The 69,093-nt window shown below is 39.0% G+C and overlaps 8 protein-coding genes and 1 long non-coding RNA gene across 14 annotated transcripts; all 9 read right to left on the minus strand.

The window, feature by feature from the left end:
- Nucleotides 1-6,851: 6,851 nt before the first annotated feature.
- Nucleotides 6,852-8,415, minus strand: LOC135594954 (dof zinc finger protein DOF3.7-like). The gene has a single exon (XM_065085463.1). The coding sequence runs from the start codon at nt 7,994-7,996 to the stop codon at nt 6,983-6,985; it is 1,014 nt and encodes a 337-aa protein (XP_064941535.1). The 5' UTR covers nt 7,997-8,415; the 3' UTR covers nt 6,852-6,982.
- Nucleotides 8,416-10,482: 2,067 nt separating this feature from the next.
- Nucleotides 10,483-26,851, minus strand: LOC135595419 (kinesin-like protein KIN-12F). Its single transcript, XM_065086302.1, has 37 exons — nt 26,301-26,851; nt 25,495-26,209; nt 23,168-23,323; nt 23,006-23,089; nt 22,754-22,873; nt 22,559-22,672; nt 22,340-22,432; nt 22,082-22,242; nt 21,916-21,990; nt 21,691-21,778; nt 21,550-21,608; nt 21,388-21,451; nt 21,212-21,277; nt 20,943-21,134; nt 20,544-20,648; nt 20,215-20,450; nt 20,059-20,128; nt 19,908-19,973; nt 19,776-19,835; nt 19,602-19,681; nt 19,405-19,489; nt 17,545-19,284; nt 17,023-17,457; nt 13,985-16,450; nt 13,795-13,902; nt 13,564-13,704; nt 13,047-13,121; nt 12,668-12,910; nt 12,496-12,585; nt 12,182-12,253; nt 12,041-12,099; nt 11,816-11,927; nt 11,602-11,712; nt 11,332-11,502; nt 11,174-11,239; nt 10,966-11,085; nt 10,483-10,864 (listed from the first exon to the last, which is right to left on the minus strand). The coding sequence occupies exons 2-37, from the start codon at nt 26,206-26,208 to the stop codon at nt 10,769-10,771; spliced, it is 8,793 nt and encodes a 2,930-aa protein (XP_064942374.1). The 5' UTR covers nt 26,209; nt 26,301-26,851; the 3' UTR covers nt 10,483-10,768.
- Nucleotides 26,852-27,227: 376 nt separating this feature from the next.
- LOC135595420 (protein TRIGALACTOSYLDIACYLGLYCEROL 2, chloroplastic-like) lies at nt 27,228-32,247 on the minus strand. 4 transcript variants are annotated; one of them, XR_010480371.1, is made up of 6 exons: nt 31,556-32,239; nt 30,208-30,537; nt 29,174-29,289; nt 28,245-28,335; nt 28,018-28,162; nt 27,228-27,588 (listed from the first exon to the last, which is right to left on the minus strand). XR_010480371.1 is itself a non-coding variant. In XM_065086304.1 (5 exons), exons 1-5 carry the CDS (start codon nt 32,048-32,050, stop codon nt 28,070-28,072), a joined length of 1,071 nt encoding a protein of 356 aa, XP_064942376.1. In that variant the 5' UTR covers nt 32,051-32,247; the 3' UTR covers nt 27,688-28,069. The 4 variants fall into 4 exon arrangements, 3 of the variants coding, with proteins under 3 accessions (XP_064942376.1, XP_064942375.1, XP_064942377.1); XM_065086304.1 differs by lacking the exon at nt 27,228-27,588 and having other exon boundaries at nt 27,688-28,162; nt 30,208-30,483; nt 31,556-32,247; XM_065086303.1 differs by lacking the exon at nt 27,228-27,588 and having other exon boundaries at nt 27,688-28,162.
- A 513-nt stretch (nt 32,248-32,760) lies between these two features.
- On the minus strand, nt 32,761-35,288 carry LOC135582415 (pentatricopeptide repeat-containing protein At2g29760, chloroplastic-like). Its single transcript, XM_065086306.1, has one exon. The coding sequence runs from the start codon at nt 34,999-35,001 to the stop codon at nt 32,923-32,925; it is 2,079 nt and encodes a 692-aa protein (XP_064942378.1). The 5' UTR covers nt 35,002-35,288; the 3' UTR covers nt 32,761-32,922.
- A 1,888-nt stretch (nt 35,289-37,176) lies between these two features.
- Nucleotides 37,177-38,058, minus strand: LOC135594955 (uncharacterized). Its single transcript, XR_010480235.1, has 2 exons — nt 37,695-38,058; nt 37,177-37,579 (listed from the first exon to the last, which is right to left on the minus strand). It is a non-coding gene; the product is annotated as an uncharacterized LOC135594955 (long non-coding RNA).
- A 2,244-nt stretch (nt 38,059-40,302) lies between these two features.
- On the minus strand, nt 40,303-44,321 carry LOC104000402 (probable xyloglucan glycosyltransferase 1). Its single transcript, XM_009422432.3, has 5 exons — nt 42,953-44,321; nt 42,551-42,859; nt 42,167-42,457; nt 41,959-42,072; nt 40,303-41,131 (listed from the first exon to the last, which is right to left on the minus strand). Exons 1-5 carry the CDS (start codon nt 43,742-43,744, stop codon nt 40,511-40,513), a joined length of 2,127 nt encoding a protein of 708 aa, XP_009420707.2. The 5' UTR covers nt 43,745-44,321; the 3' UTR covers nt 40,303-40,510.
- A 5,250-nt stretch (nt 44,322-49,571) lies between these two features.
- Nucleotides 49,572-56,085, minus strand: LOC135595421 (DUF21 domain-containing protein At2g14520-like). Of its 3 annotated transcripts, XM_065086309.1 has the most exons (12): nt 55,952-56,085; nt 55,659-55,862; nt 55,005-55,081; nt 54,836-54,919; nt 54,651-54,764; nt 54,381-54,467; nt 53,395-53,534; nt 53,216-53,303; nt 52,285-52,358; nt 50,361-50,479; nt 49,937-50,187; nt 49,572-49,856 (listed from the first exon to the last, which is right to left on the minus strand). In XM_065086309.1, the coding sequence occupies exons 2-12, from the start codon at nt 55,834-55,836 to the stop codon at nt 49,815-49,817; spliced, it is 1,254 nt and encodes a 417-aa protein (XP_064942381.1). In that variant the 5' UTR covers nt 55,837-55,862; nt 55,952-56,085; the 3' UTR covers nt 49,572-49,814. The 3 variants fall into 3 exon arrangements, 2 of the variants coding, with proteins under 2 accessions (XP_064942381.1, XP_064942379.1); XM_065086307.1 differs by having other exon boundaries at nt 55,659-55,972; XR_010480372.1 differs by lacking the exon at nt 49,572-49,856 and having other exon boundaries at nt 50,049-50,187; nt 50,361-50,468; nt 55,659-55,972.
- A 4,259-nt stretch (nt 56,086-60,344) lies between these two features.
- LOC135594956 (transcription factor MYB36-like) lies at nt 60,345-61,496 on the minus strand. The gene is made up of 3 exons (XM_065085464.1): nt 61,288-61,496; nt 61,064-61,193; nt 60,345-60,981 (listed from the first exon to the last, which is right to left on the minus strand). Exons 1-3 carry the CDS (start codon nt 61,421-61,423, stop codon nt 60,441-60,443), a joined length of 807 nt encoding a protein of 268 aa, XP_064941536.1. The 5' UTR covers nt 61,424-61,496; the 3' UTR covers nt 60,345-60,440.
- A 2,456-nt stretch (nt 61,497-63,952) lies between these two features.
- Nucleotides 63,953-69,091, minus strand: LOC135595422 (uncharacterized). The gene is made up of 9 exons (XM_065086310.1): nt 68,861-69,091; nt 68,286-68,418; nt 66,714-66,802; nt 66,509-66,644; nt 66,356-66,430; nt 66,069-66,190; nt 65,892-65,967; nt 64,499-64,558; nt 63,953-64,410 (listed from the first exon to the last, which is right to left on the minus strand). The coding sequence occupies exons 2-9, from the start codon at nt 68,397-68,399 to the stop codon at nt 64,282-64,284; spliced, it is 801 nt and encodes a 266-aa protein (XP_064942382.1). The 5' UTR covers nt 68,400-68,418; nt 68,861-69,091; the 3' UTR covers nt 63,953-64,281.
- Nucleotides 69,092-69,093: the final 2 nt, after the last annotated feature.

The raw sequence follows: 69,093 nt of genomic DNA on the forward strand, positions 1-69,093 counted from the left end.
GGGCTAAGACCCGCCTCGGCTAGCCACTCCTCGGTCATAGCTCGGATGGCCTGAGAACCGGGAAGGATCGCCCGAAGCCTCTTCAAGTCCCGACGCTCCTCGTCGTTCAAGTCTGGGACTGTGTTATCTATTACTCTCACCGCCCACCGAACTCCGAAGCCCCAATCCCTTGGCCAGCTAACGTAAAAAAACCGCCCCTTCCACCCTTTGTTGTTTGAAGGGGCTCCCCCGACACGAAAGCCAGCCCGGGCTGACACGAAATAGCCCCCCGGCCCCTTGAGGAGGCGGAAACAAGAGAGAAAGAGGTTGCATGTAGGGGTAATGTTGGCGTAGTAACATTCCCCTAAGAACGCTACCAGGTACCGCCATGAGTTAGGCGCCACCTGGGAAGGCGAAATCCGCCACAGGGAAAGGCAGGAGACGATGATGGGGTGAAGGGGAAGGCGCAACCCAGCCTCTAGGGCATCTTGGGTCAACGCGAAACCTCGGGGCACCGGGTCGTACGACCGCTGCCCCGGGTCAGGTGCGACCAGAGCAAACTCCTCCGGGATGTGATAGCGCTCCCGGAGCTTTTCCAGCAACGACCCGCTCACCACTGAGTCGAGGTCGTGCGGCCACATTAGAGCCTCAAGGGCTCGCGCCGCCTCCTCGTCTGGGGAGGGCGGAGGCGTGCACTCCCGGGCTCTATCGAGGGACAGGGGTGAGGAGACAGGCGAGGGGGACATCCTTACCGGCTTTTGGAACGAACAAGAGAGACGACGAGGGAGCGACTGAGGGATGGTGGCGTAGGAGAGGAGAAGGCGCGATGGCAGAAAGAAACGATGAGGTCCAAGACTCAGCAGCAAGAATCGTAAAACGGGCAGAGTATGCCATTTATGTAAGAAAAATCCCGCCAGAAGAGACGTCCCTTCGTCTCCCCCTAGCGGCCGACAGCTCATCCGCACACCCACTCGCATCAGGGAACGACGTGGAGAACGGCCACTGCGACTTCCCAACGCCTAAAAAGAACGACGATTTTTCCGTATATTCCCGAGACCACCTCCTCGGCGCGGCCAGCCCGCCCGAGACGTGCTCCTCGGCCGCATGTTTCCCGAGACCACCTCCTCGGCGCGGCCAGCCCGCCCGAGACGTGCTCCTCGGCCGCATGTTTCCCGAGACCACCTCCTCGGCGCGGCCAGCCCGTCCGAGACGTGCTCCTCGACCACATGTTTCCCGAGACCACCTCCTCGGCGCGGCCAGCCCGCCCGAGACGTGCTCCTCGGCCGCATGTTTCCCGAGACCACCTCCTCGGCGCGGCCAGCCCGCCCGAGACGTGCTCCTCGGCCGCATGTTTCCCGAGACCACCTCCTCGGCGCGGCCAGCCCGTCCGAGACGTGCTCCTCGGCCACATGTTTCCCGAGACCACCTCCTCGGCGCGGCCAGCCCGCCCGAGACGTGCTCCTCGGCCGCATGTTTCCCGAGACCACCTCCTCGGCACGGCCAGCCCGCCCGAGACGTGCTCCTCGGCCGCATGTTTCTCGAGACCACCTCCTCGGCACGGCCAGCCCGCCCGAGACGTGCTCCCCGGCCCCACGCCGACCAAAGCACCTGCGCAGCGCGGCCTACTTGCCCTAGACATGTGTCCCAACCGTGACCCATGAAAAGAACCGCCGCTTACCGATCAAAGCCACGCCTCGAATCCCCACCGTCCGATGCCGAGCCATGGCTTCCTTTGGGGGGGGGATATGATATGGCAAAAAATGGTAAACCCCACTCCCGGCAACGCCCCCCGCACGTGGACAGGCGGGGCGCCCAGGGAGAGCATGTGGGCAACGGTATTCGTCCGGACGTCAGCCTCGCTGAGCCCACAGCCCCTCAGTTGACCCAGCACGGTAGGACGAGACAGAAGTAGGTAGCGGTTGAAGCTCGCCCATTCCCTACGATTCCCCGATCCCATACGCAACGTCCTCGGCGATGTCGGACGCCATCAGGGGTACGGCCCCGACCGACAGGATGACACGCCCGATAACGCCGAGCTCCCCTATAAACGTCCTCCAGCCAGAGGGAAGAGGTCAGACTTTACTCCCCGAACAACCGCCCCCTCATCTCTCTAACTTGATCGTCGGAGGGGTCGGGTCGAGCCGACCCGACCTTTGTGCAGGTATCAAGCCTAGGTCTCCCGCCCGGGACGCGCAGGCGAGGAGTCCCCGCTCGGAAGAAGTCGCTGCACCACCCCGAGCCCGAGGCCGCACCCGTCCACCTCGGTGGAGACGAGTAGCGTCCCAGGGAGATCCGCGCCATTCGGACCCCCGAACGAGCCGAGACGACCCCTCGGATCACGGCTAAGAAAAAAAGGTGTTTATCCTAACACAACTCATTCTAGAAAAGACACTTATTTTGAATATCATTATATTCATTCCTAAAATGAATATAACTTTATTCTAAATAAATGTAATTATAATGTTTTATTCGCCTCTATATATTTTGATGTCCTTTTCATGTTCAATTTCTTATTTTGGATAAATTTATATCCATTTTCACTATTATGTGATATTCATGATAATGTATTTTGGTACACGAAGTATATTCGATTATAGAAAACATTGATTTCCAATACCTATTCAATTCAATTCTTCTGTTGGGTTTTTGAATATTCCTTAGGTTCAATATGTTCATGCCTAAGTTTATAATAATAGTTCAATCTAATCTTTATTTATTTATTCAAGTCCTTCCTGGCATGAATTGTGGAGTTCATGAATTATGGAGTCAAATCCCTTTAAAGTTTTCGATCGAATTGTAGAGGTTGATTGAAACCGATATGCAAGAGAGAATTCATCATATTTATATGATTCTCATGATCTTTTGTACACTCTGTTTATGTATTTGATGTGTTGCATAGTTTTAGTGTGCTGAGAGTGACTTTTGTACATTGTAATCATCTTTATCTCTAATATAATTTCTTATGTTTTATAAAAAATCATTCAGGTTTTTTTGATAAAAGGAATTAATTCAAAATACTACATAACCAAAATCCAAAAGATGGTAAATTATGTGCATGTATAGTCATGTGTATAATCCTGAGGTGTTCTTAGATGCATCATGTGACCTCTGGCTTCAATTCTATTCTTCCTTCCCTGTCCATCATGCAAAACCAAGTCATGAACACCAAGATGCAGGCTTTTCAGCAGGATTATTGGAGATTGTCCCCCAAACATCTGCCACAACTATTTAAGTATCCAACTGAATATAAGACAGACATGAAATGTTAGATGTTCTGCAAAAAAAAAAATTTCTTGTTTCATTTACTTGACATCAAATGAATGGATTCTCCCATATGAGCCAAACCAAATAATAGAAACAAATTGTGGTCAAGTTTATAAACACACATTTTGATTGAAGTAGATAACAATGTTAATGACCCTAACAATGGGTAACAACCCATGATTGAGAAGGAACATGATCTATCTTCTACTTGGTAAGGTTTCTGGTGGTGAGCTCACTATAAGAAAGGTAAGGTGTGGCATGGTACTTTTGAGGTCAACATTGATGGTACAAGAACTTTTACAGCACAGGGTATTCTGATGTGACCAAGGTGAAAGAAGATTCCTGTTACTAATCCACAAGAGTATGGATAGCTATAGAAAAAGGTTGATGTCATCCCATCAATTGTCTGGATTCCATGTCAAGGGAGGTAAACACACAGAATGAGATGGTTGCTCTCCAACTAAGAGGGTTCCCCACATCCTTTCTATTGTGGATATCTTAATCATCACTTTCTCAGTGCTTTAGTTCCTAAAGCAAGCAGGCGACTTAGATGTGGTTTAAGGAATGTGACCATCCCACCATGTCAACTCAAAGAAAGAAAGTTCTTTGTTCCACAAACTGCTGTCAACATTGCATGAGGGATTCCATTGTAGACAGGGTAATCTACCACTATCAAAGATGCAAATTTAGTCAACTTGATACAGATTTAGATCATAAATTATCACATTCTATATGAGATAGTTTATTACAGATTCCAGGACAGCCTTACCATCAGCTTTTTACTGCTTCTGAAGTGGAATAGCAGTATAATTTGGCATCAGGGCATGCTGCTATTGACTCTAAAGGCTTAAGAAGCTTTGTACATGTCCATCAGAGCCATGGAGTCAATTTTCCTGCAGCAATCCACACTTGTCTTTTCCTAATAAATAGAATCCAAAACCTCACTTTGCTCTGTAAATCTATTCTTTCCAAAATAAAATTAAGGAAGAATAGTTATGTGACAACATTCCATTGCTCAAGGACCATTCATTGATGGCCTCTGAGAGATCCTGTTGAGTAATGATAGCCAACTAGTCTACCTATGGAACTTTAGTTGAGACCATCAAATTTTTAGGTTATGTTCTTTTGGATCCACAAAAAGGGCATCAATAAATCATAAGAGTAATGTGAATTTTGAAGCATGGCGATTAAGTTGGTTATGATAGCCTCCAATGCGAGATGCATTCCATTTGCATCAACAAGAAATTCCATGCTCAATGTCACTTTCTTTCATACAACATCAAACAAATTAGTCCACCATTTATCATCTGCATCATTCTGCAGCCAATTGCAGCATAATGAGCATGATCTGAGTAACCTGAAGTCTTTTTCTACCTGCTCAGGAAAACAAGTTGTGTTTCAGAGATTCACTGACCATTAGGCATTAGGATGAGTGGCCAATTGTTTCAGAATGACAAGCAGTAGAATTGCAGTCACACACTTTCTCGTTGCTTCATCCTTTTAGCATACCTAATGAACATGGAATGGGCAAAATCATGGAGAACACAGACAGCATTCTGCAGCCTTATGCAATGGCTGTCTGTATCCATCATATCTTATTACACGTTTCAAGAAGTATGTGAAGGTAGACATGTGAAGCATCTGGTTCAAGGTCGGAGCATGGACAATCTTCATGGGGAAGAAAGGGAATCAGGTACCATTCCAAAGCTTGGGTTGTTCTTTTTCCGTATTAGGAAAAATTAAGCTGCAGCAAAGTCAAAATACTGAAGGGCCAGCCCTGGCACTGAGACTAGGCTGCTCTTTTGTTTATGTTTGGGTGAATAGATCCTGAGTCAGGAATAATATCTCAGGATCTGATTCAAAGGAACAAGATCTCATAAATTGAGTGTTCTCAGACCTACATTGACAAATATGATGTGCATTGTACCCTTCTTTTTTGATAACTTGAATATGATAATAGAAGCATTCAATGGTCTGAATGAGATGTCAAACTTTCACAAAAGATGTGCTGTGGCTTCTGAAGAACTGTTTGTTTCTGGAGAGCCAGATGCATTCATTAGTAGAGGAACAGTATCATCCTCACCCTTCTCTCTCTCTCTCTCTCTCTCTCTCTCTCTCTCCATTTAACACTCTAGTATAATTCAACATCCAATAGAGAAGAATAACATCAAAAGGGAGAGAAGAAATGGATTATTTTGGACCAAAGCATGGAGGGAGCCACCACTTGATTGAACCTCATATGTATCCTAGGTTTGAATCTAAGTTGATCTATGTGATTCTGGGCCTCTCAAGTTAAAGACTCAATTATCTCGTCAAATACTTTCTTTGGAACTAAAAATCTTATGAACAAGATAACATGATCAAATAAAAAGTACTTCCCTTTCTCATATTCAATATCTTTTGGCTCAAGAGCTTCTTAGGTGCATTAGCATAATATCCAACTCATTCACTTGTGTCAAGTAAGCACACAAAGCTTCAGCAAGCTGCATATAAGCTCAGGAGTTGAAAGTGGTCTTAAAATCCTTATATATCAAATGGGGTTCTCCAAGAGCAGCACAGGGAAGTTGATTACTATTCTTAATTCTAAGTATGTATGAGAAGCAAGTAATCCATGGCTCTGTCCAAGAACTTATCCTTACAAAGCATCTTTCACCAAGTTATGCAGAACATTTATCATTTGAGCTATTATTTCAGCTATGGCAAATACAACGAGAAGGTATTCATTCTATACAGACATATCAAACATGCTTCAAGAAATAAGATGCAGCTACTATGAGTGGAGTGATAGGAGTTTGGTTATCAGTACCTGATTTCACTTGTACAGAGAATAGTCATCATCGAGCTTCTTGGTGGAAGTATATGGTGTCCATTTCATTTTCCGATGTGAGCGACCGTAAACATTGTCTCCTAAAAGACGTGGTTGATTCTTCTTACATTCCATTGTTAGCTCTTTGAACATTTCGTTGCTTTGATTGATATGCTTCAAACAATGTTGTGTGATGAGCAATTCAAGATTGGAATGGGACTTGTATAATTCTAAGCTACGATTTAGCATTGTGATGAACAATATCATCCCTCCGGAATGATATTGAAGACAGGGCACTGCAGCTCGATCCATAGGTGGTGTGCGGAAGTCTTTGTAGAACTCTGTCTGTGTGCTTTCGATAGAAACGAAGTCCACCACGGAAGGCAGCCGTCTCTGCTCCAAGCCACCATTTGATTTGGGTGCGAAGAATCCCGACTCTCAATCTCCAAATTATACTTCTCCATGATTACTTCGGCTAATGCAGTCCTTTCGATCACACGACAAGATTATATCAGATGGAGATGCCAACATAGATGTCTGCCTCCTACGTATTGCCAATTCAATTTGGAGGCCCGAGTCTTCACTAACGCTTCTCACTATAACGTTTAGGTTGCACGGCAAGGAGTCTCTCTATCTATCTATCTCTCTCTGTCTCTCTCTGAGACACAGTTGCTGCAGTGTGTTGGGTGGTGGGAGAATCTAATTCTCCTGCTATGTCCAGGCCCTGTACCTTCCGAAGGCTGTCATCTCTGTTTGTGTGTGTGTGTGTCAGAATCAAAGAAACACTTCTCAAAGAGACAAAGAAAGTAAACATACTATCTGATTCTTAATCGAGCTTGATGAACAATACATTCTGAAGAACATAAACACACACGTTAAACCACTACAGTAGAACCATAGACCCATATCTGTAATCATAGAAACTGGATGCTCTTAGTGGAATGCGACATTAGGAGTGGGCAAATCGGGCCACGCCAAAGCCTGATTCCAGTGACCAAATTCGCCGAGAGAGTGTCTGATGTGCTCCATGATAGGAGTTGGAGAACTCGTGGCCATGCCAGCCGCGGTAATCACAGAAGCAGCAGTGGAACAAGAAGAAGGATCGAAGCTGCCGACGTCGTTCGCTACTGTCTGCAACTGATCGTTATAGCAACTAGACGAGGATTTTAGCCTGTGGCACAGATCTTGGATATCTGTGATGTTGTTGTTTTGCTGAGGCTGCTGCTGCTGCGGCTGTTGCTGGTATGAGTAGCTGTTGTTGTTCCTGCACAGTGAAGCACATAAACCGAGATGACTTAAAGGGTCCAAGCTCAGGCTGTGTGCATGCAGTGTGCCTTCTTGCTCGGCCACTGTGGTGGCACCAAACAAGGCCCTATGGGTTGCAGAATTGAGGTTAGGGTTGGGGTTTTGGACGGTGGTGGACCTGAAAAGGGTCATCAGGTGGGAAGTATGTGGGGGAGCGCACAGTATCGGGCCGGATGGCAGCTCGTTATCCAGACCAGAGGTCAGGTTTGACCTCAGGAAGAGGTCCGACGGCGCCGGCTTCGTCTTGGTGGCGCCTGACCGACCGTAACCCCCGGCCAGGGCGATGGCGGGCGCCACCTTACTCTTGCGGCAGCCACCGCCGATGGGGACGTTGCGGAGCGCACCACCCTTGGTCCAGTACCGGCGGCAGGTCTTGCAGAAGTGGCGCGGCTGGGCGAGGTTGTAGTTGTTGTAGTAGCAGAACTTGGTGTTGGTGGAATCGCACCGCGGACAACGGAGGTTGTTCTGCTGCTGCTGCTGCTGCTCCGAAGCGGCCGACGACAGCGACGATGAGGATGATGACTGCGACTGAGAGGAAACAGAAGAAGTGGGGGAAGACGAGGAGGAGTGATCGATCAGAAGGCCTCCGGGGTGGGAGATGTTCTTCTCCTCCACCACCCCACCCAACCTCTCTTGGATCATGTTAGTACTTGCAGAAGAAAACCTAGTAGAAAAAGAAGAGAAGGCAGAGGAAATCAAAAGGAAGGGAAAGAAGAAAACCACCCAGGAAGTTTGGAAGTGGAAGATGTGGGGAGTATGTTAGGGGAATCAATTGCCTTGGAGAGTTACCAGATGATGAGTGTTAGGGGATTATATAGGGGAAGAGGAGGGGAGGATAAAGCAGCTGCTACATGGCTGGATTTATCTGTAAGCTAACCCAAGAGGTTTTTGAGAAGTGGAAAGTGACAAAGCAGCTTCTCATGCAGCAAGTAACATCGACACTCGCTCAATTCAGACTCGAAGCTCCCACGACTATATATGATATATTCGTAACTCATGAAATGAATATATTAGATTATTTTCATGACTCAAGAAATGAACATAGTAGATATGTAGTCAAGGCTAAGTAGGCAGTAGAAATTATTGGGATAGGAAGCACCGATCATGTCCATAATAATGCTAGTCCAACAGTAAGTGATTATAAGACATGATGGGTTAGGGTTTTGGAGGAAGAAGGCTGGGGACAGTGGGCATCTTGTCTCTTGTCATGTTCCTCGAGAGTTGAGGCAAACCGGAAAGCGATGATGTTCCCAGGACTGCAGGACTCTTTCACTGACATGAGCAGTATGCTTAGATCAAGGATTAGAAAGACGATACAGTGACAAAATGATGTCGGAGTGAGAGATGGGTGGATTCTGAGTCCTCTCCTCCTTTTTGTTACTCAAACATGATGATTACGAGAGGTGATGATGGAGAGAATTATTCTCTCTATCATAAAGCTGTGTCTTGTGTTCTAAGTTGCACCACGAGATCCATAGTTTGCTTATGGGCATCAGATCGATCAAATAGACATCCTTTGTCAAGATTAGGACAGAGTATTTCAAAGTAATACATCACGAACGAAGAGAGAAAGAGAGAGGAGTTATAGGAGTATGATTATGCTAAATACGTACTGTTAGAGAGAGAGAGAGAGAGAGAGAGAGAGGGGTTGTAGGAGTATGAATACGCTAAATATACGTGCTATTACCCCTACCGCCAAGGGGATGTGGGTCCCACCGCTGGAACGCCTACGACGCTGGGGAACCGGCGCCGTGCCTGCCGCGGGGCCTCCGGTGGCGCAAGCCCTCGTCCTCCCTCGGGCTCTGAGGGTGGTGTGCACTGAGCTAGCGTGCGTGGCCGTCAGGGAACATGGCGGGGACCCGCGTCGGAGCCCGGCCAGGAGCTGGGACGCGCTGCCCGAGGAGGCGTCGCAGGATGAGAACGATTCCTCCTCACCACCACGCCTCACCTCAAGACATGGCCGTACCATGCTGCAGTAGCTCCGCCGAAGGAGGCAGCACTGTTCCGTGGCTCAGGCCATCCCGGTCGCTGTCGAAAAGAGACGATAGACGAACAGAGGAAGGGAAAAGAGAGACAAAGAGCGACAAGCACTGTTCCTCTCCCACAGCCATCTGTTCTGCGATCAGGAGCGAGACAGATCCAGGGAGACCGAGGCATTGATTCCCTCAGTTCCTCCTTTCTCGATCATGGTTCTGCGACGGAAGCTTGGGTGCACAAAGAAATGACTCTTGATAGGTCGGCCACAGTGCTGCAGCCGTGCATGTACGTCAGTGCCTGCCATGATATGACATGACATGGGAAATACAACTCCGTCGTCCTCTCTATCTCTCTCTAAGGTTTTTATTCCATGGTGGGGTCTGTGCATCCAAGCTTGCTCCCCTACCGGCGGGCAGCCTCACCATCCCTAGGGTTTCACACCACCACACAGGGCTGTGCATGTTTGAATGGTTTGTCTGTGGCCTGAGGTGTGCATGGATTTCCGTGTTGGTGGGTCGGTCCATGTCTTCCCCACAACAACTAGGAAGAAACTAGATTTGCTTAGCCACAGGGAAAAAGAGGCAGAGAAGGAAGCAAAAGATCTCAAGAAACAATGATCAAGACATAGAGGGAGCTTATCAGATCACCAACAGTATATGCACCATAGGGCTCAGTCTCCTCCGTTCCAGTTCAAACAAAATGACAAGGATGGATAAGGGTTGGCAGAGGAAGTATGTGGTTTAGGCAACAAGAATTCTTCCCTCTGACAAGGGTCCGAGTCATGCCATGCACAAAGATTTGGAGGCAATAGATCATTGGGCTCTATACAACACTAATCATCCAAATTCAGATACTATCTGAATCAGAATCATAAACTAATTTGACGATCTTGTTCCAATTAATTTTGACATCCCAGATTAGCTGTGGCCTTAGTTTGATGTGCTAATTAGAGGGTTAGAACAGCAAACCAAATCAAGACCAGTGCTCAAGTCTGCATGACTTGATAAAGAAGCCAAGAAATAAGAGACGTTTCTTTGAATCATAGTTATTAGAAAGGAGAGTTTCATTTTCTATCCGCGAACCGAAATAAGACAAAAATACATCGATAGATAGATTCGAATGGATGGGCATCAAAGTTGACACAATAAAAATGGAAGAAATGAATAGCATTTCACTCATACATATGTGAAAAGAATATGGACAGAATGTACAGGGATCAAGAAGGCCAACTTGCCAACTGATCCTCCTAAAGAATTGCATCATGGAGTAACAATATGTTGTTAACTAACTGCTAATCAGTGATTAACCATTCTACTATGACTCTTGTCAAGTAGCTCAACTCACCAAATAACCTTCCTAAGCAATTTCATCATGGAGTTCTGATAGTTGTGTAGCTGAGTTTTGATATGAATGTTGCTTGCCCTACTTTGATCCTTGTCATGAGGACAGGAAATTGTCATTTGTCTTTGTTTGCTGCGGGGAAAACTGTTGCCGAATCTCATACAGTCGGATGTTCTCATGGAGTAGTTTACACTGAAAAGGTGCGTTTGCAAACTAAGTAAACATGGGGATATTTATGCTTTGTTCAACAACAGTGTTATGACAGAATTTTGAAGTGTTTTTGCACAAATCACCTTTAGTTTCAGGTCTTCTATTTCATTTTCCAATGAATTGATACGGTCCTTGAGATGATAGGCTGCATCTTCTGCAGCAGAGGGGCTTATATTGGTTGTGGGATCAGTCAACCCAGCAACCTGCAATGATGTTTAAATGAAAATTTCAGTAGAAAACAAAAGCGTTACTGAAAATGATGCAAAAAATTGAAATAAAACCAGGACGAACCTTTAAAATGCAGGTGCACAAATTCAATAGCTTTTGAGCTAAGTGTATCCTTTCCTCTTCGCTTTCCTGGTTTACGATACCCACTTTTGCTTTAATAAGTTTACAGAAAGCCACTCTGATAGTTTGTTACTCTTGCAGCATACTAATAGGTTACATACCTGTAGTTTCATCCTTAGCTGTTCCTCTTCATCAAAGTCAATGCACGGATCCTTTCCGAAAGACGATCGGTAGCGAGCAAGTTCTTCCTTCACTCGTAGAAGAACCTCCTCTGATCGCCTTAATCTGACATTCAAGTCTTCATTCTCCATCTTCAACAAAGTGTTCTCTTCCTGTCACGTGTATTGATATGAACCAAGAAGATCAAAGACTAAAATATGAATCTGAACTGTCATATCTAAAAATCTGCATATCCAAGTTTTGTATCCAACCTTAATTTTTGCATGGTGATGAATACGGTGCTGGAGATTTTGCTGGTCCGAAAACTTTTTGAGTTCATCTTCAAGATCCACAATCCTCTTCTTATATTTTGTATTTTCAACCTACAAATTTAAAACATATATATAATTTAGATTAAGTGCCAGAGATAAATAAGTGATCAACAAAGAAAAAATACAATTAATTTACAGAAAAAAAAGTTTGTACCTTCAGCATTTCATTTTCAGTGCTAATAAACTGTTCTCGCTGTCGAAGCTTTTCCGCCATCATTCGTGCATCTACCATTTCCGTATGCCTTAGCTTTATCTCATGCAACCAGCTATAAGGGTAACAAGAAAATCTTTGAACATGTTTTACAAAGAGAAGCACTGAAACTGTCCAGCTTTATATTCTTGAAGACAAAGTTAACAGTTGTTCACCAAGGGCCTCTACCTTTGCCTCTCTTGAATAAATTCATTAAGCTCTTTCCTAAGCTTGATCACCTCTTGATCCTACAAAGGTGAATCCAAAATATTGATAGGGAGAAAAAGACAAAGTTATTATTTTCATATCATATATGATATTAAGAATAACCTTTTTCTGGGATTCATTATTGTGGACTCGAGCTGTCTCTACCTTTGGCATTTCAGGTTCGTCTAACAATGACTAGAACAAATGGAGATAAATGGTGTCAGAAAAAAGCAAGTACTCCACTTTTTTAAATAGACCAAACCTATGTGTGAATACCCCTCATGAGAATATATAAGATGTCAAATCAAGAACTTGAGTTTTAAATAGGAACTGCATATATACAGAAAAACTAAGCGATCCCGATTGTATATTTCTGCAACTTGATCTGTCTGAAACCAAATTGCTTGATTTTATAGAATAGCAGTTGCTCATCTTACTGTCATGTCCAACTTGACCCCTAGCAGATCCCGAATAACATCATGTGTCATGCTCTCTGCTTGCGCCAGTCTTGTGTTCAACATGAAGATCTGGAAGAGGTGCAGAAATTGTTTAACCTTGCCATTCAAATTTCCAAATGGGAGTAGAAAAACAGCTAAAATACTACCATACCTCTTTCTGTCGGCTTGCAGCTAATGATTCGAGCTCCTCAATCTTACGCCTCGCTGCAGTTAGCTCCTCATCCTTCTCAGAATTCATTTGTTGTACCAATCCCAAGCCAATGCACTTAAAAGGAGAACTTGAACCCCTAGGCTTCGCTGCACCTTTTTCTGATTTTGTTGATGTCAAGCTTGCAGAATTGGATGATGCAGGATCCATGTTAACTTGTTGAGCCATGGCCTCCAATTCCATAAACTATACAGAAATTTGTTATTTTATTAGCCATAGAAAGTTATGATAATTGCTAGATGTCAGTTTTCAGGATTATCAATTTAATACTATTCTATTTTATTTTTATATTTCCATTAATTCTGGCAAAAGTGTGTCAAACCTTTTGTTTATACTCTCTGGCTTGTGCCTCTGCATGCATATTCAGCTCAGAGATGTGAGATTTGAATTGGAGAATCTGTACAAAAACAAGAAAAAAACAGAGTGTTATGTTCAGTCACTCCATTTAGCAATTTAGTTGCCTTCATTTAGCAGAGTGTGTCTTCAGAAATGTTTGGAGCAAAGAATACGTTATTGTTTAATTTTATTGTTTAGATCAAAGAATATGATATTGCAGCAATGCATCAATTTCTTTTTCAAGGCATTCAAAACTCACAAGATATGCTTTGCACAAGAATATTTGTTGTAGTGAAACTATTATCAGGACGATCTTCAAGGAATACGGAAAGGTCTGAATCGTCAATCAATAGTATGTTTAGACTATCGAAATATGTGGCCAGTGATAAGAATTCTGCTGTAAATCTTGACTTTGGAATTATGAAAGTAATTAAATGGAAAGATGCAAAGGTAATAATTTGGTTTGTTTCTCCTTTTTAATCAAAACTATTAAACAGTCACACCTCTGTATCTCTTTTTGCAATTTCCTTCTGAAGAACTTGTATATTCTTCTGGGACAACTGATCTCTCATTGTATGAAGCTCCATTTCTATCTCTTCTCTCTGCAATCGATGTTTTTCTGCTTCCGCTCTAACAATATCGACCTTTGTTAAAAAATAAATACATCAGTTGTATGATTAAGAAGTACTAGAAAAATCCTAAAGATATTGAATAAATACACAGACTAACTTTACCTTGTTTTCCAGTGCAAAAACTGTGCATTCAAGCTCCTCAACAGACCTCTCTAAGAGCTTGACCTCTTCTTCTTTTTCTTCAACATAAGCTTTCCTCACTTCTGCTATCTGTAAACAAGTACTATCTCAAACCATGAATATATTGACAATAAAGAAGTACATGCAAATTAAACTCTTGTTCATAAAAAACCTGGCGAGCTTCTGTAGCAATAGCTTCATTTTCTTCAGCAAGGGCTTGTGCCATGTCCAACTTTTCTTTCAAGACATGCACCTCAGTACTGAGATGATCTCTTTCTTCTTTGAGTTTTGCTATGCCACCCTGCAAATCTTCAATTAAATGATTTCTTTCACCAATGAAAGTGCTCATAGTAAGTATTTCATCTTCCAATCTTCCAGTAACTAATAATTTCCCATTTAGCTCTTCCTGTATAGCACTTTTCACCGCCGAGACTTGCTGCAAGTGAGACTTCAACTCAATATTTTCTACAGATATTGAGTTTATCGTCGCAAGTTTTTCAGCAAGCTCAAGCTCAAGAGCCAATATTTTATCATTTTTCTCTATCAATTCACCTTCTACTGTCTTTCCAAGAACAATAGCCTCATCAAGTTCACATGATCTGGATGCTAACTCGTCTTCTAAAGACTCCATTGTAGCAGCCATCTGTTTGAGTTCATCCTCCTGGTCCTTTGCAATAGATGCTGACTCCTGTAATAGTCTCAAATCAAACAAAATTCCTTTTGCAACTTCATCTTTATGTATCAGATCTGATCGGAGAGAAGAATTCTCAGACAATAGGCTTTTAATAGAGTTCTCCAAGAAATCTATGTCATCAATAAATTTAGATGCCAACTTTTTGTGCTCAAAATTTTCTTGATGCATCCTATCCATTATAAGAACAAATAGGCCAGCTATTTCATGTAATAATCTACTCATAACAACACCCATTGACAGAGCTAAATCAGAGCCATGTCTAAGACTACAACCAAGCATTTGAATAGCTTCATCTTTCTCAGATACAAATTCTAGGAATTTTTTTTTCAATGTCTCATTCTCAGACCTTAAGATCTTGGTTCTCTCCTTTTGGATTTCATAGAATTCACTTTTTGCTTCAAGTTCCTTTGATATGACAGTATGAGAGTTTACCATTTCCTCTAGTTTGACTTCCTTCCTATCTAAATCCATCTCTATGCAGGTAACAAGACTTTCCAGGGAGCAAATCTTGTCCTGTAACTCTTTTGTGACTCTTAAATGATCTTCTTGCAGCTTCTCTTTTGCATTCCTCATCTTTTCATTTTCCTTGTGTAACGAATGTATTTCTTTAGATTTTAAATCACCATCAATTTTACTAAGGATTAATTCGATGCTAACTTTCTCGATAACAGAACTCAGAGTATCATTCTCTTTTTCTAATTTTGATACATGTGAAGCCATCTGATCACACTTGATTGCATTCTGCTCCAGTTCTGAAACAACAACAAGGAATTCAATATCTTTAGCAAATGAATCGGTCAGGATAGATTCAAATTTATAATTCATAAGCTTCTTTAGTAGTTTAGATTCATTGGAGAATCCCATGTTACTGATTATAGGGACATCTACTTTCATTTGAATTTTAGGATGTGGTTCATCAGTAAGCAGAGCTAACTCTCCTCTAAGTGAATCCATGAACATTTCATTAACTCTGTGGGCCTCATGCAACAGCCTTGTCATATCATCTAGCTCCTTGCTAAGTACTTCTTTTTCCTTTAGAAGTTTGTCCTGCCCTAACAAGGCTGTTAGGGTGTTCATGTTATTGTCATCCAACTCTTTCACCAAGACTGCAAGTTCAGTGCCCATTGAGTTTGACCTAGCTAACATTGATTCTTCTTGTGATTGTAATTGCAAAATTTCCTTTTCAAAAAAATTCAGCCTGGTCCTGAACTCAGCAGTTTCATCTTCCTTTTTTGCAATGCGATTGAAACTGTTGTTGATGTCCACTAGTAACTTACCCTTAAGAACACTACATATTTCAAGTTCTTCTTTTGCTTTAACATTGCGTTCACTCAAATCAGCAATTAAAGTATTAGACTTGCACAGCCCATGTTGAAGGAAACCATTCTCCATGTTCAGACCAGTTATTCTCTCTATTAAAATTCCCATGTGACAAAGGTGTAATACAGATAGAGCACAATCTTTTCTGATAATTTCTGACCAAGTCTTTTCCAAACAGCTTCTTATTGACTCTGTGTAATCTTGAAGATTGGACTTTATCCAATCAAGATCACATGCTAGAGACTCAAATTTCTCAGCAAAAGCAGTCTGTAGATTCCTGCAGCTATCTTCTAGCTCTAGAACTAAACCCCTAGCCTCTATAAGGTTTGATTCAAAATTCTTTTCCAAGGATGTATATTCTTTCTCCTTAATGTGAAGGGAAGATTGCAAATGCTGTACCTCATCAATTAAAAGGTTCTTTTCATAGCATAACATGGTCTCACTGTTCTGAAGTCTTTCTATATCACATTTTGCGGTTTCATTTGCTTGTAACAGCATGTTAACCATGATATCAGCATCTCGCATTGTTCCTTGAGCCTCCTCAATCTTTGTTAGAAGATTAGTGGCCTCAATTGTTTTGTGGGCTGCAATGGTTTTTGCATCACTGACATCAAGCTCAAGTGCCTAGATGAAGCAAAATAATCATGTAAAATTATTCATTTCATAATTCATTAATAAGGAAAAATGAATGAAAAGGAAAAAATGTAGCCTTGCATTGGAAATGGACAGAAATATCAGTAAGAAGATGATTTTCTATACAAAAGATAGTTCATCTTTTCAGAATGAGTGAAATCTAAGACACCTGAAACATGAAATTAGTCACAGAGGCTCAACCAACCACAAAGTATGGGAAAATTTATTTCAGTAAATGGCTACCAAATGACAGTAAAGCATTCTGGAAACTGTTTAGAGACAAAATCCAGTCAATATTGAAAGGTGCAAGATATAACATCTTGTAAACTAAAAAATAAATTTATTATTAATCATGTGTTCGAAAAATCATGCAAGTATGTTAATAATTCCACATGTCAATAATTGATATCCAGACAGAAAAAGACTGCATGTACAAGTATGTTAAATATGAATATGCATTACAGCTATGTCAATTTTATAAATGGCTAAGAACTATCTGGGCAATGACAAGTCAGAATGAACATCATAATTGAACTCTATGCTCTGTTTAGCCAGAAAAATACCTCTTTGGTTTTTTGCCATCTTGTATTAGATTCCATTGTATTTTTCTCAACTGCTCGAAGCTTATTTTCCAACTGTAGCAACCCAAGTTCAAATTTTCTTTCTTTTTCAGTGATTTCAGATTTCAATTGAAGAACATCGATTGTAAGTTTTTCAATACTTGTATGATTTAGTTTCTCAGATATCTTAATTTCTTCTTTTTCCTTGAGCATTTGTACCATTTGAGTTTGTACATACTGTAGGTGGTCAAGTGCAATCACTAGTTCCTTCTGCAGATGAAGAATATTGGACTGTCTATCGTGAGAATACTCCAACACATTTTCACAAGTAGATTTATGCCCAATATCAGTCAATAATTTTTCAGAGTTAACACACAACATGCTTGCAACAGGTTGTTGCTCAAAATTCATAACAGATTGGACAGCTTCAATCTTCATCTGCAAATGAAATTGATACTTGATCAGTTACCAGTGACATGGACAGCTTAACTATTAAACAACAGTGATTGTGGTGTATCAACTTACTTGGTCCTCAGTGATGTATTGTTCACTGTCAACAGTATAATCTCCAGAACTCTGTAATGTGTGGCCATTGTCCTGTTCAGATGAAACACTTGCACAAGATTGTTGTGTAGTCATTCCGGCTTTAAAATCATTGATAATTCTCTTAGCTTTCAGTAAATCTTCTACCATAACAGATAAAACAACATCCTCTTCTTCCTTCTTCATTTGTTCCAATTCTCGTGCCCTTTCCTGGTTTTGAGAAAGCTTCTGTAGTTCAGCAATATGCTCCTGAGACTGATTTAACTGCATGCTAAGGGCATGAATTTCTTTATCTGCATCAGCGTGCATAGAAATTTGATGATGTAATAGGGAATCCTTATTAGAAATAACTTCTTTAGACTCCTCAAGCAGGAGCTTTACATGTGCAATCTCCTGAAGATGGGCTTCATTCATCTCAGATAACTTGTTCACAGTCATGAATGCAACAGTTGCATTTAGCTCAGCTTTCTTGATTTGTTCTTCCTGCACTTCAATAGTATTTTCTAATTCATTTATAGTAAACATCTTCTCTGTTATCTCTGTGGTCAAACGAAGAATCTCTTGTTCTTTATCATTACTTTCCTGTTGTTGAGCTTCAGTTATAGCAAGTGTTGCTCCCCTTAAGGACCTCAACTTCCATTCCATATCACACCTTATATTCTGTGCCTCCTCCAAGCATTTCTGAAGTTCTTCAATAAGCAGATCTCTTTCTGAAATGCCCTTAATTATCCTCTCAATTTGCTCACCTATCCAACTTCTTTTAGGAAAGGAATCAGAGATGGAATCTACCTGATCAGTAGCTTCTTCAAGAGACATATTTCCATCGACAAGAATGTCAGCAATCTCACATGCTAATCTTTCCCAGTCTTCAGTCAGTGACCTAAGATCGCTGTCTTTCTCTTCAATCAAGTCTCCTAGCTTTTCGTTTTCCTCAGTCATCACATGCAACCTTACTTGTAGCTCTTTCAACTCTGTTTGTAGTCCAATCAAGTTTTGTTTAGCGATCAACTCATTTTGTTTGCTGCCATCTGCCTGTTTTTGAAGTGCAGCAAGTTCTTCTTGCAAGCAGACAATCACCTCAGCAGTCTCAATCTCAACTTGTCTCCGGACTTCATCCATTTCTTGTTCAAGAGATGTTTGAGATACCTGATCACTTTGGCACCTCATGTTCAGATCTCTTGCCTTTTCAAGAGAAGCTTGCATTTTTTTCAGTTTCACTTGCAAAGGGGAACCCTCATTTTCATAATTTCCATGTGGAATGTTCCTAAGCTCCTCTTGAACAGTGGACTGTTTCTCTATCTCACTGGGACAGAGACCAGACTGGTTTCTCAGTAGAAATATCTCCTGCTCTTGTTTATTTAAAATCTCCTTTTGTTGATTGCACCTTTCCCTTACTTCTTCCATCTCATTTATCAACAGAATATGTTCTGATTCAAGTGCTTCAATGATGGATCTTGCATCTTTCAGTTCATTATTTATGTCTTCATACTGCTTACCCATATATAAAATCCTTCCATTTGCTGATTTAAGTTCATTCTTTGTATGATTAGCTCTTTCCTCTACCTCTACGAAAGATGACTTCTCCTCTGCTAGGATTGTCTTCAGTATATCCAACTCCAGCTGCAAATTCAGAATTTCCTCAGCATGTTCCATCATATGTTCATGCGAGCATTCTTTCTTTTCACAGACCTGAGTGTCCATTTGGGGTAACTCTAACATATCCTGAAAGCACATTGAGATAATTACAGATGATTTTTGTACTGTAAAATAATTTACATGTAAATACCAATAAATTAGCAGAAGATCAGTAGTAGAGATGAACATATAGGTAGTAGTACATACAATGTCTCTATGCTTGAGGTTGACATGTTGAACATGGTTTGCAGACCTAAAATTATTTAATTCAACTCGCAGATTGCTTATCTCCCTGCCAAAAGTAAAGGAATGAACAGTTGGTAATAGAGAAAAACAAAGGACTAGCAGATACAAGTAAATTGAAATTGATACAGGTATCATTTTTAGTGCAGAAATACAGTTACCTAGTGAGCCTTTCATTTATTTCTAAGCAAGACTGAAGTTCACTCTTGCAGCTTTTTAACTCCTGATGGGTCTTGTTTAACTGAAAAGACACGAAGCACATTTGACAAATAAGATGTTATTAGCAAAAAATATTCTGAAAATAATATGTTCTATTAAGTGAACCCGAATAATACCTCCACTAACAATGATTCGTTATCTCTGGATGAACAAGCAAATTGGGGATTTCCAACGGTCTGCATTAATTAGAAGGGTTTGCATAAGTCCAGAGAAAGATGTGTAGAAAGACAAGAAGATTTTGCACATACTGGGGTTTCCATGTCTGACTTTAGGTGCTGATCAAGCTTAGATTTTCCATCAAACACTTGCATAAGCTGCAAGGATAAAAGAAACTATGCTTACATTTTGCAGGAATTTTATCTGATGAACAAGTTATGGTAATAGAACAATTGTAGAGACCTTGTTGCGCAACTCAATTACTTCAGCTAATAAAAGTTCTCTCTCTCCTTCTTGATAGAAGTCCTGGAACCTGTAGAAGAATATTGCAAAGAGAACAATGAGTGAATTAGATATGAGAAAAATAAAAAAATTACAAGCCACTGATTCATGTCCTACCTACGCAGTTGGTCTAAGAGCCTGATGTTTTCCAATGCAAAGCGTGTCACTTCAGGATTCTTATCGACTCTTGCACGAAGCAATTGTACCTCCTCGGAGAGGGCATGTTTTTCTTCCATTAAATATGAGTCAACTGGCATCTGGCCTTCCAGAAGATTTTCCATTCGGCGAATCTTGTCCTCCCGAAACTTCAGCATCATTTTGGTGCTTTGAGTGTCATCCTCTCTCTGACGAACCTGCCAAACAATGCAAGTGATAGATGATCCTTAAAGTAACTCATTGCAGATGTCAGTAATTTTTTTGCACCAATCTTACAGCAGAAAACATACTAAGCGGTTCAACTGCTCAATTTCAGCTTGGAGTTTCTTAATTGTAGTGTCTGCCATTTTTTCTCTTCGCAGTGCACCAGCTAGTATAGCTTCCAAGGACTTCAACTGCAGCACAAATCATAAAGAGCAGAAGCCTTATTCATTTCTAGATCATTGTCATAAGAAAAATTCATCTACATAGAAACTATGATTTTGTCACAAGTAATTAATTCTTCCAGACACACACCATATAAGGAACTCAAGCAGTGACATAATCATCCTGTTATGATGATTCAGGTCATTGCCATGCCAAGGAGCATGCGATGCCCTATGTTTCCATAAAAACAGAAAGATCTACACCTTGAATAAAGTAAACCCCAGGTCGCCATGATAAACCATTTGTAAGTCTCATATATTTACCTGCTTCATCGAAACTCTTATGCTGTCCACACCTTCATCTGTCTGGAACTCATCATCATTTGCTTCAGGAACTTCTGGCAATTTCTCCACAACATATTCGTCACAAACTTCACTCGTACGATTTTCAAAAATTGCATTACGAAACGATAGAGATCTTGAGACATTTTGACGCTTAAGAACTGAAAGCTCCTCCTGCTAGGAAGCCACCATTTAAGTTTTATGCTAACCACTACACGAAGGGGGAAGTAGTCTTAAGGATTTGAGTCCACCTTTAGTAAATGTATTTGATGTCGTAATGCAATGACATCTCCTGAAGCATCTTCATTGACGACAGCCTTATAATTTGAAGGGGAAGAAGGATCAGTTATACCAAATATATAGTTAAAATTTTTAACAAAACTTGCTAATTTAGTGAACATAATGGTTATAGCTTAAAAACAATTACATTGTTCTGTATCAGTCTTGCTCGCTGAGCAAACTTAAGGGTACTTAGAGTCTCATTAGCAGAGCTGGACAGCATACGATGAGAAATCAGTTTGTATTAGTGTACTACATCAAAAATTGCAAACATGAGAGACGAAAATAATTTAGCAAGGCAGTCATATACCATATCGAAGGGCTGACATTTGCAATTATCATAGTTTTGGAGTTGCCACCCAAAGAATCCTGAGATGGTGACAGACATGAATTTGGAAATATTTAAGGGAAAGGAATGAGAATAAAATAGAATCACTCAAATGTTTCTCACTTGGAGAAGAAATGTGAGCCTTGAGTCCCTGTAAGGAACATGTCTGTGCTTCCCATGAGCCACATCAGCAAGAACCATTATAACATGACTGCAAATGCACAAGTGTCATCAATACGTGGTCTGAGAAACCATATTTCAAAACCAGGGATTTAGCAAAAGGTGTGATATGAATAAGTAAAGAAATGGAACTCTTAAAAAATCACTTTTTGGCATTGAACTTCATACCCAAGTGTCGATAAGGATTTGTTAATATTTGCAGCTTCCTTTAGGCGTTCACCTTCAGCACCTGAAGTTTTCTGCCTGTTCAAAGTGCATATTAGTTGGCAAAGCTTTTAGCCTCTGGACCAAATACCCAAAGGTAACATTGGAACAACTTGGCATTGAGGTTTACCTTTCGGAACCCGCTAGATCAACAAGATTTAGTCTTGCAAAACGTAAGTTTACAGTTGAATCTTTTTCCCATCTACACTCAATTATGCAAGTAAAAACACTGTGCGAACGGCTGCTCTCACGGTTCATATTTGTAGCTGCCACTTTCCTATTTGCAGCACCCTAGCAAAAGGTATGATAAGTTGAAGTTTAACAAAACCAATGCCAAATGATAGCTTCCATGATGATGAACATTGTGCACTCAGAGAATATCATCTACCTGTATAAGAAGATTTAGAATGTCATTGACATTCTCGACTACATACTCCGTAAGATTTTCAACATAGACACCCTTCCTGATATCTTCTCGCAGCTACTCAATATGTATAATGTGAAAAAGGATCAAGGGATATAAGACATTAGCTAAAAGAAATCAAGAGCTTCTTGTATGATATAAGAAATACTAAGGACTTCAAACATAATCTAAAATAGTGCTTACAAGCAGATTGCTAGAGGTGGGATCAAGAAGATCAGTAATTTGTTCATTGTAAATCTCAAGGAAGGAACATTTGCAGCTATATTTAAGTTTTTCATCCCTCCTGCTTTCTTCCTCCTGCAGGAGGATATATGTGACTGTCAATCTTTAGTAAAACCTATAGATCAAATAGCATTAGAACCAATAATAGCATTTTACCGCTTTAATTCTCGCAAACAAAAATTCAAATATTCTTGGTGTCATTCCACGGTTCAGGCTAGGTTTCACTTCCAGTTCTCCAATTTCACCAAGCATCGTATATGTCTTCCCACTTCCAGTCTATACTAATTGAAACAGAATTTAGAACAATACAGAGATAACAGATGGTTGTGAGAATTTAAACAGAAACCTAATCAGATAAGAGAACTTGCAACTGAAATAAACATTATATAACAAAAGCAAAAGAAAAACCTGGCCATATGCAAAGACACAGCTATTGTAACCCGACATGCAATTCTCGACCATTGGCAAACCAGCAACTCGAAAAAGCATCTCCTGCATATAATTTCCGAGGTACTAATTTGATATGACCTTGAATAATTTTCTTTGTTTTTCTTAATTCGTAAAACATACCTGATTGATTGTTTCACATGCAACATAGTCAAACGTAAATCGGGTTTCTGGTTGACCAATCCAACTGATGTTGTGTGCACTTTCTTGCTTCAAGCATCTGTGGAGACCTTGCAGGCTTTTCTCTGTGCTACTGAGAGGACGAACACGAATGACAACCTAAAAGATTAGAAAAAGCATTTAATGTTGTCTATCTTTCATTTGATCACATACAATGTGACTTCTCGATAATCAAATTAAGCTAGCTGCCTATAAAATGAGACTTATTTACTTCTGAAAAAATGTAGTTCTGGGAGATCCATTAAGACAATCAGTATGTTGATAAAGAGATTGCTTTAATTCAACATCTACAATGATTTCTGTGGCATGAAGGAATCTAGATCCATGTCATCTTGTCAAATGCAAATTTCAATAAATGATGGCACTGCAAATACTTAAAAGTGCAAAATACATAAGCAGCATCAGTTTTTTGACTCGACTCTTGAACGATTTTTACAATGGAGAGCATGCAAAAAATGGTAGGCATTCAAAGGTACTAAGCATCATCTTATCTAGTATCTACACCGAGTCTTTATGGATTTATCCAAAATGATTGACGAGCTAGTTTAAAATAGAAGAATATAGCTTGTATTGTCTTTTTCATAAACTCCTCTAGATGGATATATTGTTTTGGATCATTATTGTGAAAGATTACCAATCATTTAATTAGGGGGAAAAAAAAAGAGAGAACATCAGTTGCTTGTAGTGTATTTTTCTCTTCTGTTATACACACTTAGGAGTTGAATAAAAATACGAGCCCATAAAAGTTTTCTACTCTTTTGTTCTTTTTATGTTCTCCAATTCTGATACTTAAGGCAACATAATTAGACTTACCAAAATGTAAGGACATGATAAAATTTGCAACATTTTTCTGTGTCCTACAAAGTATCGGTTACTAATAAAGGATAGAAATGCAATATAGATACATCAATGTGTCAAATTTTGAAAAGTAGGATAGTTACGTGCTTGACATTTTTTTAGTGTGTATAGCTACATCATGGCATAGCTTGATAATACACAAATAGGAAAGAGAATAATATTTTAAATCCACAAAACTATATGCAATATAGTTCAGCACTAATTTCTAGTGTTAAAAAAATATTTACATAATATGATAGTTAATAACAACTAATTATCATCTCTAAGATATTCATGATGAAATTAATTATTTTCAGTAACATAGTACTACAAAATGTGGAGATTATATTAACAAATTAAGTAAATGAAATAATTTCATTATCTTAATTTCTTTGATGATCAATTTGGATGAAATAATACAATATAATTATATATGCGTCCTATTTATAATCACAAGTTCAGTATTTACGAAAGACAGATTTCTTTAAAGAAGTATCTTTACAAGTATCCATAAGTATATATACTTCTGGCAACTATTTAAAAATCAGATGCTCTGAGTATCCATGTCCAGAAAATATCTACAAGTGTTGTATTTGAACATGGCCAGTGTGGATACAGAAAACAATTCGATGCGCTTGTCTACCATCCATCCACAAGTAAAAGTGTTTTAAATTATAATTGTAAGATTTCATCATGTCTAGCATTGTTATATTATAATTACGAAAACCTAAGCTCAATTTTAGCTATTCGAAGAATTTTTTTTTTTTTTTGAGATAGAACAGGATAGAAGGATACCTACAATCTTCCATTTGGCATGTTAAACTGCTTGCTAATCTTCCCCTTCTACAGAACATCCTACATTGCTAACCAGTTATGATTTGGCATCATATTATCATAATTACGATGCTTATTACAATTTTGCTAGAAAAACAAATATATTTTGGTAACAAAATAGACAACTAGGTACATACAAATCCCTTGTTCTTTACATGCCAGGAAATCTTCAAGGAGTCAGCAAGTTGGATGATGAAGGCAACCACTAAAACCTCAGAAGCAGAAGCTAAAAGCGATGTGGACTAGAGGTGAGAACAATCCAGGGGATTGGAGAAAGAGCCATCCTTACAAAGCTTAAAACATTAAAGAAAACCTAGAAAGCTTTTTTCCTCATAGTTATGTAGGCCATTTTTATCAAAATTATTTATTGTCCCCTTCACTGCCCAGATGATGAATATGGCAAATACAGCTAGAAGATCTGCTCTGTAGTTGTGGTGAAGATACCTTGTGAAAAGTATCTTGGAAATGTATTGTTTGTTGTGGGATAAGAATCATGATTCAACAATTCTAGTGCAGCGACGTTGTTAAGAGTAATAGATGTTGGTATAGCATTCATAAACAAAATTTGCTAGGCTAAACAATAACAAAAATTGTGCTACCTGCACATTATGATCCATCCAGAATGATGGATCCTCCTTGAGTTCAAAGTGCGGCACTTCAGATGAATGTGCAACAGTGGCAAATGACGGTGTTGTTCTTGGTGTTCCAATGCTCATTGTTCGAGTCCTTGCACTAACGGGAGGACGGGAGTTGCTGAAACCAGAGTTTGGAGGCTTCGTAACACTCTTCGTTGGAGTGCTCTGAGTAGAACTGCAATCTGAATGCGCCGATGATGCCTTCGCACCCGTCCTATACATACGAGGAGTGATCAAACCAAATCCACCTCCAGAACATATGCTTCCGCCACGGCTTAGTGGCGGAAGTTGGCTGCTGGGACCTTCGTAGCATAAATCGTCACCATTGTCCGCGTCACTCATTCCCGGCTCACCCTTGAGGCCCCAACCAAACCTTTGCCGGCTTACCATTTTCTCTGGGGTGCGGAACGGCAACCGGGACGAATCCGAACCCTTCACCTGGCTCCTGAAGTGGGTTGTTTCCGGCTTCCTCCTCGAAACTGCTCCTTGATCCAACCCCGGCTTAGGGTTTTGCACCGGCTCTTGGATCGTGATCAGAGGGGCTCGAGATGGATCGGATTCCAGCTGCGAAGTCGAAGAACCCGAAGGATCCACGGGGAGGTTCTCATTGTTGCTCTCCGAGGCGGGAGCCTTACCAGTGTTCGAATTCCGGCGGAAAATCCTCAGATCTCTCAACATCCTAAACTCATTTCACCAAGAAAACACAAAATAGATTTAAAAAAAAAAGCTTCCAATCAGGAAACCAGGACCAAAGGTGACACGCAGCATACCTGAATGAGGAATTCAAGAACAAGATCCGGAGCGGAAGAATCCTGAAGGAACCTTTCGCGCTCTCGAACTGATAACTAAATTAGATGACCAGTCTTCACTAGATCAGATGATTGGTGACTCTCATCGCAACTGGGTGGGGGAAGAGAGAAGAAGAAACCCTAACTAGAGGAGACGGAGGCGATAGATCTCGGTGTAAGAAATGGTGGTCTCTCTCAGCTCAAGCGGAACGGCACATATAATGAGACACAGGAGTCGAGGAATTCGAACCGAGAAGGAGGGATGACAAAAAATGGACGGGTGCGATTTGACGCGGATTTAAAATTTTGACGCCCGGTCGTGATGAGGTTTTGAACTGAGGTCAATTTTGGAACTACAGATTTGTTGCCGTTTTCGCTTGTCTTGGACTTCATTTGACAACGGCTACTCGAGGACTCGACATTGTTTGAGAGATCCAAGGGTGTCGATGCCTCCACGTGGACTCTTTTGTGTCACATCCGTTGATACGACAGACCGGTTTAAATGTTACCCGACCGATCCGAACCAGATCAGTGATGAGGACCCTCTGTGTTCCTGTAGATTTATCTTCATTGAATGGTCCCCTATGAATAAAGTCTATCAAAAATCACCATATTTAGTGTTCGACTTTCAGAATTAATCGGGATATATATATATATATATATATATATATATATATATATATATATATATATATATATATATATAGGTAGTCCACTTGAGCAACCAAATAGCCTATAGGGCCAAAATTTATATCTTAATTTTGGCCCTGCAAACACCTCATTTCTTAAAGTTCAATTTATGTCTTGCTACATGTCATCAATGCGTATCGTACTGCAGATAATTTTTACGATGTGTATGGTGATCATTTGTACAACAGAAGAGTCCAAACTTTGTTATGTATCAGAATATATCACCATCTTAAGAATTATATTTGCTTGTTCTAATGGAGTTCATGACATTTGAACTAAGGAGAGCTCAAAGTCCAACAACTACGTTTTTATGATCTCGGTAGCTAAGAACCATAATGGACACCTGAAAACATACTCATTTACAAATACACATCAAAAGAAACTATGTTGCTTACCATTTCTGCCGGGAATCGGATGATGATAAATGGTTCTGGAATCTTGGTGACAGGCCAACACTAAGGGCAAAGATTGATGAAGCAGGTTCCATCTTTGAAGTATTCGATCTCTTTGTGTGTCAAGTTTAAGATCTATCAGTTCCAGCAGCTCTTACGCAGCTTTGGCACAGCACTTGTTGAACTCCCTGTAACCATAAAGAGCAACAAAAAGATAATTACGGTTTGAGCTGGGATAAATTTGACGATCCAGACCCAAATTACTGAAATTATATTGATTCCACATCTTGAGAAGCCAACTGCTGATGGATGGAGAGTGAAGGAGTGCTCATTCCAGTATGGAAACAAAGATCTACAACATGATGATCATCTTCTCTTCATGAATACATCCAACATATTGGAAATACAGAATAAAATTAAAACTCAAAAGCAATCAGTCCATTCCTGCTTTTTGAATTCATCTCATTTTGTAATAATTGATGAAACAACATGAAAACTTCATTCCTCAGCAACAAATTGCAGCATCTGATGCATCTCTTCACATGACAAATTTGAGATACTGGTTCTCAAGATAGAGTCAGTATACTGTTTTCCATGCTCAAGTCCTTCAAGCATACCTGTGGTTAAAAGTTCCAGAGATAAGCTGGCAAAAGCCTGGCTCCAACACAATCATAAAAGTCTGCTAAGGGACTTAATTAGCATCTTCAAATTTCTCCTTGCAGCCACATCGCCTGTGAAGCCCGAGATGTCTGAGGTAATACTCTGAAAGGACATGTAGGAGTACTTCTTAAAGAGTTTTTTTGTTAAGAAACAAGATTTCAAATAGAGTACATGGATGCCTCACCTCAATGTTCTTCAGAGTAAATATGAGGGTGAAAATAGATTGCCTAGTTAGTTCAGCATTCTCAGGAGTAAGGATGGCAGACCGAACCGTCCTGCAAAATATTAAAGGTTAGTGATTGTGGACACGAATGTCTCACATGAAACTCAAGGCTGCGTCTACAAAAGAAGTTTCCTACATAGAAAAGCTTTTGATAGAAGTATACAACAAGGATAAAGTTTAAGCCGAAAAAAAAAAAAAAAACTATAGCCTGCCTTCCCATCCACAAATGGACCTCTATCAGTATGTGAGACCATCCATAAATATTGTGTCTTTCTTCTTGATCCAATATCAGGTGACAGCTTCTTTTATACTATTTGTCCTATCTCCTGAAGACAGTTGCATTAGTGCTTCATAAAAGTCCTGTGAACTGAACCTGAGCCTATTCTACAAGCAGTATCTAATCTGCAACAGCCTTATGATAAATGTTGAAATCAATGTGCTAATTTCAGGAAGTGCAGGACATTAGTTAGGGGTTCAGAAACAGCTTCAACATGACGAAAACATGAAAAGAGCAATAGCAAATTTTATTCATCAAAGGAAAGATCTTTCTAATCTGAATTATTTCTGCACATATATATATATATATATATATAGTCTCCAGACAAATTCTATGGGTTTGAGTCTTCTCATGTTCATGAGCAGGCTACACATGTATGAATGTCCTAGTTCAATCACACGACAAGATCATTATACGCTTGGCTGCTCATTTTAGTCAACCACAAAAATTTGGAATAAGAGCTTGTTGTATCTAACACAAATCTATTTCTGTTACGATAATGCTTGTTGATATGTAACGTCAATGGCAACTCGTATAAGCATGCACATGCAAGCACTTGACAATATTTGAAACAAATGAACTACCTTATACTGGTAATATTAAAAGGTTATACCTTAAATCCACAGTTGCCTCAGCTAAACTCTTGGTTAAATTTTCCACATCCTTCAACAGAGTACTATCACGTACCTCAGCTAACAAAGGTTGGACACCTTCAGCCAAGGCCTCAATCTGTTGCGTCACTACAACAAATTCTTCATATTTAAGAATGCAAATTTGATTTTTTTTATGAAAGAAAAATAATGAAATAAGAACAGCAACCAAAACAAATGCAAAATAATTCAGATTATGAATGGAAAATCTCTTTTGAAGTAAAATAGCATGATAATGAAGTGAAGCTCCTCTCATTGCCCAGCAGGAACGAAATGATTCAAACTTCATGCTGATGTACCGACTTCAAAATGTTAGGTGTGAGACACCCTTGGTTCACAAGCACAAGAATTGTGAAATAACACCAGAATTTGTTATCTAAAGATTCTAGACTACTGAGAAAATTCGACTGACACATGCTAAAACCCACACTTTCTGAATGGCCTAAAAAACATGAGGATCTACAGACACCTTATTTAGGCATAAGACCATACCAAATTATCAATGACCCTATATATCTAACAATATGATAGTAATTAAAAAATCCATTTATAACGAAAAGCAAAACATATATGAGCAAAGCAAGTCTAGTGAGAACCTATAGAAGAGGCATAATCTCATGCTTTTATGCTCCAGTGTAGGATAATTACACGAGTGATTATTAAGCTACAGAACATATCAGAATTCTGAAATAGATTAGAATAACCAAGACAATGAGCCTCCAGGAAAAGGTAAATCTCAGCAATTTAAAGAAGTTCATGATGTCCAATGATCATAGATTGTTTTTTCTTTTGATATTTCCTTTAAAGAAAATAAGTTCTTTGGATGTTCTAGTGAAATAACATCTGATCTGATAAAAGAATATAGCAGAGCCACTGGTTATGGAGATGTGATGGATTTCAGACATAAAACACCAAACTTTTTTGATCAGCAGAACAAAGATGCAGAATGATACTTACTATAAGCTATTCTAAAAAAGTTAAAAAAACTTCCTCGCACCTTTGCAAGGAGAGGTTGTGCTTCTTCTACAACAGATGCCACCTTTTCAGCCAATCTATAGCTTCGGGAAATACCAATTTCATCCATTTCTTGTCCAAGACGGGTAAACACTCCAACCAATGCATCCAAGCTTACCCCTTGCTGTCCTCTTATCTTCTCTTTGTCGCAAACAATTAGACCTTCTTTGACACAATCAGCATCAAGAGGACCAACAGAAGATTCAGGAAGTGGATCTCGTGGTGTAATATCAATCAAAGTTTCCATAAGAAGGCCAGACTGATTCACTTCAACCAAAGAATTTCGAGGTAAAATAATTTTGTCATCTTCAACCTACCATCAAGCTAAGGTTAATTACTAATTTGGAATCAACCAACCTAAGAAGCTCAGGTATAGAAAAAGCTCTCACCATATTATTATCAACATCATACATCAATATTTAGTTCTTTAGTGCATCATATAATAAAGAGATGCAGCAGCATCAGGAATCCACATGGTATAGGTGTTTAATGTGTTGTAGAGAAAATGACAACTTTTAGCATTCTAGTATCCAACTACTAGATTTTTAGCTTACAATGATGACAGAGGTTTTATAATCTCTCTTAAAATAAAACATGGTACGAAAGTTAACCCAACTCATCAACATAGTGAAGCTAACACTTCTCAACTGAACCAGAGTAGTGAAAAGAGCTGTGCTGAAAAAGTAACATATAAAAAAGTAGTAAAGATTACTGGTTAGACAACATTGACATTGATTAGAACTTTCCCACAAATATTGAGAATTTGCGACTTTAGGTCAAAACCTGATTATTGGGAATATTAAGACTGTCAAAACAAAATTTTCTAAAGGCCAAGTACTTAGAAATGAAAACAAAATTCTACTGACAGAGTGCACACAGATAAGTTAGATCATTATCTTTGATTATGTTGGATGATTGAAGCTTATGAATATACTAAAATTCAAATGGACTCATATACATGTCGAGCAGTTCAATATAGATATGCGGAACTAACAAAGTGAAAATATGCTCATGTATAATGAAAGCCTGAAAGCAAATGAACTTTAGCACTTGAAACAAGAAGTACTTGTGTGCCATATGATATCATGGTACATTGGTAGAAAAGGTGACAATAAGTGAATTATTCATATAGAGATACTAATATGTTGCATTTTAACATTGTAGGCAGTGATATTTAAGTTGCCCTCTAATCTTTTTTTCTTCCATTTTCGACAAGAAATGAGTCAAAATTAGAACATCCGCATGAACTGTCCTCAATACATTGGTTTTCCAAGGACATTCGAATTCCACAAACCAAGTGCAACCAGAGGAATTCATGCAAGCGCACTCACCTCAGCGACCGCGTCGATGCTCCTCACAGTGGAATCGACCCGCACGACACTGCCCACATTCACCCCGCGGATCCGGACGGGGGTGCCGACACAGATACCGCACGCCTGGGAGAACTGGAACACCACCTGGTACTTCCTGAACCGCGACCGCAGCTGGACTCCCCGCAGCCAGGCGATGGCGAGGGCAAACAGCACCGCTCCGGAGACCATGAACAGCCCGACCGCGCCCTCCCACACGCTCGTCCGCCCGAACCCGAAGTCGCCAAGCGGCTGCATCGTCTGCCACCACAGCGACCTCGGCAGCTCCAGGACGGCCGCCAGCGGGTTCTTCCCCTTCGCAGACGACGTCAACGGCGATTGGTTCGCATCGGAGCCCGAGCCCACCGAAGCGGCCTTAACCCGAAGGAATCGCTTCAAGGCGTGGGAAGAACTGAGGGAACTGCAGGCCGAGGGGAGAAACGGCGGCGGCAGCACCGAATTGGCGGAGGCAAACATTGGATTCGACTCGGTCCGACGGATTCAAGGAGCGAAACCCTAGAAAACAAGCATGGTTTGACAGAAGGAGAGAGGAGAAGACATGTTTGACGGAGCGACTGCAACGTGAAAGCGGAGACGGAGAGGCGACAAGCTCGCTGAGAGCATGTGGAAACCGAGGGACACGTGAACAATGTGGGCCGGGCCGCTTATCGACGGCCTTATACTTCCACTTTACCCATTGCTAAACAAAAACAATTACTTTGTTTTGATTAACATATTGATAATAATTAATAATTAATAGAAATTGATTAACATATTGTATATATAACTAATACATGTATATCAGAAGCTACGATAAGTATCCAATATGCTTTCATCCAAAATAATGATAATAATCCTATGTAATTCCATAGAAAAATTCAAACATCATTTATCTAATATGAGATTAAACTGGGATCACAAATATTATGTGTTTACACATGGATGTTAGTCTGTCAAAAAAAGAGCAAAATAGATTGATCAGATTTAACACATCAACATAGACCAAAGCATCAAATATTCTGGAATCAGAAATTATCTGGAGAATAATTATCTGGTATGTACAAGATTGGGATAGATCTAAGCTAGATTTAGTTTGGAAAATAGGTATCCCATATGGGCTAAGACTCATATACTTAAGTATTTAGTCAGAACCAAATGGCATCATTCCTATGATGAGCCAAACTCCATAGTGCATCATTATGTTTAGGCTATCAATGTCCAAAATATTCAATATCAGTACATCATGAAATTGACACTATATAAATATTTTGACTCTTTTAATTTACTTAACCATAACAAGTATAACTCCTCAACCTCAGAGATCATCACAGATGAAGCAATTCAATAGATCACCACAGATCCCGACACGAACAAGAACCATACCTGAAATGGTGAAACCTCACATTGTCTCTGACAATTATCTGCACCCCAATTATCTTGGCCATGAACTTGATGGTACTGTGACAATCTCCACAGATTCTCAAGTTCTTGAACACCCGAATGACTGATTCTCCTTTCAAGTTAAGAATGCCAAATGCAACCGCAAGTTTTTCGCTGTGACTGCACAACAATTCTTCCTTTTCCTCTTTGTCTACATCCTGTAAAACGTAATCAGTGTCGGGAAGATAACCCTCCAGCCGCATCTTCTCCCTGATCTCTTTCAGAAAACCATATATCTCGTCTCGCAGAGCGTTCCTATCGTCGCCTTTAACAAATGTGTAAACCTTGTTCCTTATCTGAACCCAGCTGCATCCAGGTACTTTTGTAACGCCTCGGTCCCTCATCTTGTCCCTCATCAACATTCTGATGCTAGAAGCATCGTCCCACAGCTTGGCGGCAACTAGTATGTTTGATAGCAACACATAGTTCCCAGGGTTCTCTGGTTCAATTTCAAAAAGATGTGCTGCTGCAATCTTTGCTAAATCCACATTCTTATACACTCTACATGATGCAAGCAATGCGCCCCATGCGCCCACCGTTGGCTGCATGGGCATGCTTTGAATGAATCCATATGCCTCCTCAAGATGACCAGCACGGCAGAGGACATCAGCCATGCAGGCATAATGATCAGCATCAGGTTGAAGACCATGTTGTGTGCTCATTGAATTAAAGATCGACTTGCCCACATCAACAAGCTGTGAATGGCTGCAACCAGTCAAAACCACCGTAAATGTGACCGAATTAGGTTTGACACCACATTCTAGCATTTGGTGGAATACTGCTAATGCATCCTCACCACATCCATGCATCGAATTTGCCAAGATCATTGTGTTCCATGCAACTGTATCCTTCCTGGGCATCTGGTTGAAGGCCTCTCTGGCCTTATCCAAGTCCCCACACTTGGCGTACATTAGAACTAGAGCTGTCAAGGGCACCATACCCTCCAAAATCCGATGCCTGAAAATGTATCCATGAATCTCTCTCCCTCTTCTTAAACTCTCAATGTAGGAGCAAGCTGGCAGTGCACTAACCACTGTGATATGGTTTGGCTTGAACCCCAACTGTTGCATTTGACCCAACATTCTGAATGCTTCTTCTGGCCTTCCATTTTGTGCAAGCCCACTGATCATGCAATTCCATGAAGCAGAGATCAAAGCAACCCCTCCAGATCTCATTAGCTCAAATAGCTTCAGAGCCTCTTCGCATTCCCCATCGACAAAATAAGCAGCTAACATCACAATCCAAGACACAGTATCTTTGTATGGAATTGTATCAAAAACAATCCTGGCTTGCCTGATACTTGAGCAACTAGCATACACATCCACTAGTCCACTACCTAGATATACATCATCCTCGAGTGCCCTTCTAAGTGCTTGACAGTGAATTTGTCTTCCAACATCCAATGCCTTTGACTCCGAGCAGACACGAAGGACAGTTGACAGAGTGACTGAATTTGGTTTTACTCCAAGATGCAACATATCACTAAAGACTTGCAATGCTTCTACCGGCATCCTGCAACTCATGCAAGCCGAAATGAGAGAAGTCCAGGAGACCACATCCTTTTGCGGCAAGTCATCGAAGACTCTCCTAGCCCCGTCATGAAATCCACATTTCCCATACATGTCGATCAGTGCATTACCCAGGAGAAGGTCCGAGGAAAATCCAAACTTGACAGCCTCCTCGTGCACCCATTTGGCTTCAACGAGATCGGAAGAATTGGCGCATGCCTTGGCCACAGAAAGCAGAACCAAACGATCAGGCTCGAGGCCCTTGTTTTCCCGAAGCGTCCGATAGAACCTTATGGATTCTTTGGGAAGATTATTCTTTGTGAAAGCAGAGATCAAGATGGTCAACGAGCGCAAATCAGGGTGTGGAATTCTGTCGAACAGGTCTCGGGCACGTTCCAGTTGGCCAGAGCTGAGGTAGGACCTCAGGAACCTGAGGGTAACATTGGGTGGGAGATCCACAACTGGAAACTTATGAACCATGTAATCTTTGGGATGAATCCTCCCGTGGAGGATCTAAAAGAATTGGCAGTTCGTGGATTGTCCAAATGTCATAAATCTACTCAGGGACTACGGAGGAAGAAAAGGAGGATAGAAAGGTGAGCTCGGATGGGAAAGTTAAAGAAGGGAGCGCGGAGTCGAAGGCATGCGGAGGAGGAGGTGGTCGAGGGAGCGAACGGAGACGAGGAGAAGTGAGAGGGCGGAGTCGAAGCCGCGCTACGTCCAAGAAATGACTCTAATTATTATTTTGAGTAATTGTTTGAAATTGGAGGATAAAAAAACCTTAAAATCGCTCCTCCTCTCTAATTTAATGTGACATGACACTTAATATTTGCTTAATTTTCTTTTGATTCGATTAAATAATTTAGGAGCTTTAACCATTTAGTTTGATAATTGACTAATTTAATTCTATGATCCATTCTAGATTTTTTTTTTTTTGTGCTCTTTATGGTTGTGTTATTTATGTATTCAAAGCAGTGGTATTTAGGTATATGACTTTTATTTTCTACATGAGAAAAATATAACTCAATCTTTTTATCATTTTGTCTAATAAATTGTTATGTCTAAAATATTGATATGATGATGATATCTCAAATTTATTTATTAAATATTAAAATTTTAAATTTTATTTTAAAAAAATTTAGAAGATATTAAATAATGTGATTGATAAAGATTTTGACTAGCATGCTTGTTGTCTTTTGTAAAAGAAAATAAAACATCGTAATTTTAAAGATGATGATGATGATAGTATGTGTATGTCACTCCTTCGAGTCACTCTCATATGTTTAAGTTGGCATCAAGAATAACGCTCTTGTTTTATTGGTACCGATCATCACCTAATGTTATATGCTGCCAAATGGTATCGGAATACATAGATAATATCCCACATTTTGAACATTTGCTAGCTTACATCTTTTAACTCATGTTGTGACAAGATATAAATAGATCACCTCATCAATTTTGCAGCAAAATCTAAGCAGGCTGGACACTGAGAATGCATCTTCGCAGCTAAATATACTTCCAAGGAATTGTGTTAGAAATGCAGTGATCCGAGGTTGAATAGATCTGATTAAAATCTAGCATAAATAAAATAAATTAATTAAACGATGATAATAATAATGAGAACGATGATGATGATGATGATGATGATGATAGTCGTCCCTAATCATGAGAGTTTAGGTGCTAGCTAACTCGACTAAGAAAGACTTCATCATCAAATCACTGTAAGATTCTGATGTCAGGATCGACATTCACCACTTAAAAAAATATAAATCAGATAAAAAATGACATTACATCTAAGAATGGGAAGAATGTTTATGAAGAAAAGATTCAGGTAAACTTTTGAAGGATGATATTGACTACATGATGTGAATTGGTGAAAGCAGTACAATCATCAGAAGGTCTTCCAAAGAAAGATCACATGACTGCAGATAAAAGAATTGATGAACGGAAGAAGCTGTACAAGTTCACAGGGTTGGGAGTACCAAATTCCATCCAGGTCACAATCGAATAGCCTTCATGTCTGCCAAAGAAGGATCACATGACTACAGAGAAAAGGAATCTCATCAATGGAAGCACTATATGTTCACAGAACATCACCAAGTCAGTATCATGTTATCTCCATGAAGTGGCTCACACAGTCACAGGCAATAATGATGAACAAGGAAGCAACAATCCATTCTGGAATACTTTATGATGAGTTAACATATCATCATCAACTGTAAGAAGAAAATGCAGTGTGTCAAACTATATACTTTGATCACCTAACTGGAATTACAAGATATGAAATAAAAATGCTTATATTGCAGTAGTTTAACCTTCTTTAGGATGATGGAGCAACTAATTATGATATAATAACAAGCATTACATCAGCTAAATATTATCTCATGGAAGGGCATGAAGCTAACTTCTTCTCTGCTGCATGAGGTGGTGGACATGAGATAGAAACAGAGATTGGAATGTTCATTAACAGGTTCTCTTTTGTGACAAATTTCTTTGACCAAACAACTTGGATTGAGATCATCTTATGGTGATACCATGAGCAACTTGAGCTTCAACCAGAATCAACTTGATACATGCACTTGTATGATGGAAAAGAAGATTTCTACTTCCAATTGTGTTCTTCTGATGAACATGAAGATCAATATTCACTACATGTATATTAAACAACTTCTCTAAGGTTGGATTTCATAAACACTGAAGTACATAGACATAGTATCCAAGTAGTTTTACATGGCATGCATATGATTCTCTCTCTCTCTCTCTCTCTCTCTCTCTCTCTCTCTCTCTCTCTCTCTCTCTCTCTCTCTCTCTCTCTTAGGTTTCCTAAACCTTTAGAATCTAAAAACCCAAATATTATCAATTCCAGCTTAAGCAGAATAATAGATGAAATCCTTGTGGCAGACAATCCACAGGCCACAGAACTAAACCACCCATCTTAATGGTGCTCCTGGGTGTAGATGTAGTCAGTGTGTGCAACCAGGGTCCTCCTCATCAAGCATTCATCCTCCCCAACTCCCACGCATTCTTCCACTCTCTCAGCCATCTCCTTCTCAACACCCTGCACTAACAACAAAAGAAAGAAGAAGATGTCAAATCGAACTATACTTCTCCTCCTCTCTTTATTTCTCTACAAAAACAGCTGAAATCGAAGCAGAGACAGCACTGATAAGTACCTGAAGACTGGTCTCTTTTGGATCCACTGGCACTGGCCTGCCTCCTGCATGGGCTAGAAAAGATGCAAAGAGAAGGAAAGAAATGAACACAAAGGTGGCCTCCTTGGACATGTTTCACTTCAGAAGAATCTGAGAAAGGAGGAAGAGAGAGAGAGAGACAAGAGAAGAGACTGGGAGAATTGGTGAGGAATGGATGGGCTGAGGGTGTTTAAATAGTATGGTGAGATTCTTTTAATATATGTTTTTTTTTTCTTTTTCAGAGCAATAAATTATATGATTATAGAATTCTTTCATTGTGATTGCAATCTGAAGTTGGTGCTTTTTGGCGGCTGTGTTGGATTGTTTCAGCAGTAGACGAGATTACATTCATCAATGCTTATACAAAGAGTACAAATCCAGCATTACGATATTTACAATATATCATTCTACATTTGTTTTCATCACTCCAACATTTATCATCTCATCATTATATATACACATAGTAATGACAATAATAAAAAATAACATCATGTCACTATAATATCTTAATAAAAGATTTCATAATTTGGATCATAACTTCATCACCGACCAAAATTAATTGGATTCAACCAAGAAGATAATGGGTCAAAATCATTAAATCGGGATGCTTGTGTCATACACAGTCTTGAGATCGGTAGCAATCACAGCCGTCTATTTTGGGTACATAGTAGGACATCAAGTGACTTAATTATCAGGAACAACGTCTCATGTGGTTGGCTGCTTACTTCACGTGATCATTGGCCCCATCTTGATTTGATTGGCCCGTGTTCGATCGAACCATATGTGAACCTAATTCCCAAGTATTGATCTTGATAGGATGCCAAAATCAATCTTTTATTTTTGTGAGTGATGAGATTTATAAGTTCAAATCAATTCGAATCAAATCATTAAGGGCTGAATCAACTCAAACTATTTTGTTTATTTAAACCGGAATCAATTCGGATTATCTAATCGACTCAAAATCAATTAATTATATTTATTAACTAGATTATAATTTTAAATTTTTAAATATATATATATATATATATATATATATATATTTAAATAAATCAATTTAATTAAATGATCCGATTAAATGACACAATAATATTTATGAAATTAAACTTATATTATTAATAAAATTAGATATTTATGTTGATTTGATTAATCAACCTGAATCGATTGATATCTTTTGAATTAAAATTAATTCAATTTAAATTGATTAATTAAATAAAAAATAATACCTTCAATCAAATTTATTTATAATTTTTAAAATTAAATCATTGGTAAATTAATTTTGATCCAATTTATTGTGAATTCGATATGATCTGAACGACCAACCCCACGCTGCAATGCTCGGCACCGTGCGAATGCAGTGTTGGCATTGAATCCCATGCGTTGTGCTTCATTAACTCTTCTCCCACCATGACGATGATGACAATGACAGTGTCCGATGAATATGACATTTTGTCTAATTAGCTTCCGTCCTCCTGAGGTCACGCATACTTTAAATTTAAGGTTTTTCTTTTTGTGATCATGTGGATAGAGAAAATATATATAATTTTTCCTCACATTAAATTTAATTTAATTTGGCATTGCCACATAGGTTTCTTATTAGGGTTTTGTGCCTCCAAGGTTTCCATGGCTTGGGCTATTGGATTCAGTTGGGTTGGCAGCAAGAACAATGGAAATTGATTTAGATTTCCAGATAGAAATTTTATTATGTATATATCTGCTTTAATTTCATAATAAAATTTAAAAATAAATTAAATTAATCAAAGTTCGATAAGAATGTCAAGTCGTAAGTATAATTTGGATTTCGATTAATTATCTCATCAAAATAGATCGTAACATCACAATAGCATCTCAATTTTAAGACCTATTTGACTTTGACAATATGTAGAATCCATTGCACACTATTTTGTGCTCATTGTTCACTCTTTGAACTTGATCATCTAAAGCATCACAACCATGTCACTGTTGATAACTTGATCCCTTGGTTCATTGCCATTGACAGATTCATGTGGTTCTTTGTTGTTTTAGGAGGTGGGCAAATACTTGATTTGTTCTATTAGAAGCATTTTGTATCCATCAAATTGCACTGAAAGATCATGGAATGAAGGTCTTAACATTCATTGATATTTGCTTTCTTTTCACTTTTTTTCAGTTGCTGTTTCAAGTTGACCAAAATAATCATAGTTTGTGTTGTAGTTATGATGAACATAGACATAAGAAAAGTTGGGGGATAAAGAACAGCCATTCTCTTGTTCATTGATGATGCTCAAAGCTTAGATAGATCAGTGTCTTGGCCAGACACATTTTTCCTTTGTATGATTATTTATTTTGTTGCCTCAGAATTGTTTTTTTTTTTTTTTTTTTTGCATGATAAGTTAAGTTGGATTCATCTTGATGGCATACTGATATTCCAATTTCCCTATGCTCTTTCATACCATAAGCCTCTTCAAAACCTCTTGTTCTGTTGACTCAAGTATGTTAATTGACTTCACTGACATTACTATAAGAAATACATTTTGTAGCAATATCTCTACCATTGAATCTATAATAGAACAAGAATATAAATTCTCTTAGGTAATAAAAGCATTCAAGCATGTTGAACTGTAAGTGGAATTTAATTTGAACCAAAAAAGAAAAAATCTTACAAAAGAATAAGACCTGAAAGAATGAAATCTTACAGGCTACAAGTGGGACTATCTACACCTCCACAGTGAGTAAATTTTACATCAAATCCTTTACTAACATTATGTGATACCACTGCTCAGCCCTCATGATGAACATCACTGTGGATTACTCTGATTCTTTTACTCAATCTGCTCGCCGATCAGGTCGAGACCCACCAAGAGGAATGAGATGCCCTGGAAGAGGAGGAAGTAGAAATGTATGCCCTGGGCCGACAGCAAGCTCCGTGCCGAAGCTGTCAACAGAAGGAATGCAAGTGCAAGCTCCTTCCGATAGATCCTGTTGTGCTTCTTCTTCGACTTCTTCTTAGGCTGGGGCTCTAGTTCCGCAACAGCTTCAAGGTCTGGTGCCGAGGCCCCTCTTTGCTGCTGAGGCTCTTTCTCGACTAAAGAATATAGATCACCCTCGGAGGACCGGCCTGATTTCTTGGTGACGACCCATTCGTAGGCGCTTCCGAGCTGGAACAGGCCCGAGATCATGGCATTGAACTTGGTCACGGACATGGTGTTCTCAAAGAGGAGATATGGGACAATGAAAGGGAAGGATCTTGGTGCAGGCAGGATGTTGAGGAAGGACATGGTGGCGGGGATGTAGCAGACTATCCATGCGGGGAGCTCTGCTTCTGGGACAAACATTGTCATGGGAAGGATGATGCAGAACAAGGTGAAGGAGTAGAAAGGCAATATTAGTTTCCGCAGGAGGAAGAACAGAAATATCAAGTTTGACTTCTTCCAGAATCCAATCTGCAACATAGATTAAATAGGTTGTCGGCATAAGGAATTTCCTTAACAGATCATTTCAGGGAGAAAAAACATTCAGTATGAACCCAAAAAAAGATTGAAATTTCAACAAAATTGGTTGTTTCAGGGTTCAGAATTCAGTAATACATAGACCGACGAAAATTGGTAACAATGGTTGACTTGAATCATCAAGAAAGAACAACTAAAACAAGGGAACAAAATCAAAGCATTGAAACTATCAGACTGCAGAAATATATCCTCTACAAAATGGTTACAGCAATGCAAGGTCAACCTCCATACCCAAGTTCGGGATATGTTGAACCAAAGAAACATGGCAATATGAATAAAAACTCACAGGAGACAAGGATAGTATCAGATGTATAGTACGCTAACGTACTGAAAAAAGGGAAACAAAAAAGAGTTACATTCTTCTGATATCATTTCAAATTCTTCAAGATACAGGATTCAAATATTAATCCCAATACCCAAGTTCAATTTGATCTATTCCTGTGAAAATACTATCTCAATGTGACATAAAAGGCATGAGTATATCTATTGAATTGAGCATAGTTTGCTTCTCAAGATGGCAGGAATCGAACAACTTCTTAATTGGAAACATAGCCAATTTAAAGCCACACAATTTTATGGTTTTGCTTTGTCGGGCATGTCTTTTCTGTGATTTTGATGTGTATCAATGACACAGAAATTCGGATACTTTCATCTCTTTTTGGGAGAACTTCAACTAAGAAGGTTATATTTAGTAAAGAAGGCATTAAAAATGTTGCTTCATATCGTAGTGTACTTGAAATAGTGAACTCAGTGAATTATACCTTGGATCGTATAATGTCTGGCAAGCAGAGTCTAAATAACTGCATCGGGCCAGAATGCCATCGATGTTGCTGCTTCCTGTAAGCCTCGTATGACTCCGGCAGTTCACATTGGCACTGCAAGTAGAAGATTCAGAATAAGTAAGCATTCATAGACTTGATTCGGTCCTGAATTCTTCTTCAGTGTTGAGAAATCCTAAAGATACAGTACCTCCACATCATTGAGGTAGATGAACTTCCATCCTTGTAAATGAGCTCTGACAGCAATGTCCATATCCTCCACCGTCGTTCTCTCCAGCCACCCTCCTGCATCCTCCAGTGCTTTGATCCTCCAAACTCCAGCCGTCCCATTAAACCCGAAGAAGTTGAGGAATACTCCATTCACCTGCTGCTCCACCTCAAAGTGGAAGCACAGATTTATGTTCTGCAGCCGGGTCAGCAAGTTCTCATCCTTGTTTACAAAAGACCATCTCGCCTGCACCAAACCAAGCTCCTCGTTGTTCTGCAAGTCCCAACAGGCAAAAGCCATGAGTTACATATACTTCAGCATTATGCACGCTTAAGGATGTTGTTCAGATTGGTTCTTGAAGCCGACCTTGAAATGAGGAATGGTCCGCTTCAAGAAGTCCGGGGCTGGCTGGAAATCGGCATCAAAGATGGCCACGAACTCATAATCCTTCACGTAGCTGCAATTCATGGCCGACTTGAGATTTCCAGCCTTGTAACCTTGTCGGATCACCCGGTGCCGGTACAAAATGTGGGCGCCATTCTGCTGCCATTTCTCAACTTCCTCCTTGATCAATGCCTGCGTCGTGGCATCGTCGGAATCGTCCAACACCTGAACTAGGATGTTGGATCTCGGCCAATCCAAATTACACACTGCGGCGATCGATTGCTGGTACACCTGCGACATGCCAAAAGCAAAGAAGACTATAGCTTTAGCCATGAAAAGTCGTGGAATCCGATTCGTGACGTCAAAAACCTTTGCCGAGCTCACCTCTTTCTCGTTGCACATGGGAATCTGGACTAACACCATCGGGAAATCCTCGCCGCCGGACTCGGGGTCCTTGGACTCGGATCCAATGGCTTGCTTCGGAACGGGTTTGATGTTCTTGTAGCGGATCCAGAAGCAACCGAGGCAGAGGATGAGGCGGTCGGCGCTTTGAATGAGGAAGAGGATGACGCAGGCGTCGGCGAGGAACTGGAGCGGCGGCGCGATGTACTCCGCCCGGATTCGTACCCAGTCGGAGTACAGCGACTCGAAGAGCCCCCGGATGCCGAAGGAAGAAGGCAGCAGCACCAGGCGCTGCAGCTCGGCGGCGCCCAAATGCCAACCTTTCGCGTAGGCGGCGACCTCGAATCCCAGGAGAAGGAGCGAGAGCCAGAGAAAGACCTTGATGCAGGAGTAGAACCGGGTGCGCAAGACGGGGCTCTCCTCAGGCGGCGAAGAGGCGGCGTCGGAGTCGGTCCGCCCGGAGGCCACGCGCCGGCGGACTGCGGACGCGAGGCCGACGGCGGCGGAGGCGAGGGAGGTGAGGCACCCGGCGGCACGGTGGGCTTTGAGGAGGAGCACCCACGTGATCTGCTTCGCGTTCTTCCCTCGGCCGCCCTTTCTCGCCCCGCCTCCGGAAAACTCTCCCTGGCCGCCGCCACCGCCGACGCCGTACTCCTCCTCGTCATCGTCGGGGGAGGAGATCTCCGAGATGGACCAGTTGGGGTTCTCCATCTTCACGATCACCGACGTCCCGCGGTGGGCATCCTTCCCCCACCAGTCGAACGACGGCGCCATTGCCTCCTCCTCACAAGAACAAACCACACCTGGACCCGACCAAGATCCCACCTTTCCCACAAATCTGATGCCGAGATCTCTGTCTCTTCACAGACTAAAGATCAAAACCGAAGCTTGACAACGCAATGCGTCTTCGCCCGGCGGGAGAGACCCAAAAAAGGCGAAATCTTCACAAGAAGAAGACACGCTCCGTCGGACTCTCTATCTCCCCATCGTTCTGAGACGAGCTGCTGCTGCTGCCGCCGCCGCCGCTCTCCTCTCCCCTCCCGCAATAAAAAGGGCACGACGACAAATCCAATCAAAAACAGCTCAACACTTACCCCACCGATCCGAGACAGGAAGAAAACAGAGGCACAAAAATGGGCTCTTTAACTCTTGGATAAGATTACCGCGATGGAGTACGAAGCCGCGGCGGAGGTGGGTGGGGTGGCGTTTAACGCGTTCGATGGTGTTGGAGGAAAGCGGGGTTACAGCTGGAGATGCGACTCGGACGCGATCAAACGGTGGTCCTCCTCCTCCTCCTCCTCCTCCTCCTGCTCTTTCTTTATTGGTTTCCCTTACTCCAATAAAGATGGATTCTTTCTCTCCAGCGCAGCTCAAAGTATGCTAAGAAACTAACGAGAAATTAAAAGGAAAATTTATTATGTGAAAAAGACACCCCGACGAACATGTGAAGTAATTGAAGGCGCAATTCCCTTTTTTTGACCGTTGATTTCTTCGACAAACAATATAGCAAACAACTCCTAAATGCACCGTAAAGTCTTGACTAATTACATATTCCTCTTTTAGTTATATCTTTTAATATGTTAATTTTTATATTTAAAATTTTTATTTAGTTATAAAAATAAAATAGTTAATCTTATTTACCTTAACATCATCGATTTTATCTCGTTAGCATTATACTTCTTAAGTTTAAAAATTTTATATTGAAATATCAAAGTGAAATATTTAATCTTATTTATCATTATACCATCGGTTTTATCAACGGAAGATACAATAGTACCTGCATAACGTCATATCGCTCTGTTTCACCTGCTTCCAATATTGATGTAAATGTAGATGGCTCTTCTTTATCATCGTTGATGTTCGAATAAATATCAACAAGATTAATCGTCGTATCGTTGTCATCGATCATTATTTATCTTTTTGTCTATTGTTTACGTGTCATTCATTTACATGTTGTCACGTATTGTATCTTTCGTTGATAAAATCATCAACGTTGGGATAAATAAAATTAAATAATTTTATTTTTATAATTATATAAATTTTAATATAAAATTTTAAATCTAATGATCAAAATGTAAAAAAGGTCAAACTAAAACCTAATATATAATTACCCCATAAAAACTTCTTACCTATGGTATCATGTCACATACGCATAATTCCGGCATAATACATTTTCATTATACTTGGATGGTAATATACGAACTTAAAAAACACTTTCAACATCAAAATAAGTCTCGACATTTCTTGTGTCGATAAACAAAAAAATTAATTGATCCTAAATAATTCGGCCACTATAGATTGCTATCTTTTTTTAGTAAGATTACCGTAATTGTGTGATAATAATTTATTTTTTTGGGTAAATTTACATATATTTGCCTCCAAAGTCCTACAGAAGTCAAAGTTGCATAAATATCACGGTCATTAATTTTCGTCAATCGTCAATTAGCATCACAAAGTTGAAACTGCAAATATTATTAACTCCTTGTAGAAATATTATTCATCCTTAAATTAAGTAATTTTTGTTTTATTCTTTTATATTCAAATTTTCAATGAAAATAACATTTGGTGGATATTAAATATTAAAAGGAGCAAATATGTTATTTTCAAAACTTTGGAAGGAAATATATGTAAAGGTACTTATTTTTTGGATGATAATGGGAAATTAATTATTCATGACTCTACCGGTGTTAGAATGATGATGAGATTCATTTGATCGATCGATCATTGATGTAACCTGTATGCTTGTATGCTCGTGAGGAATTTTTCGTTTTGAACAATGAGCGTATTTGATAGTGATTTTGTCTTTTTATGTAAGCTCTAAAAAACTCTTATAAAAATAAGGAAGCTCCGACAAACTTATGAGCCTTTAATTCTCGTACTCCTTAATTAATGTGAGACTTAATTTTTTATTTTTCTTTCAAAATCATTCAAATTTATTATAAATTTAAGAACTTTTTTGGAATACTATCTAACACAATTTTATCAAACCTTTCCATGAAACCTCTAAATCTCGATTCGATTCAAGCCCCTTACAGTTTATAAGATTATCAAATTAGCCCGAATGAAAAATAAGGATGCATTATATTTTACTTAAAACTATATCAGATCTCAATTTATTTATTTTTTCGATGATAAAAAAAATCCTTTTATGGAAGGAATGAGAGAGAGTGTTCAGATCGGATCTCGGCCGTCCATAAAGGCAGGCGTTGTCGTCGTCCCAAAGTAGACAGCAACAAAATGACCGGAGGGTAAATTTGAAATTCTACCATTTTGCCGTTCGGGAACTGACATCGTCGTCCTGCGGTAACGGATCGGCCCGTCACAGGACGGCCTCGGGAGCTCTGCCGCGCGACAAGCGTCAGCAAAGCAGGCGCCCGTGATCAGGGGCCCCACGCGGACCCGGCCCGTGACGTGCCCGCGTTGTCTTGCTGTCTGCGCCCTTTTTTTGGCGGTAGCCATTCGCCGGTGTCATTATTATATGTTATTTTGCTTCGAGCTTTCGCTTTCCTTACGACCACTCCACGGAGAAAGGCGCCATGGAGTCGCCCCCTTTTTCCAACGTTCGAGAGTGTTTTGAAGTTTGAACTCTTCAGACCTATCTTCCCGTGTAATCACCTCAGGTATATATATGTATACCAATGGATGCAAGATTATTGACTGACTGCAAGAATATTACTTCTTAGTCATTATTTTCTTTTCTTCTTAATCATTATAGTCTTAATGATCAACAGATAATTAGCCTCTCCTTTTTTTTTTGTTTAACTACGATCTTCCGTATGTTTTTTCAATGTATAAAGCAGAAGGTTTTGGACTGCAGTAAATGCTGAAAACCTTCTGACACATGTACTACACCAAACTCTATGTAGCAAGCAAAGTGACGACACTTAATATTCTATTATTTTTATGTAATGTGTTGTGTGAAAGGGTTGGTTCCTTCCTGTTCCATGAACTATGAGTTGAATCCTTCAAAGCATTGCAGCTTGGCATCTGTAAGCATGTAGTCTAGTCTGGAATTTTGATCTTGTAGCAGAGTGATATGGTGGCATCATTACAAATGTCAAGGTGCAGTGCCCTGAAGGATTTTTGTTCTTGATCAAAGGAGCCTTTCAAATGCTATCAACTTATTAATTACTACATATAATGCAGAATCCTCAATTTTGGTAGGATGCAAATGTCATCTATCTATGTATGTAGACTTCTTAGTGTATTACAGGTGTAAAGCAAGCAGGAAGATTTTAGACCAGTATATTAGACAACAGCTGATACTTAAATGGTCAAAGTTTTGTTTTCCCTTTGGCAAAGTTAAGGAACATTTTAAGTCTATTTTAATATATAATATAGGTTTTGTTGTGTTCTTTGCATAATGTAACTGCAAAAGCTTAATTATTGTGTTTAAAAGCTCTTGTTAAATATGTGAAAGTGGTGTCAAACTTGTGGCTTGTTCCTCAACATATTCAGCTTGTTTAATGCATCACTTCTCTTTTTTTTTCTTTCTTTTCTGGGATAGGAGAACTGCATGGGACTTGAATTAATACAAAAGAGGATGATCCTAACATAAAATACAACATTTTAATTAATACTATTGCCTACTGATCCCATGACTTCTTGTATCTATTGTCAACTTACAACCTTTAAAGTTATTTTATTATTTACAGTTGTTCAGATGAAAACTAGGAACATTTTGTTTGGCAAAAGACATTTGGACATCTTGTAGAAGGTAGATATACTACAAACTCTTGGCCACCAATCCCTAATTTTTAATTAGTTGACTATATATGATTGCATATTAGTATTCAAATTAATGGATACTCTTGCATTCTTCTTCCAGCTCAATGTTGGGACTGAAACCCTGCATTGATAGATACTCCAGCAATATTCCTTGTTGACTGTTCAGAGAAGGACAAGTGGGGAGAAGAGAAGGAACACCTACCAGGTTGAATGGCAGAAGGGAATCACTGCATGTGTTAGGTGGATCCAAATGATGCTTGCAGTGGAAGCATGGAGGTGTAGGAAGGTCCTATCATCATCGTGAGTGCATTACAGCTGCAGTCTTCGCATGCATGATTTCTCTGAGTGACTTGCTTGTGATATTTTTTGACAGCTTTTCTTGAGGAAGGTTCCACTCAACCCACACGAAGACATGAACAGGAGCTCCATACTGCAGCTACTCAAAAAACTATGGCCATTTGGTCTGCACTGGGAAGGCTACTTTTGTCTCCAAGGCAGCACTATTTTATTCCACAAAGTACAGTGAAGTAATTGTCAGCAGATAAAGCCATACAGGAGAGCTTATTACTGTAACATCAAAAAAAACATGCTTTCTTTCACTAATATTAATTTGGAAAATCCAAGTATTAGCATTTGCCTCTCTAATCTGAAGTTTGGTGTATGATATATACATGAAAGGTGGCCCCATTCATGTAATTGTAGATGAGTGGTGTGAAATATGTGCAATCCATTGCCCAATCTCAATCATGTTTGTAATGTAATGAAGTTAGTGTCATCAAAGTTATGGCACAAGGAGGTTGTGGATCCCATCAAATCATGAGTTATGTCTTGTGAGATGAAATGGATTGTAATCCAAAAAGCTCATGGAATCCTCCAAGCACAAGACTCCTTATCATTAAGAGTCTGTCTAGGCTTCATGTGCCTCTGGGAAGAGGTGCCACATGAGATAGGACTCTGTCTTCTTTCCGTAGGTAGATGTTGATTAAGATTGAGGTGATGTATTGGACCAATTCAAATCCACAGCATTTGACTCTGCAGGACAAAGGCTGAAATGTGGTGGAGGAAGCCAAGATGGACATCTGTGGTCAAGGCACTCTTTCTTGAATAGAAGATGGTGATGGAGCATTGAAGGTGTTGATGATCATGTTACACCTCACTACAAAGAAATTTTGAAGGATCATATGCATCATCACATCCATTGTTGATGATTATATTTTGCTTTGGAAAAAAATGATTCAAGTTGAATGTCTGGTGCACCAGCCATTGGTGTGATTTGACTGAAAATACAGGATGAAATCAATATATAATTTTCATAAACAGATCAAGATGGATGACCTAGTTCATGAACTTGATCTAAGGATGCCAAAATGAACCAGTTGGTGGAACCCTAATTGTAACAAGGGTGAGATTATGAGGTGTTCTTGTCTTGGTCAATTGGCTCCTCACAATGCTTGTTCTTTGTACTGGCTTTCTTTGTGACATTTGTAAGACAATAACTATGCTTGCCTTTGAACACATCAAGACTTACCAGAAGAGACTGTCATCAGCACAGGGAAGTGGCTTCCTCAATTCAAGGATGTCAAAGCAAGGAAGGTTGCCATGTTCTCCACAGCTGGATTTGTCACTTTGTTCGAGGAAGAGTATTAGTACAAGTCCTCAAGATTATGTAGCAGCAATGCATGTGCAGTTCATCCCTTTAAATATGAGGTGGAATCAAGTGACACAAGTAGCAATTTCTTGTACTCACTGTGACAGAACATTGCAACATTCTCACTGTAGCCTATTCTTTTTAGTCAATCTGTGGGAAGAGATCATGCCATGATCAGTAGTTTTCCACCAGGCATGAAAAGCTAATAAATTTAGACAGATTGCAGACACAAGAAACACATTTGGCTTAATAACTTCATGCAGCAACCACAATTCTTGTTTCCTCTATTCATACATACAATAAGACAAGAAGTCTAGTTATTCATACACACAGTATTAACTATAGATTTTATTTAGAGACAACATAAACAAACCCATCTTTTCTGGTTGAGCTGCTGTGGAATGTACCCATAATTGTACTTAAGCCATATATGTTTCATTCGAACATTGATAACTTGATTTCTCACTACTATCGTTCTTCTGGATAATCTGTCTCATCAAAAATCTCTTCCTGAAAGAAAAAAAGAAACATCAACAATATAGTTCATAAATTAAGAAACTGAAGCTAATTCATAAATTCTGCATTTGTACCTGTAGTAGCTCTTCTATGACATCCTCCATCGTGATTATGCCGATGGCTTCTTGTTCCTCACTGACACTGGGCAAAGGTTTGTCATCAATCTGCAAAACGTCTGCGGTAGAATCACGGAGCCATTTTCTACTTCTACTGCCGCTCCTGCTTGAGTTTGAGTTTGAAGGATAACTCTTCGTCCGGCTTATCGGGTTAATACCTTTGGGACTTTTCTCATTAAGCTTATCGCCAATTATATCCAGCCTCAGGTCTTATTTTACAAGGAATGCAATTCGGAAACAAGATAAAAAAGAAAGGATAATCATTAAATTTGAAGTTGCGCAACAAATTGACAATCAAAACATTGCCGTAAACAATTGCATGAAAATCCTGACTTATAAGATAGAATTCTTGAAGCTAAAAGGATTCTATAAGGAGCTCTACCATCTCTATGGCTGTTTGGTTGCTCTGTTGGGTTTGCTTGCTTCACAACAACTGCCATATGACTATGGCCCTTTTGGAATTCATTCAAGATGTCATAGAGCGGCATGTCTTCAAGAACCCTACCGTTCAGAAAAGTTAGTGATTCTGCAATTTAAAGTGCATATATCATGCACACCAATAACTATACGTTAAAGGTGAAATCAAACTTTCTCAAAATAATTTATTGACAGGATATATTAACACAAATAGCATCTTTTAATAACATACTTGTAGGATAACAAAAAGAAGGACCGAAGTGTCACTAGATGCATAAATTATCTTTCATGACAGTAGTGTATAGTGTCAGGAAAATGTCTGAAAATAAAAATTGAGGTTACCACCCAAAATGACATTTACAGAGTATGTCGCAGAATTAAAATTTTTTTTCTGAAGTCTGCATAAAGGAGTTTAGAACTCAAAACACATTCTTGATCAATCTACCCTTCTTAAAGCTAACAATGACCCAAAGATGAAATATGAGAAGAAAGAAGTCGGAAAAATTGAGTCTCGTTATCAATCCTTTGGTATTCCCCTGCTAGAATTGGATTATATTGACTTAAATGAGTTCTTAAATATTTTAAGCATGTTTTTTTTTTTTTATAAAATGGAATCCAAGTATGTAAGTGGGGTAGTTCAAAAGGTTTTTGTTCAATGAATTCAAGTACTAGGTAATGATCATATTGACTGATACACACCAGTCTAATCGTATACTGCTATACAACACACCAATCAAACAAAACTATGCCAAAACATTAATCATATTTATTATTATTTTTCTCTAGCAGTATATATCACACACAATATACCATATGTACCAACATAATTTACCAGTCCAACACTGTATCTATATCTAGTATAAACTTGAATTTGAATCCTTGATTTGAACCAAGGTTAGAACTCTTTATATATTATTCTTGACATGGGAAGTAGGTCCACCAGCTTGGCCTGCAAGGGTCACAAGTTGATTATCATATACAAATAGGGTAAAAGACCCATTAAATCCATTAGACCTTAAAGCCACAAAAGGGTCATCTGCCATAAAATCAGGGAAGCAACTTTTGGTAAATGAGGATCAAAGGCAAAACTTCCTGATAGGGGAAAGATTCTCTAACATTCAAAATGAAGGATCTTCACAGTCGGGTAGAATTCTTATGAGGAAAAAAATCAACCTACCATCCACTAGTAACCCAGTATTGACATGCAAAAAGAGACTTCATTTTTATGCCATCTTAGAATGGTGAAGGCAAGTAGAGCTAGAATACTATTGAGTTAACATTGCACATAGTATACAATTTAAAAAAAATTGTTATTTATCAAATGAATGGAGGCTATAATGGGGAATGAAACATCTCTTGAATAGTTTAGATGGCATAAGATATATGAGCCACCCACTTAGTATCTCCAATTTGACAGAGAAAATATGTTCTGAATATGAAAAATGAGGACAATATGTAAATGCAAGGAGACAAGTCTTCAGCAACCTTGAATCCATGTAAAGCATGTTTTAATTTTTTTTAAAAAATAATTTGCTAAGCTTGTCATCATGAATACTTCTAGTCTTCCAAGTTCCAAACAAGTCAATTTCTCTCTACGTCACCATTGTTCAAGAAATTGAATTACTTTAATTTGCCTCTATACGCCAACAACTAATCACTTTTGTCAAAATTTGCTTATTAAGAGCACAATGGCAAGTCAAACAACACTGTTAATTTTGTACCAACATGGTGAAAAGTTGTGTAAATGTTTAGACTTTAATAAGAGGTTAAATAATTTCTAAACTGTAAAATAACATTAACCAAGACATTCCATTACATTATTCACTAACTTCCATTGCTAAGCGAAAAACATTTCTTAAAAAAAAACTCTCAATCAGTTTAGCAAATACCTTGGAATCTTCCTAATTGTTACATTCCTAACAAGCACCTCATCATCAGGATGTATAGATAACAAATTCTTTACCTGAAAATTCATGAAAATAAGTGAGAATCATATGACAAACAACAATTATCCTTGGTATCATGACAAGTGGACAAGAGGTGGCCAAATTGGTACAGAAGTTCTATAATTTTTTAAGTAAATGATAATTTGGCTATGTCAAAATTAAGTATTTTGTCGCTCTTAATATACCTATCTGTCCCATATCTATAACTAACCTATTCTACAATCCAAAGACACATAAATATGGTTCCGTGTGAGTACGCTATTTGATGCATATACATGTAAATACCTATAATATGGTCATTTATTTATGTGCATTTCTACAAATATAACTGAAAAATTCCATTATTATTTCCAAATAAGCTTCATACACGAGGAAATACGTTAAACACTAGAACTTCCAAATTTGATAATTCATACAATAATAGAAGACAAACCACTCATGCATTGAACTCTTCCAATCTCTTCAAGTATAGAATGAGCCTCAAACAATCATCTATGATCATAAGTCGCAAGTCAAATCACATATTTTCTAGCTACCCATGAAAACAAATTAATATATGCTGACATAATATATCACAGTTTTATGATCTACAAATCTTGGCAACTTTTGTCCAAAAACAAACAAAAATATTTTGTCGAAGAAGATAGTTATCAAAAGACCATAAAGTGCAGACTTCTGAAATGTTTGAAGTAAATAAGATACATGAACTAGAACCTAATTTCAAAAATTAACAAACATATGTTGGGACAAAGTTAATCAAGATTATGAAAAATTAATAATAAGAATCATAAAAATAGAATTATGGCTGCTAATTTAATCATATTGAAAAAAATGGCCATTTAATTTTTGGAAAAATGCCAATAAATAAAATTACCAAGATAAGGCCAATTATATTTGTTGGTTTTTCATAGTAGACTGGGACTCTACTATGCCCCTTCTCCAAAATCTTATTCATTAAATGCCTACACACATATCAAAGTATAAACAATATCAGTGTCAGAAAACATCTGAAAGATATTAGATTCTCTACGGTAATCAATAAAAGGAAGGAACCTATCAAGTTTTGCATTGATATCAATTGCAAAAGTTTGAGATATAGGGGTCATGGCATCTCTAGCCTTCTTCTCCGTAAGTTCCAGCGCTCCAGCAATGATTGTGGTTTCATCACGGGTTAACTCTCCCCCTTTACCAGCCTGGATGAAGTTGGTAATGAAGTTAAGTCAGCACAAGTTTTAAATAGCTTCTGTATCCAAATTAGCCAATCATCGACACTGAGTTTACAATAAAATTTTATGTATTTTTTCACATTCAGCCACACCTCGTGTTCCCTTGAAGTATTTTGGCAAAGCAACTGAACATGAAAACAATCTACAATCACTGAAAATAGTACTGTTGGTTCTTATCAGTGTGTTCCTGGTTTCTGGCAAGGTAAATGCTTTTACAAATTTGCAAAAACAAAACATGGTGAAGCTAATGAACCTTGGGATTGTTGTCCTGGAGCTCATAGTTGGTAGTGTCAATAAACTCCAAGTATGATGCACTAATAAAATTTGACCTTCTGTTTTGTTTAAGTTGGTACGATGCACTAATAAAATTTGACCTTCTGTTTTGTTTAAGTTGTTTGAACACACTACTACGTGTATTTAGAGAACTTTGAGTCTATGACCTTAAAATTTTTCTGAGTTACTCCTTGGTCACAGTGAATTCATCATTGGATTGATATTATAATTTCTCTGACTTAGTTCTTAGTCACATTGGGTACACCATTGAACCATTGATCTGATATTCTGCTAAATGATCACACAATTAACAATAAAATTGGGAAAAAAATAATTTTTTCATGATAGCATTTGGAAATTGTAGTGCAACAAACTGAATCCAAAAAACTTATTTGAGGTGAGAAGCATTTCAATGTCTCATACAGATAACTAATTACTATTTATATAACATAAAGAAAATAAGAGTCAGAGGCAAAGTTATTGTAAATTTAAATGACGACATGTATAAGTGGTGCATTTTTTCATAATTTAACAACATACCTCGTTTCCATGCAAACTAACAAGTGTTTTTAGCTCAGCTCTACGGAAGAGAGCCACATGTCCATCCCCTAACAAATAGTCCAGAAACTGGAAAAAAAAAAATTCAGTCTTAAGAATTTAAACATGATGGAATAAAACAATTGTAATACAAAGAAAAGCTACCACAAGCAGACCTGGGACAAAGAATCATAACTACAGAGATCTGTGCTGCTTAGAGATAATGTAGTAATAAATGTAATAAAAAAGTGAAAAAAAATCATAGGACATTACTTTGCTAATTGGATATGCAACAGGAAAGCAGATCCACACAAGTACACGAACAACTGGGGCAACTGCTGCTCCGATCGCCAGACCATACCGAGAACAGACAGACTGGGGGATGATCTATGTACACAATCAACAATGGCAATCAATTATCCCAAATATTATAGAGGATATTATATTTGAAAGCTTACCTCCCCAAAGAGAAGTATCAATGTTACTGAAATCAGGATAGCACCCCATGCTGTAACCAAACTGTCAAGAAATATAGGGAGAGCCTGAAGAAAGGAAAGCAAAGCCTCTCAACACAAGACCTCAGATCAAAAACATCAAAATTAACATACAAATCAAACACATCTTTACCTCCATGGCGGAAGCATTGCAGATCAGGAGTGTGCATAGCAACAAATGCTGTCTCTTTACAACAGGGAGTATCTTTGCTGCCATAAGAGTGCACCAATTTGAGTCTTATTAAATAGAACTTGAATATTCTCAATTACATGTACTTGGCCTCTATAATGCCTAAGGAGCAGAGTTATAGAGCTGACAGTTTATCTTTCCCTGAAGAAAGTAATAGATTTCTACTGAGACTACCTAATCCAATAATAGCTTAGTAGCAGAATTTAGTAGATGACAAAGAATGCAAAATGTTCATCTTTCAATTAATTGGCTGAGCTTTTGCAGACAACTAAAATTAACAGTTTATTGCAACTCATCCATTCACTGTAGGACCTTTTAGTTGCAACACTCACTCCCATAATTCTAAGGCTAAGAGAAACTAAGAAATTCTATTCATAAACATCCATCTGAAACCAATCTTTTCTATTCGAAACCTTCAAAAACCCCAAAAAATTTACATACACTGACTCTATCGAATAAGAAACGACTGCCGATCCACCTCTGATAAAGAAGAATATCAAATGAACATACTAAGTCAGGCAGTCTGATAGCTACAGTAAACTTGATACCTGATTAAGCAAAACGTAGTGATTCATAGTCGGCAAAAACAGAGAGTACCGGCATGCTTGCGATCCTGGGGAGTTCCAGACTTGGCGAGGACCTCGAGGTCGACGAGGCTGAGCGACATTAAACCAAGGGTGAGACCGGACATGAGGCCGGCGAAGAGCACCAGCAGCGTTATGATGAGTATGTGGATGAAGAAGTTGGCTTCGCAGCAGTGGTACTCCGCCGCCATCCAAATTCCACCACCTCCTCCTGCTACTATACTTGATATCCAAACTCTAACTCTATGTATATCCGATTACAAGAACGCACGAGAAGATGAGCAAAAAGGTTCCAGATTGCAGCACCTGCACCATGAGACCCACCGCCACCTTTCTTGTGGGTGAAGAAAGCGGATTTCGATGCGAGATGCGAGACAAGTAAGTGGAAGCGTGGGAGGAGGAATAGGAATGGGAATCGATTACGGAAAGCTACTGCACAAGCCTCGCGAACCGATAAAGAAAGCGGTGGTGTGGCCGGCGGACCGGGGCGCGGCGTCAGCGGGACGGGTGGCGCTTTGGTTCCCGAAGCAGATGACAAGACGAGTGGCACTTTCTCTTTTCGGCCGATCCCCTACCCGTCTTACCTACCTGTCCCGAAGGATTGACCAGTGGGGCCCGATTAAGCAGTAGGGCCCGATCTTTAAAACCATTCAACAGGCTGGTATTAAGAGGGTTGCTCACACGACACGTGGAAAGCATAAGTTGTCGATAGATTCTCCATTAATTTTGCCAATATACCCTTCCAAACCTTCTTATTTATGTTTGGATGTCTCAATTAAATAGAGAATTATATTTATGTCTTCCTTAACATTTATATGGCTGTACAAAATAGTGAAATACTTCGATTGAGCTACAATTATCTCAACAATTTAAATTGTTAAGAGAGGCTCAATGTTTACTTATATTTTGACATCCTCTCTCAGGTGTAAGCTATATTATAGGCTTGATAAGTTAATTAGGAGGATTCCAAGAGCCCAGCCAAAGAGAGGAATGAACATTGCACAAATACTTGCTAATGGACATATTAAACACCATGCTAAATTAAAAGAATAAAAATACATTCTAAGTGAATATCTTTGCAAATGTTATAGAATTACATCTTTCTAGATTAATATTATAGTCACATTTGGTTTCTAAAGAAAGCATTTATCATCAGTTCATAAACCTTTATATTTCATCAATGTTTATGGAACTTTGGATTAGGTTTCATCTTTACAAAGCCCATTCAGACAAAAGTAAGGTAAGATCTTAGGTTGATTCATTCAATGCATGTCTTCAGGTATAGGATGAACAGTGATGAAATTTTTTTTGAAGTACACAGTATATATGGAATTGGGAATTTTCCATATGCACTTGGTTTGTCCATTTCATTTGATTTTGTCAACATTATTAGAACACTGTTATCCGCCACTAATACGGTATGTTTGTTTGAACTGCATATAATATCTGCCACTGCATGAACTATCATCAATCTTGATGACTTGTAGCTTGTATTAGGAGAACTGTAGAAGGAGATGGGTTGCAGAAGAAGTTTTAGCTGTTTAGTGCTAATGGCAGGGAAATCCCTATGCAAGCTTAATATATTGACTTTTACTTTCATTTCAAACTCCAATTGTTTCACTTGTCATGCAAACATGTGCTTCTCCTTTGTTGATTCCTTTAATCTGCATGATGTTAGTAGCTACATGATGATGACAGAAACAATACACCACAAACTTAGCTTTGTTCCTTAAAGCTTCCTTCGACAACTCAATCTGAGCCATACCACCAGCTTCACATATATAAAGGCTAAAGGATCCCCATATAAATGAATTATAGGATGTGGAGGAATAAGACCAGCGCAGGAGGAAGCATAAAACTAATGATCTTCTGAGATCACAAGAATATGTTAGCCAATAAGGATGAGTAGTTTGGATTTGTCATGTGAACCTTAAGAAAAGTGCACTTTGATGTGTTAATTTATTATACTAAGATGAGTTGGCAGCAATGCTGTCAAGTTGTTGCATTTGATGTTTTGCATTGGGTGTTTTCTTCCTGAACTTTACTTCCTATGCAATATTCTCTACCACTTTAAAGCCACCACTTATAGTCTATCTATCAAGAATAAATACTATCTCCAATTGTAACATGGAGGGCACTGCTGTTAACATAATACTTTATGAAAATGTAAAGCTAGAAGACTCAACTGGACTATGGATTTGGATCTAAAATAATAAAACTTCAGCTTTGTTAAGTTTTACATAGGTGGAAATCTATAATTCTAAAAGAGACCAATCTCTTCTAAATGTTGCAATTTAGCTGATACAAAAGAAAAATAAAAGGGAAATCCACTTTGTTTCCATCAGGTTATTGTTATGGTGCTAAAGATAATTTTTGGAATTTGATCCTTCAAATAAATGGATTGAGGAGGCTGATGTGTATGTGTGTCTCTCTCTATATGTGATCAGTATCTATTGGAGTTGGTTCTATGGGGCTATTAACTGCAGAGAGAGAGAGAGAGAGAGAGAGAGAGAGAAGTTCATGATGAGTGTATATTTTGCACATTTCATGTAGGAAACTTCATATTTGAGTGTCTACCACTAAATCTTTTCAAGGAAAATATTGAGATATATGGGTTGTAGAAAATGTTGGATCTCTTCATACTAGTTTTAGCTTTTGTAAGTAGTAGTTATCTTCTCTAGTTTATGGCAAGCATGAACTTGACAAGCATGAAGATAATGAATAGATCCAGATAACCAGTATCTAATAGTCAGAAGGCCACATTTCATTCCTTCAACAAGAAGTAGATTCTCAGTATCTAACTATTTTCTCTGTACAGTGTACAGGAGAGATGCAGTTCTTTTTCCTCTTTTTTCATTTGCCTTGTTGATTGGAATGGTAGCAAATGACTATGGGATAAGTTTTACTATACCTATCAATTGTAGGCACACATCCCTTTCTCTTTCAAAAGCTTTTTCTCTATGTTGAATTTTCTCTCAGTAAAGGGTGCAAACTTTTCCTCCTTCACGTGACAATTGCTACTGAAGAAAGAAGACCTTTCAGCATTAGGTCTCTAATCTAAACTCTTTGAGGCCAGGATTCCTCTAAACTATTGAACAAATCAACTCTTCGTTCTACCTTTGATAAGATGATATGACTTTGGACCACAAAGGAGAAGTACAAAAAAGGGACTTCCCTTCTGTGTTAGAACAATTTACCTGGCATTGTTGTTCTCTGAGGAAGATCATTCAAACCTCAGAAATCAGATGGATTCACAACATGAACACCATAATTAGATGTCTGTATTATTTGATGCATTACATATTTTTCTGACAGTAGTGCATCAGCTAACATTTGATTAAAGTTGTAGCTTTTCATGGACTTCTGGAACATAAACATTTGTTGTTATTGACTAAGCATTTGACTTCAAAATCAAGTAGAAATGCATGTTCTTGAGCTGCATCAAGTCATGTATAAAGTGGTTAGAGAAATGTTAGCAAATATTATATAGTTGAGCCTAATCTAGTAGATAATTCATGGATTCCTAACATGTTTTTGGTCATTTGAAGAAGGATATAAAGGAGAAAATGACTTGTTTGTGGCTGCTGGCTACCAAATTCAACAAGTTGGTATCAACTAATAAAAAGAAGAAGAATAAATGCTTTACTCCCCAGAAAATTTCATATTATAGGACTAAATCTAAGTCACATGAACATACACATGTTCTTTTGATTTCTTATAGTTTAGTTAGCTTATCTAGATTCTAGACTTTAACTTTCATATTATCTACAACTTCTTTGAAGGAGTTCTTTGAATACCTATCAGAGTTACATTTTATACAGTCAATCTTGCTATGTCTAATGTTGAATTAAACATGAACTGAGTTTATGATTTTATTATTTTGCAATAGTCATGAGAATCTAAATTGAAGGTAGACTAATTGAGATAGTAGTGACAATGAATAACAATATGGTATATATGACATCTGAATGACACATATCTCTGACAGAAATTTGCTTGACAAATGAAAAAAGAAATAACTTTTGTAGAATTTGTTCTCAAGTTAAGTAAGCTCAGAATAGTTTTCTCTGTCACTGTGTAAACTTGAGTTTGTGAATCATACATACTGAATGGTAGTTCTTGGAAGCCTAAATGGAAGCCTAGAAGAATGAACCATCACATATATGATTGGACTTGGTTACTCTTTCTGTTCTTTTCTGGAAAACATAAGTAGTTAAAAGTAGTAGGCAAATGGCTAAAGTTTCAGTTGGATGATCTTATAAGTAAACATTTCTTGGATAATTCAAAAGTTTGTAATCTTGATGTGTAAGACAGAGAAAATAAAAGCATGACATATGAATCCATAGAACATTGACATTGGAGCTTCTTGTATGTTCACAGAAACAAAGGAAAGAAATAAATACATACCTATGAGATCTTTGTCCAAGGATTGGCATGCAGGAGATCAGTGTGAGGACTCCCCTATTATCTACCTTGGTTGAAAATACAAAGTTCTCAAAGACCTTCATCACATATTAGTTTCTTTTAGGTGTAGCCATCATCATATGGAACAGATCCCACCATGGTTGAAGTACAACAAGAAATGAACTTTAGGAGAGGAAAGGCAGTTTGGAGTTGTAGATTAGCTAAGAGTTGCTATATACACTAATCATGCAATCAAGAGAATTCAGAGAGATAGAAGGGAAGAATGGACCGAGAATTAAAATGAGAAGAATCACAAACCAAACATCTCTATACGAAAGAGTGAGTTCTTTAGGGTTCATCCAATTAGAAACATACAACACCTGCGCAAGTTCTACAGATCCACAGAAGTGCCCAGTTGCACTGGCTCTTCCAGCGGTGGGAGCTGTTGCATCCCATGAACCACACATAGCAAAGGGCTTACCTGATTCCAGTTCATGCCGGCCGACGCACTGCCTCCGTTCATCTCGTTAAAGCAATCCAATCCTTCTAACTTTACCGAGTTGAACTGGAACATCTCATCGAGCTCAGTCAAAAAGCCTGTAGGACTCTGATAACCTTCATAGCATGAGACGCTCTGCGGCGGAGGGGCCACCGGGGTTGCAGAACCCTCGCAGACTGGACGGAGCGGTGGATACGACAGCGCCGGCTGCTGAGCCCAGTAACAATCGCTCTGGGAGACACCGGTGCTGATGATGCCGAGATCTCCAGTGCCGTGGTCGATGTTATCTTGCTCGGGGCGAGTGATCCTGTGGGTATGCCGTCGACGGTCGTCACACTGCTTGCCGAAGAGCTTCTTCTTCAGCCTCGTGTTCCAGTGGTTCTTGACATCGTTGTCGGTCCTTCCTGGCAATTGCGCAGCGATGACAGACCACCTGCGCTTCCCAACAAAACCAAACATCAGAGAAGCATCGATGCTGTGTTGGTGGATTCCACAAGTTATGTCAGACGGATCACCTGCTCCCGATGCTGATATACAGTCGACATATGATGTTATCTTCTTCCTCAGAGAACCCTCCGTGCCTTATGTTGGGCCGGAGGTAGTTCAACCACCGGAGGCGGCAGCTCTTACCGCACCGCTTGAGGCCTATTTCGTACAACAAACAACACACACGCACACAAACAAGTGGAAGACTGGCTGCAAAAGTTGGATCCACGGCGGGTGATATAGCAAGACATACCGATCTTTTGGGGGAGCGTGATCCAGTTGCCGCCGGTGCCGTGCTGCTCGATGTGGGACTTGAGCTTCTCGTCCTCTTCGGGCGACCACGGCCCTCGCTTCACGTTGGCTTTGTCGCAGCAAGGGGCGCGTCCCATGGTGCCTGTGCCTGCCCCGATCTTTGCAGCTGGTGAAGAGGGCGAAGCATGCGGTGATCGATAGCCGTCGTTAGACTTAGTAAACGTGGAGACAATTAAATAAGACGTTGAATGATTTCTTCCTGCTTGTCTTTATTGGTCGCGAATCTCTTCATGTAACCATCACCGCTTTGGCCCACCACTAATTCCCATCTGTATTATATATATATATATATATATATATATATATATATATATATATATATATATATATATATATATATATATATATATATATATATATATATATATATATATATATATATATATATTCTCCCTGAAAATTCAAAAAATTAGTGATATTGAAACTCCAACAAACTAATATACTCTTCATATTATATTATATTATATTCTTCTTAAATTCGTAATTTTTGGGTTTATTTTTATAAATTTAAGTCTAAAGAAAGAAAAGCCAAATAATCAATGAAAATATAAGGGACATTTGAGGTACTTAAAATGTTAATATATGATAATATATATTAATATATCTAATTCAAATTGTTCTCTACTTTCATTTTTTTTGTGTATATAAAAGCATTAATCTTCTTTTAACTATGAGTTTTTTTTAATATTCGCCTCCAATCAAAATTCGACATGCGGTATCTCAATTAGTAGAAAATGATAAAAAGGTTTTAATCGATGCGCCTATCACATTAGTAAATTCTGAATAATATATATTTTTTGAATATTATGTGTTGCACAAAAAATTCTCCATAACCACAAACAACTAAGGGGTACTATTTATAAGGGCATAATTAGGTATGATAATTAAGGTCAGATCTCTCTCTTTCTGACTCACATAACCATAAACATTTTGACTATGATAATTAAGAGAGCAAAATGTTAATCATAATGAAATGCAATTTAGTCCATTAATGAGTGGAAAAGTCAAAATGTTGCTTGGCAATTGAACTATGGACTTGAATCTATGTTTTTTCTGTGGGTGTGCTTAATTTACATGCTGTTCATAAGATTAAGAGATGATTCAGAATACATAAATATCGATGTGTACGTTCAAGAAATATCCTTCGGCGGCGGCTACGTAGAAGAAGAAGCACCCAACATTAATGTTCAAACACAGCTAGCGGAGCATGTGATCATTCATGCATACTACAAAATAATGGAAGAGGAGGAAGGGTTTGAAGACTTTTGTCTAACCTTGAAAGCAAACATATGCTCAAACAAAAGACCAGCCAAAAGAAAAATATCGAGGATAGAGAACGTGAGAAAGATCAAATGTGATACTCGGGGGAGAATGGTACAAGAAGATGGATGGCTGAATATAAGTTGACCATGATTGGCCCTATTCAGAAAAGGTTACAGCAGCAAACAAAGTGACTGAATTTTCTGACAGAGGAGTTTTGTTTTTACCTTCAAAGCAAACATTTGCACAAACATATTGGAGATAGTGATCATGAAGAGGATTGGATGTACCACTTGAGAAGAATCCTACGAAACGATGGATAGGAATGGGGTGCAGCTGCAAACGAGTGACTGAATAGTTGGAAGACTTTTGTTTTACCTTGGAAGCAAACATTTGCACAAGCAAAGACCAGCCAAAAGAAACAAATCGAGGACAGTGATCGAATAGATAATTTATTATATTGCGCTTTCATTTTTTATTATAATAAAACTCATGTGGAAGGAAGAGAAGGAGGTGAAGGTGGAGAGGGAGACGAAGTGATAGAAAGTAGGGGTTGATCAAAATGATTCGTTAGTCTAAATGGGTTTTAAAATATTTAAAAATGAGAATAAAATTAGTATTTATGAAAAAAAAATATATGCTAATCTACCAAAATTACCTCTCAATGCTGCAACAAAGTGAGTTTAGTGTGATTCGATAAAATGCGTTATTCTCTTGTGAGCCATTAATTATGATCAACTGTGAGTGAGTTTTGTGTGAGATTATTAATCTGAAACATATAAGATAGATAATACGTTATTGTCATCTGCGTTGCCGTTTAGAAATACTAAAAGTCGAGCAAACAAAAAGGGCTTACGTTTCGCTCATTGATTACTGACTGATTTCTTGTCGTATGTATCCTTCTCTACTTTCTAGTCTTTGTTTACTGTTCCAACCTTCTTTAGCATTTGATAGATGAGACTGTGCACCAGATTACTATACTCGAGGTTGATGGGTGTGAAGGTGAGGACAGACAGCTTTACAATGATTCTTAAGGTACTTTACGTTCGTGCATGACACAGGAGAATAGAGAGATGAATGAATATCTACCAAATTCATTAACAATTAGACAATTAGATTTCACAGTGCCAAGATTTATTTCCATCTTTAGATGGGTTGTGAAGGGCATTTAACACGAACCTGCCCTTTGGCAGAGCCTTCGATGACCAGAAAACTTGGATGTTTGATGACCTGCACAAGCTCACAGGAACTATAATACCATCAACTGTTCTTCCTCAGTCCAGCAAGAAATGGAAACAGGAAGGATTAGGAGCTATACAGCAAGCTAAACTGACAGATGCACACGATTAGAGATGCAAGCTTCTGCTTAGAACCAAATTTCACGAGTCATGTACATGATTGATTCCATGAGCCAAAACCTCACGACACAAAGAACAACATGATGCATAACATGAACCATGTGACTATCCATGTGAAGATATACCAGGTTAAGAATCTCATGTATGCTAACTGAGCTGAAACTGAAAAAGATACAATCCGAATTCCCTTGCTAGTTAGCTTGTCATTTTCCTTTCTTTCGCCTTGCCTAAACCTTTGTACTTTACAAGAGAACTTACAAGGATCTACCGTTGTAGGTGTGAACTTCAGTAACATATGAACATCAGAATTTCAACTCTCACTGCCGCTTGGCTAGCATTTTCTTGAGCCCTTTTAGAATCTTTCCAAACCACATCATGTTCATGGCAAACAATACTATGGGCACCAGAAAACTGAGGAGGTATCCAAAGGTATGCATCTGCCGAATCTGTCACACACAAGTGGAGAGCATGAAAGCATTAGTTGAAAAAGATCATGTTTGTATATGATTGTGCAAGGAATCGTTAGAAAAATACCTGATTGTAGTGCAAATAGATGTGGTAAAACAAGTACAGAAACAAAAATATTCTAGCAATCTGCAAAATGATAAATCACTTTTAGAATACTATATCCTAACCAGTATAAATTGCAATAGCCATGTAAAAAAGATAGCAGAATTTGGGAAAAAAAATCAAAATAAACGAGCAGACCAACTAGGATCACCACAGTGGAAGAGAGACAATGTACTTCCAAATTTAACACGGTAGCACCATTTTAAAATTTTAAAGTCCATCTGTCACGGACTTAGCTAGTTTTGCCTAAGTCGTGCAGCACCTTTGCGTGTCCGTCCGCAAAGGTCAGCCTCCCCGAAACCTCCCACGGTCCCTTAGGACCCACAAAAGAGAGAACGAATTACAGAAAACACCTCATTCGGGATCCACAAGCAAACATTTCTGAAAACACTTCATAGACAATGCAAATTATAAATAGACTTTACAAACTCTGAGCAGTTGCACAACAAAAGGGTCAAAATGGTCAAATTGGTCTGTAATGGACCATTTTGACCCTTTGTTGTGCAACTGTTCAGAACTTGTAAAGTCTGTTTGTAATTTGCATTATCTATGAAGTGTTTCCTAGAATGTTTGCTTGTGGATCCCGAGTGAGGCATTTTCTTTCACCCGTTTTCTCTTTTGTGGGTCTTAAGGGACCATGGGAGGCTTCGGGGAGGCCGACCTTTGCGGACAGACACGCAAGGGTGCCGTACAACTTAGGCAAAACCAGTTAAGTCCGTGACAGATGTGTCTATGACTATTCTCGTTCTGTTTTCATAATGGAGCTGACTTCCTGTTACAATGAAGAAAAGATAGTAAAAATAGATTGCTGCATTAGCTTCATGGACCTAACGTTTTTAACCTTATACTAGGCTTGTAGCTCTAGGCTCACAAATACAAATTTATAACTCAGCGAATGTCTACACTTTGCTACCTCCATCCGTATGCAATCAAACCACATTGTTAGTCAATCTATTTCTTTTAAGTAAGTATATTTTATTCATCCGATTTCTAGATTCTGTTTGAGGTGCCAGTTCATGATCTCGAATGAAAACTTGAGAAAACGTCATTGCATCTAATTTCTGTTGTTCTCATACTTCTCACAATTATACATTAGTCCTATAGCAGACACACATGCATACCAATCAAACCTGCCTAGAAGCCCTAATATGCAGGTCCAACCACTTTTGGGGCCCCATTAAAAAAAAATGGGACCCAACTAATCAAAAGAGGTGTGTCCTTGATCAGTAGATCATAGGTATAAAGATAGAACCTTACACATGATCATAGGTAGATCATGTGTTTCCTACACATGTACACATCTGTCATGTGTCATCAGCATTTATATTAAAACTCACTTCAATAAGGAACTACTTACAAGCCATGCGAAGAACATAGCAACACCATTAACAAGATATGCACTAGATCTTTTCATTCCAGCAGTGTCAAGAAACCTTACAAGGAAAAAGGAAGAAAAGAAGTTAATAAGCCAAACATCTAAATATCCTCGGGCCATATCAATGTTGAAGTACTTCAATAACGTCCGGAAAGATACCATCTTAAATTAATCCCAGGGGTGGTTGTCTCAGAGATGAGGACCATGTATGTGTATAGCTGTCCTTCCCCAGACAACATAGAGTAAGATATAGAAATTATAGATAGCACATGATGGAGAACCTGAAAAAGTATGTCACATTTAGATGGTGAATATAACCTCTATGATAACCAATTCATTTCTTTCATATGAAATATGTGAAGAAACAAGCTAAGTTTTGTTCTGTAAAAGTGTTTAAATGAAGAGGAAGATGAGCACTTAAATGAAGCTTTCGCATGACTACTCACGTATTCCATTCCACCAAGGGAAGGATAAAGCCAAAATATCATTGCAAGGTCAGTCATGAAATACCCCACAGATACCTGTCCAATTTATAATACTTCACAAATCATGCAGTAAAGACAAATACATAATGATTAGCGATTGTTAAGAATTCTTACCCCCAATGTAAAAGTAGAAAGATTAGAATTTCTGAATGTAACCAGGCCCTCAATGCTATCGGAAAATAGATCCGAGAAGAATACCAAATATAATGACATAAGTGTGATAAAAACGGCATGAGCATTGGACATTCCCCTGCAAAAGTGGTTCAAATTGACATAAAAGTTAACAAGAAAATAATATTACAAGCTTATGATCTCTCACCTGTTGTTCCACTCAATCCGTTGGATCTTTGTAAGTGAAGCATACCCCTTGAAGTAAAAAGAACTAATCAACTGTGTAAAATCATATGCCTAAGCAAATGATGGCAGTCAGTAAGTAGACAATCAAAGATGACTACAACAACAACAAAGCCGTGAGGTCCTAACTCAAAGATGACTAATTCCAGTACTACGACCTTATGAAAAATAAAAAAGAAGCAAAACAAACAGTGAAAACTATCCATCAACTATAAGCACAAAGGATGACATAGCATCAGAGTCAGCTTCACATGTACATAAGTACATGAGATAGTCTATGATTGAAAGACAAACATAGAGTAATCAGAGGAAAAATGAGATCGATATAATTATTCATGACATCCTATATAAGTTCCAATACAGAATTTGTGACAAAACCATAGCCCATTTAGTAGCTTTCTCTAGCAGTGTCTCAAATTGTTCACCGCAACTTATATCCAATTTTTTGAAAATTTCTGCTCCTATCTTCCCTTTCCATGAAAAAAAGGCCTACCTCATACCAGGCTTACAACAGCCTGTCTTCGTATAGGGTAAAACCAAAATCTGTTTTGACCTCCACGACACACAATTGTGTGCATACAAAGGCAGATACAAATAGGTACATATGTAACATGAGAGGCACACACGTAAGCAAGTTAAATATACATGCATATGGATGCTGGGGTCCATTTAAAACTTATTTGATTGGTCATTTCAGGTAATTTAAAATTGTCATAGCTTACGACAAGAATTTGTCTCAGAAGTTTTGGATGTATTGGCCAATATGCCATGTTCAACCAGGTATACCACTTTCGAGTTAGGGTAGGGTAGTCACCCTGTAATAGGCATAGGCCCATTCTTGGGATTCAAAATGCTAGGCAACTACTGGGTCATTTAAATTATCTTAAACCGTCTTAAACTAAGGACTGATTTGGTCCTAACTTAAAAGAAAAGTTTTGGTGCTTTACACTTGTAATTCAATCACTACGAACAACACTAGCTCTAGGGTTATGCAGGAGAAGAAGAGAGGCAGCAGTGCATTTGCAAAACCTGGTGTTTTTTCAGCATATGACAAAACAGGGCAAACATTGATCCTTATCAGGATCCACTGAAACATATTTATACATCCATTTACTTATCCACTATTGAAAGTGTTACATCCTGAGATACTATATCTAAAATAATATACATTTTAGGCCATAGGGTTTCTAGTGACATGGAAAACTAAGTATAGAATTTGCACCTTCCTATTATTACCTATGATTCAGTATTCTATTGCAATGATGACTGAGAAAGAACAGCTAGTTGGTATTGACTGGCCATTCCAACTTTAGTTCATGGCAATCGGGGCATCTAAAATGATTGAACGCTAAGTCCTACATGAAAACCTGCACAATCTGCTAATAGTATGTGTCAGGTTACCTCTAGAATTGTCATTCCAGTTCCTCCTTTTTCTCCTTCTCTACAATCAGTGAGCTCAATTTACAGCAATGCATTTTTACCACTAACCATAACTGCCAAGAATTCAAAGACCAGATAAGAATGAGGTCGGACATACCATTTTACACATAAAAATGCCTCCAAGCACAGAGGTATACCGGACAAATGGATCCGCTAGCAAATAGTCTTTAACCAGTATCTCAGCCTGGTACCTATAGGATTTCATTGCCATAGCTGAAAGCCTTGAGAACCTGCGCCGAAAAATATATCTTGAAATATTTAGCTTTTGCAAAAAGAAAGCAATCTTTAACAACAGAAGGTGAGAAAGAAGTCGAAAATTTTCTTCTATTTGAGGCAGATGGATTATTCAGAAGATCGTGTTAAAGATTCCATTTTGTTAGGTTAGCCTAAAATTCCCGTGATAGGTGAAGCTCAGTGACGGCAAAGAAAATGAATGCAACGGTAGCACGCAGATATCCAAGAATTGGTTGTTAAAGAACATAACAACGAAGACAGATGCAAGCATGAACCAAGCTCCGCAAGCAATCAGCACGCACATCCACGGATTTGGACGGCCACGATAGAAAAGAGAAAGATGAGAAGAAAGGGATCAAGCATGAGCAGAATCTTGCAACGATGGAGCGGATCATGACTACCACAAAAGAATAACCTAAGAGGAGAACGAAGGAGTACCGAAACGCAAGTGCGACCACGAGCAATGGCGGAAGAGGCCGCCGGCCGGAATCAGTCGGAGAAACCCGACGAAATCAAGAAGATTTCGTTAATTTATAAGGGAGGAGGAGAAGAAGGAGGCCATCGATGCAAAGATCGTCGAGAGCGATCAGGGCGAGAGAGATCGGAGAGGGAGCGAGTAATAAAAGAAGGGGTTTGGGTTGGAGACGTTGGTGGGATCCGAATGGACGGAC

This window comes from Musa acuminata, chromosome BXJ1-10 (genome assembly GCF_036884655.1).
Source record: "Musa acuminata AAA Group cultivar baxijiao chromosome BXJ1-10, Cavendish_Baxijiao_AAA, whole genome shotgun sequence".
NCBI classification, from domain to species: Eukaryota; Viridiplantae; Streptophyta; class Magnoliopsida; order Zingiberales; family Musaceae; genus Musa; species Musa acuminata.

Excerpts from the sequence above, each read along its gene's own strand:
- LOC135594954 (XM_065085463.1), bottom strand. The coding sequence starts at position 7,996 with ATGATCCAAGAGAGGTTGGGTGGGGTGGTGGAGGAGAAGAACATCTCC.
- LOC135595419 (XM_065086302.1), bottom strand. The coding sequence starts at position 26,208 with ATGTTGAGAGATCTGAGGATTTTCCGCCGGAATTCGAACACTGGTAAG. Across the intron at positions 17,458-17,544 it reads AATACATCACTGAGGACCAA|ATGAAGATTGAAGCTGTCCA; the intron begins GTAAGTTGATAC and ends TTTCATTTGCAG. Across the intron at positions 13,122-13,563 it reads TTGCAAAAAGAGATACAGAG|ATTCTCCAATTCAAATCTCA; the intron begins GTGTGACTGTTT and ends GTTTTTGTACAG.
- LOC135595420 (XM_065086303.1), bottom strand. The coding sequence starts at position 32,050 with ATGTTTGCCTCCGCCAATTCGGTGCTGCCGCCGCCGTTTCTCCCCTCG. Across the intron at positions 30,538-31,555 it reads GCATCGACGCGGTCGCTGAG|GTTGAAGATGACAAAATTAT; the intron begins GTGAGTGCGCTT and ends GCTTGATGGTAG. Across the intron at positions 29,290-30,207 it reads CACAACCTCTCCTTGCAAAG|ATTGAGGCCTTGGCTGAAGG; the intron begins GTGCGAGGAAGT and ends GTGACGCAACAG.
- LOC135582415 (XM_065086306.1), bottom strand. The coding sequence starts at position 35,001 with ATGGTTCATAAGTTTCCAGTTGTGGATCTCCCACCCAATGTTACCCTC.
- LOC104000402 (XM_009422432.3), bottom strand. The coding sequence starts at position 43,744 with ATGGCGCCGTCGTTCGACTGGTGGGGGAAGGATGCCCACCGCGGGACG. Across the intron at positions 42,458-42,550 it reads GGACCATTCCTCATTTCAAG|AACAACGAGGAGCTTGGTTT; the intron begins GTCGGCTTCAAG and ends TGGGACTTGCAG. Across the intron at positions 41,132-41,958 it reads CAGACATTATACGATCCAAG|ATTGGATTCTGGAAGAAGTC; the intron begins GTATAATTCACT and ends TCTATGTTGCAG.
- LOC135595421 (XM_065086309.1), bottom strand. The coding sequence starts at position 55,836 with ATGGCGGCGGAGTACCACTGCTGCGAAGCCAACTTCTTCATCCACATA. Across the intron at positions 54,920-55,004 it reads GCAATGCTTCCGCCATGGAG|GCTCTCCCTATATTTCTTGA; the intron begins GTAAAGATGTGT and ends TCCTTTCTTCAG. Across the intron at positions 53,535-54,380 it reads TTAGTTTGCATGGAAACGAG|GCTGGTAAAGGGGGAGAGTT; the intron begins GTATGTTGTTAA and ends AACTTCATCCAG.
- LOC135594956 (XM_065085464.1), bottom strand. The coding sequence starts at position 61,423 with ATGGGACGCGCCCCTTGCTGCGACAAAGCCAACGTGAAGCGAGGGCCG. Across the intron at positions 61,194-61,287 it reads CACGCTCCCCCAAAAGATCG|GCCTCAAGCGGTGCGGTAAG; the intron begins GTATGTCTTGCT and ends TGTACGAAATAG. Across the intron at positions 60,982-61,063 it reads TATATCAGCATCGGGAGCAG|GTGGTCTGTCATCGCTGCGC; the intron begins GTGATCCGTCTG and ends TGGGAAGCGCAG.
- LOC135595422 (XM_065086310.1), bottom strand. The coding sequence starts at position 68,399 with ATGGCAATGAAATCCTATAGGTACCAGGCTGAGATACTGGTTAAAGAC. Across the intron at positions 66,803-68,285 it reads GCATTTTTATGTGTAAAATG|GCATATGATTTTACACAGTT; the intron begins GTATGTCCGACC and ends TCATTTGCTTAG. Across the intron at positions 64,411-64,498 it reads TCTATTTGCACTACAATCAG|ATTCGGCAGATGCATACCTT; the intron begins GTATTTTTCTAA and ends TGTGTGTGACAG.